Source organism: Miscanthus floridulus, chromosome 15, assembly GCF_019320115.1.
Source record: "Miscanthus floridulus cultivar M001 chromosome 15, ASM1932011v1, whole genome shotgun sequence".
Classification (NCBI taxonomy): domain Eukaryota; kingdom Viridiplantae; phylum Streptophyta; class Magnoliopsida; order Poales; family Poaceae; genus Miscanthus; species Miscanthus floridulus.
This window is the reverse complement of record NC_089594.1, coordinates 36,836,003-36,908,091: the sequence shown is the minus strand read 5'-3', so window position 1 is coordinate 36,908,091 and position 72,089 is coordinate 36,836,003. Positions and strand designations below refer to the sequence as shown.

The 72,089-nt window shown below is 44.7% G+C and overlaps 2 protein-coding genes and 1 pseudogene across 2 annotated transcripts; 2 read left to right on the top strand and 1 right to left on the bottom strand.

Moving 5' to 3' along the window:
• Positions 1 to 2,862: 2,862 nt before the first annotated feature.
• LOC136507366 (cysteine-rich receptor-like protein kinase 10) lies at positions 2,863 to 10,549 on the bottom strand (annotated as a pseudogene).
• LOC136509038 (uncharacterized) lies at positions 7,174 to 8,132 on the top strand. Its single transcript, XM_066503835.1, has 4 exons — positions 7,174 to 7,275; positions 7,361 to 7,453; positions 7,541 to 7,888; positions 7,982 to 8,132. Exons 3-4 carry the CDS (start codon positions 7,586 to 7,588, stop codon positions 8,099 to 8,101), a joined length of 423 nt encoding a protein of 140 aa, XP_066359932.1. The 5' UTR covers positions 7,174 to 7,275; positions 7,361 to 7,453; positions 7,541 to 7,585; the 3' UTR covers positions 8,102 to 8,132.
• A 51,896-nt stretch (positions 10,550 to 62,445) lies between the features above and the next one.
• On the top strand, positions 62,446 to 65,030 carry LOC136506655 (uncharacterized). Its single transcript, XM_066501547.1, has 5 exons — positions 62,446 to 62,490; positions 62,577 to 62,750; positions 62,824 to 63,213; positions 63,304 to 63,513; positions 64,821 to 65,030. The coding sequence occupies exons 1-5, from the start codon at positions 62,461 to 62,463 to the stop codon at positions 64,893 to 64,895; spliced, it is 879 nt and encodes a 292-aa protein (XP_066357644.1). The 5' UTR covers positions 62,446 to 62,460; the 3' UTR covers positions 64,896 to 65,030.
• The last annotated feature ends 7,059 nt before the right edge of the window (positions 65,031 to 72,089 follow it).

Below are 72,089 nucleotides of genomic sequence, written 5' to 3'. Positions count from 1 at the left end.
CTTATATCCATACACCAATAGATCGAAATATTATATTTTTAATTTTTGTAAATCAATTAGAAAAAACAGAACACGGAATTGCAACAAAAACAAATAAAAGAAAGAGCATGCTACTTTTTTTTTGAGAAAAGATAGAGCATGCTACTTATGTGAAAGCTATAGCTAGTGGGCCGTGGTCCATGTGCATGCACAGGCCGTCAATCACTCAGCCCGATTCGATCAGCACCATCCAGCGTGCTGCTGGGCTAGCAGGCCGTGGCCCATCTGCGTGGACACGCCAGCCGAGTGTTTGCATGCTCGCGGGAGCCGGGCAGGACTATAGTCGCACCATGCCACCCCTCGCCAAGTGATTCGGCGAGGGTCATCTCAGAGGGAGGGAGGGGAGCCTTTTTTTATTATTGATAATGATATGAATCAGACGTCGGGATGGCCGCACACACCAATCCACACCGCTCTCCCCCGCACGCTCTCCGGGCCGTACCACGGACGGGGACGCCGCGCCCGTGCGCAAGCTCGCTGCGGCCCCTCCTAGGCCCGTGCTCCCTCCGTTCCTCGCCCCTCCGCGACCTCCATGCAACCCCGCATTCCTCAGTGACCTGGCTCCTGCTCCCCCCACTAGAGACGAGGACGACGGCGGCGGCTCCGACGAGGTAGGTCGGTCATTCTTTGGATCTGAGCCCTCCTCCCCCTCCTCCTCCCTCCTCTGGATCTGAGCGCTCCTCCTCCTCCTCCTCTGCATCTGAGTCCTCCTCCTCCTCCTCTGGATCTGACGGACACGGCGGTGGCTAGAGTTCCGACGAGCTCTGGGGTCCTATTCCCTCCTCCCTCTAACGAGCTCGAAGGTGATGGGCCAGGGGCTGTTTTGTACGTTTTTTTTTTGTTGTTTCTCTATGTTGCAATGAGTTTTTTTTGATATTACAACAGATGATTTTTGAATGTTGCAATGAGTTTTTTGAGTCGTTGCAGCAGATGTTTTTGCGATGTTGCAGTACTACTGCTTAAGATATTGCAGTACATAATATTTGATGGTGCAGCACATAATTTTAGATGTTGCGGTACATATTTTTTCGATGTTGCAGTATATGTTTTTTGATGTTGCAGTACATGTTTTTTTATGTTGCAATACATAATTTTCGTTATTGCAGTACATATTTTTCGATGTTGCACTACATGTTTTTCAATGTTGCACTATATATTTTTGCGATGTTGCAGTATTTGTACCCCGATGTTGTACTACATAGTTTTTCCATATGTTTGCAGCGTTTCGTGTTCTTTTTTGGGACAGAGGCGCGGTTGGGGAACGGGGTGCGTTGGAGAACGGGGGTCAGGGGCGCGGTGGGGAGCAGAGGACAGGGGCGGGCTCCGTTCTATTCCGTTCTATACGCGGGTGGCGGCCGTGTTCTGTTCTACTCCACGCGGGGGGCAGGCGGGTTTGGGAAGGGGTTCGGCGTCTGGACGCACTCGCGCGCCGGACGTCCTAGCGCTAGAATCGCCGTTTTTTTATCTGCCTTATAACTATTGTAGTGATCTAATTTTACTTCTCAAATTTTAAAGATTGACATTCTACGTATCATGTCTCAAAACCATTTAAGTTAGCTCCATGCCGGGTTAGAGGTGGGTTTCAAAGTGATTTCATAATTTTTACAGATATAAGAACTGATACGTATGCAGTAAGGTTTTTCGTTTCTTAGCTCCTATAAAAGTTACAAAGATCGAAGAGATGGATTGGGACAGGGAAAACTACTCGTAAAATATTTAAAACTCCTGAAAATATCTCTAGAGGCTTTCAAAATAATATTCGTCCGCAGAGAAATGGGAAGGTATTTAGAGAAAACCTAGAAAATTCCTAAACTATTCTAATTGATGTCTAAATACATTTTAAAAATTTTCATGAGAAAATATAAGATGCAACATTAATAAAAGATACATCTAATGCTAAATGCATTCATGCTGATGCTGGTTGCATCTCATGTTTTTGTTGTCAAAAGTTTCCAACAGATATTTAGACATTGATTAAAATGTTTTACAAAATTTATGGATTTTTCTAGATTTTTTTTCATATTTTTCTAGAGATAAATCTAGTTTTTGAAAACTTTTAGAGGTACTTTCATGAGCCCTAAATATTTTGTTTGGTTTTTAATGTCCCAATTTATTGTTAGATTTTTTTTGGAATTTAAAGCTTAGAGTTTTTTTTAGTTTAGAAACCTTATCAAGTATTTACTGGATTTTTTAGCAATAAAACATAATGACCCCCTTAGTTTAGAACCATTTTAATTTACTCAGTCAGCCATCTATCTAGTCTAATGCTCGACTAGTGAACGTCTAACTCCTAGCTAGGAATACTTTGCACCATTATCTATTTAATAAAATACCAAATAGTTAACATGTAACCGTTGGTACCTCCTTAACCATTCTCCATCTACAATCCCTCACATCCTATTGGCCATTGTACTTTGATGTTAGCATAGGTTGGTTTTCTAGTAGTGAAACCAACTAAGGTGGTTGCTGCTGCTACCCTTAGCTAATGATGGTAATTACTGCATGCTTGATGTTGCTACTGGTGGTCATATATAAGCCAAGGCCCCATGTCGATCCATAATACACAAGACGTTGCTAGGTTTTCAACACCGGTACGGCGCTGCTAAGTTGTGGAATAATATGTTACAATAATTCCAAATTATAACATACTATTTCACAACAATTATATATAAGAGTTGTACACTGCATATAAGTGATCGATCTGACTGAATAAAAAGATGCCATCCACAATAGCCATATTGCTCTAGACTTCATGAAGTACAAGGTAATCCATATGTGTGTGTTCCATTTTCATAGAATCACATCGTGTGATCTAAAATGTCCTTATCTTCCACTAACAATAGTTATTGTTAGACCATTCATACTTGTGCATGTAGAAGTAGATAGCTCCCCATGTGTTGCCCTTACATTGAAGAATGCTGGCTGTTTGGGCTGAGGTAGAGCCTGCAACTTGCTTGATAGCATTGTAACAACATCCGACATAGTTGGACGATAAACTACATTCTCCTGAACACATAGTAATGCAATTTTTATACATTTCTTTATCTCTGTCATTTTCTCTTCACTTACTAATGACGGAGCTACAAGCTCGAACCAAGTTTCATCCTTCCAAAGCTGCCATGCCTTCAAAAATTTTTGAGTCATCAGTGAGTTTGTAGGCATATCACTATGGTTTTTCCAATACGCATGGTTATTTGGTTGGCAAGATGGAAAGCCACAGGCCCTGTTTGGTACAACTTATCTGGGAAGCGCTTCTCAGATAAGCTGCACAAATAGAGTAAAAGCGGCGGTCAAAATAAGCTGGTCTGATCCAGCTTCTACTTTTTAGTACAAATGAGAACTGTGGGAATAAGCGTGGCCAGAATAAGCTGCTGAAAAACGTGACGTTTAGCTGTTGATTTCAGCTTATTTTGGCCATAAGCAGCTTATAAGTTGTATCAAACAGGCCTCGTAAAAGAACTAAAATAACAAAGGTCCTTTAACATGACTCTGTATTTGCATAAACAAACTTACATAGCCGAGGAGGTTGAAGAAGTCCCGACACTGGTGAAAACCAGAATTTCTTTTCCCACTAATAATCTCAAGAAGCAAAACTCCGTAGCTGAACACGTCAGATTTCACAGAGAAGGCAACCCTCGGATGCATACTCAGGAGCCATATAACCACTGAAAACAACAGTGAATGAAGGTGCCTGTCAGAACAGAAGCAATATAGGAAAACAAAACACCACTGAAAACATCTCATTTTAAACAAGTAATATAGGAGAAATGAAATGCTTACTATGTGCCCACCACCCTTTTAGTGTTTACATGAACATCTGTGGAGTCAAATATCCTTGCAAGCCTAAAATCAGATATTTTGGGATTCATGTTATAATCTAACAGAATATTACTTGCTTTTAAGTCTCTATGTATGATCAAGGATCTGGGATTCGATCGAGACAGTCCGAATTTTGGCGAAATTCATCCATTTTGGTTAGGTCCGAAATGAATTTTGTGCTTCAAATCTCGAAGTTTCACTGAATTGAGACCGAAATTGGACTGAAATTTCCCGAAATTCCTCCATTTCGGTTGGGACCGAAATTTTTTCCAAAATGAATCACAGAACCTTGTGTATGATGCATAGACGGCAATGTCTATGGAGATACAGGAGTCCTTGTGTTATCCCCTCGATTATGTTCAGGCGTCTGTTCCAGTTGAGAATTTCAGCTCTTTTTAAATCTGCACAGTGAAACAGTACATATTAAGTATGTGGTAAATTATTTGTTTTGTGAGATTACTTAAAAAGAAGTACTACTTTGAGCTACATATGTATTCTCACCAAAGATGAAGTAGTCTAAGCTCTTATTTGGCATGTATTCATAGACCAGTATATTCTCTTCTCCTTCAATAGAACATCCTCGGAGATTAACTAGATTTGTATGTTGTAGCTTGGCAATAAGTTGGATTTCGTTTTTGAACTCAACAAGGCCTTGTCTTGAATGTGCAGCAAGTCTCTTAACGGCTACCTCAAGCCCACTACGCCATCGCCCCTGCACAAGTTGATTTTTTTTTTAATTTTAACACTTTTTCGAAACTAATTTTAAATCTAATACCCTCGGTTTTTTTTAAAACTAACACTTTTGGCCGCGCCTATTGCCCTGGCGCGGCCAAATGCCTGTGCCGCGCCATGCATGATGGCGCGGCAGAGGGCTGACGTGGCGACGACTAGTAGCGCTGACCGCTGACGGGGCAGGGCCTGCCGCGCCACCGACCTTGGCGCGGCAGTGCCGCGCCCTGATCCGTGGCGCGGCTGGACCAAAAAAATACCGCGCGTGAGCCCCGCCCGCCCGCCGCCGCCGCCGCCAACGTCCGCACGCGCCCGCGCCGGCAGCGCCACGAACGCCGGCGCGTCAAGGCCGCCCGCTCCTAAGGTACCTCCCTCTCGATTTCATATTTTTTTATTATTATTGATTTAGGATAGTTAGTAATTTAGAATAGTTAGGGTTTTATGATTGTTATTGATTTATGATAGTTAGTGATTTAGGATAGGTTAGTGAATTTGTTTGTGATTTATGTAGGTAGTTTTTAGGTTCGTGGTAGTGTGTTCTAGTATAGTTAGTATTTTGGGTTTAGGGATTGATTATGTATTTGTTATTTAGTTTATAGTTAGTTATTTAGTTAGGGATTTTTGGTATAGATACTAGTTTACCATAAACCCAAAAGGGTTTAGGGATTTTATGGATTGATTATGTATTTATTATCTAGTATAGTTAGGATTTTGGGTTTAGGGATTTAGGATAGTTAGGTTAGTGAATTTGTTTGTGATTTGTTTGTGAACTTAATATTGTTAATTTCAATTTTGTTAATTTGAATACTCTAACGCTTTGTTTATCAATTTGTAACAGTATGGCCCCTCCCACGCAACACCCGTTGTACCCCATTCTTGAGGTGGAGTACGACGACCAGCACCAAGCACACATCTTGAGTGACGCCGACGCAGAGGTGGCCTTGCCTCCTTTGAGGCCTCGCACGTACACCAGGGCGCACCAGTGGGACAAGCGTTATGCGTCGTACATACGGCGTGCCGGCTTTCTCGAGCTTGTCCGTGTTGTCAACCACGGTCTTCCGCCTCTTGATCCAGCACTACTTACTGCAGCTGTAGACATGTGCGAGTGCATTCTTTGTACATAAACTTTCTTGTAACAAATTTGAGGCAACTAATAGTCGTTCTATTCTTATAACAGGTGGAGGCCTGAGACCCACACATTCCACCTACCTTGTGGCGAGATGACCTTGACGTTGCAGGACGTAAAGGCTATTTTAGGCCTTCAGTTGGGGGGACTTTCAGTGATAGGGATAATTGACAACGATCACTGGAGGGAGCTGGTGACTCAGTTTACTAGCTTTCTTCCACCGGACGACGATGTTTCCAAGAAAAATAAGTGAGTAATTCAAGCCTATTTAATACTTGTATTGCTGACCTACAGTCATGGGGTCTCATTTTCTTTGGCCAATTTTAGGAAAAGTTCTGGTGTTTCGTCGTTCTGGATCACAGAGCGCTTTGATTACTTGGACCCACGGGCTGAGGATGCTCTGATCGACAGGTTCGCTCGAGTGTGGCTCTAGCACTTTCTTGGTGCTTTCCTCTTCCCAAACGCCTCGGGCAACACCATCAGCTGGATCTTCCTTGACATACTTCGCCAGCCGTAGGAGAACATAGCGGTGTACAGCTGGGGCAGCGTAGTCTTGGCATGGACATATCGATAGCTATGCGTTGCCTGCCGTCGCACCTCAGGATATGCGAATCTTGGGGGTTGCTCCTACCTACTCCAGGTATGGTGTTGGGAACGATTGTCCGTTGGGAGGCCCCTTAATAATGGTTTACCGGTAAGTACTTCGATTCATTATATTCTTCGAGGCAGTTAGATATGATGAGATTATTAGTGGCTAATTCATTATCGTGTTCAATGCAGCGATGGAACGGGCATGATACACTCCCTACAACTCTGTATATCTGGACGGAAGCACAGTTGGTTAGAGGAAATGCGTGGCGCAAGTACATGGAGTACACGGACGGTCCCGACGTCCTGACACAACACCAGGTTACGCTCTCTTTACTATCATACCTGTGTCTTCTTCGATGTACACTATATCACAGCCAAACTCAATTATGAAATTTCAGGTGCATTGGTGTCCTTGGGATTCTCTAGAGCTCCAGGCCTATCTCAGTCCTGTCACTAGGGACGAGTCACACGAGTATCGCTGCGATGTCCCTCTTATTTTCTTCCATGTGGTCGAGATTCACTTGCCCATCCGGGTCTGCAAACAGTTTGGAAGAATGACAGGCTGCCCACCACCGCTTTACTCCACCAACCAAGAATTGCACGGGTGAGTTATCGATTAATAACAATGCTACAATTCAGAGGTTTGTTTGGTACAACTAACATCGTTTTGTTGCAGGTATGACCGCAGGAAGAGGTACAAGACCAAGGATTGGCGCGTGATACACAGCTCGCATATTCATTTGTGGCAGAACAGGGTGCCACATGCAGTCCTTGCGGGTCCTCCACACGACCAGCGCACCTTCGATGAGTACCTGCGGTGGCTTCATAGGTCTACGAGGACACATATCAAGCCTCCGTACACTGACGTGGCGATTGACGAGGACTCGGAGGAAGATGTCATCGAAGATGTGTACGACGTTACCACTAGGGAGGACACACAGCTACAGAGAGCCCCGCTTCAAAGATACGTGGTAATATACTTGAATGGTATAATTTATTAACATTTTGGTATTAAGTATGTGTACTAAAACTGTCAAACCGCGTTTCTATACCCAGGCGACACAATTGTCAAGGCTGTCCAACGAAGCAGCGTTCCGGCTACACGAGTCTAGAGGGCAGGGGCCAGGCGTTCTCGCGGCTTTTGTGGAGGTAAACATAAACTTGTCCGTTCCGAAAATATTTCTTTAGTGTATATGCATTTGGGTAATGCACTAACTTTAACGTCTATTTATGCAGAAGGTGAAGAAGAACTGCAGGAAGCTAGCTCAAAAGCTGAGTTGCATGGACACTCCTTATGAGGAACCGCCACTCCCAGCGCGGTCGGGTGGCACGTCTTCAGCCTCTTTGAGGACACCAGCCGGCTCTTCTCAGCCGATGACAGGTGCCACTTCCGTGGTGCGTACACCACCACATCATAGCGCTAGGAAGGACCCTGCAACCGAGTACGACGAGGACGACGATGACGACGACGACGACCCCCCGGGCTTCCGCGGACAGCACGACCAGTGGGACGATTGGCCGCAGGACGAGATCGGCATGTCTCAGCTAGGTGGTGCCCTGCTTGGCACCCAAGGAGCCTCACAGGTACTAACAAAGATAGTTTGTTTTAGTACGTAGGCTCCATAAACTAACGATCATAAAGAATTATAAGTAATCGTGCGTATCATATACTTGTAGGGTACGAGCCGTACGCACTGTCGACGCGTCCATACCGACGTTGGCTACACTCCCAATGTGTTGCCAACAAATCCGAAGAGACAGAGACGTCCGAGGGATCCTTACACTCCTGGGTCTTAATTTGTTAGGTCAAACGAATATTGGCATCCGAAATTTGCGGGGTTATTTGGTTATGTTATGTCAAACTTATGTCAAAACAATGAATATGTTATGTGGCAGCTTGTCAACTTGTTATTATTCGTTTCTTTGCGTCGCGGCAGCACTGCCGGCGAGATTAAGTACCAACTAGTTCGGGAACCGACAGTCCCGGCGTATCTCGACGCCGGTGGCAATTTTTCGTAATCGATTAGTTAAAATAGTGCATAACCGTATTATGAAAGATGAAAAACAAATCATTGGCTTATCAAATTCTTTATTCGGCCCTGAAAATAATTCAACAAAAGACGGGCGCGACACGTTTCGATTAAACCGTCCAGGTACCCCTTGGGCGGGCGGCAGGCGCGGCGGCCAGGTGGCGTGGCTGCTCGGCTAGGCGGGGCTCGCGCGTGGTATTTATTTGGCCCAGCCGCGCGCACGGATCAGGGCGTGGCACTGCCGCGCCAAGGTCGGTGGCGCGGCAGGCCCTGCCTCGCCAGCGGTCAGCGCTTCTGGTCGTCGCCACGTCAGCTCTCTGCCGCGCCACCATGTATGGCGCGACACTGGCATTTGGCCGCGCCAGGGCAATAGATGCGGCCAAAAGTGTTAGTTAAAAAAACCGAGAGTGTTGGATTTAAAATTAGTTTCGAAAAAGTGTTAAAACTTAAAAAAAGTTTTGGGAAACAAATTTGAATTCAAGTTTTACCAAGTTTTATAAAGCAGCGTTAACGAACCTTGTCTTTTCTTAATTAAATGAGATGTGTTCCTATATATAAAATATAATTACCTTCACTGAGCCAAAGCCTCCTTCTCCTAGTTTATTTGCTTTCGAGAAATTGCTAGTAGCCTCTTTTATTTGAGTGAAATCAAACAGCATGAAATCTGAATTGCTTTCTTCTATTCTCCAAAGCTTAAGTACTTCTCTGGTCGCTGTGTCCTTTTTCCGCAACTTCAATTTGTCTAAACAAACAAGAAGTGAGGGTTTCAAAAATCTAATCCATACATCAGGGCCCGTTTCAAGAACTCATTTAAGATGAGAGATTATTGGAATATGCATATCTTAATCGTCACTCACTGTTTCTAATGCTTCTTATCCACGCAAAGGAGAATATGAGGACACAGGAAGTTGCAATCAGTGGCAGAAGTAAAGCAACTATCAACAGCTTGCTTCTTTTCCATGTCACAAAATGCCGTCTCAAAGATAAGTATACTTTCGTCACAAAAAGTTTCACTTTGATCTTTTACGCCGTAACAATTTCAATATGTAATCTGGTACATATACACAATGTCAATATGTAATCCAGGGACTTACCGGAGGTGGCTAGTGGCCGCGGCGCGGCCACGAAGGTTGATTACCCGGCAAAGTTGAGTTGATCTGTGACAGCCATCCAATCTTCAGCATGGGCTCCCCACCGTAGAACTGGTAGGTCTCGTACCTGTAACGACAACGGGCGCCAAGGTTGCGCACGCCGGCCGTCGACCCATTGAAAGTGGAGTTGCCGACGAGGTCCTGCAGGCACTGCCAGCAATCGGCGCCGGACATGTCCGGCGTGCACTGCATGAGCGAGTAGAGCGGCGGCGTGACGACGTCCATGCACACCGTGCTGTACCACCTGATCGCCGTGGAGTTGTACACGGCCCACTGCATCGTGTAGCTTAGCAGCGCCCTGACCAGGGTGACAAAGTCGGCGCCGGCGCTCGTCGTCGGGCTGCTCCGAGTGACATCGTATAGACTTATCTGCCCCAAGTTGGCCGCGGAAGTGAGGAAGTCGTCGCCCGAGAAGAAGGCGAGGCAGAGGTCGTCGTACACGGCGGCTTCTTTGCTGTGCGGGCACAGACTCGTCCGCGCGTCGCGGAAGGTGCGCGTCGTGCAGTCGAGGCAGGACGAAGCGTTGGTGTCGCCTCGGCAGAGGGCGAGGGCGAAGACCTGGTCTGGGACCGCGCCGGCGCTGGCCTTGGCGAAGAGGGCAGGGGAGGAAGAGGAGTTCGATGGGAGGCTCGTGGAGAAGAGCTGCAAGTTGGCTTGGTACCTGCTGCCGGGCGTGTAGTTGCCGCTGCTTCCGCAGTGCTGCCATGGCGGGTAGGGAGCAACGAGCGGCAACACAAGGAGTAGCAGCGGCAGAACAATTAAGTTATATAAAGTGCACTTGGAGACTGTGAATATGTATGTTGAGTTGTTGACACGTCCATCGTACGTGCACTAGGAGAAATTTTTTTATTTTTAACCCTTTTTAAAACTTTTTCTAAATTTAACACTGTTTAATTTTTTTTTCAAATCTAACATTTTTTGGCCGTGCCTATTTCTGTGGCGCGGCCAAACTATACTGCCGCGCCATGCATGGCGGTGCGGTGAGGTTGCCACTGTGGCAGCGACCTAGGCCGCTGACTAGTGACGTGGCGGGTGCTGATCAGGGTGCGGCAGCGCCGCGCCATGCCGCACGACGTGGCAAGGCCCAGTACAGGCCCACCACATAGCCTCCTCTTCCCTCTCTCTCTCCATTCCTTTCCTCTTCCTCCTCTGTTTCACGCGCCGTCGCCGCTGCGTCGGCCGCTCGTCACGCCCACCCCCGCCCCTCCCTTGCGCCCTCCACCGGCCGCACCTCCATCCCTCCCTCTCTCCCCATTCTCCTGCTCAGAGGGTGGGGGTCAGCCCCTTGGTCGCCCGCGCCCCCTCCCTTCTTGGGCCTCCGTACGGGCAACGCCGACCCCCAGATGGTCCCCCCCCCCCCTTCAAGGTATTCCCCCCTCCAAGACCCTCAATTTCATGATTTTTGGTGATTAATTTTTGAATCAAGTGATTAGGGTTAGTGATTTAGTATAGTTATGTAGTTAGGTTTTAGGGTTTAGGTTGTATGTTGTAGTCTAGTTAGGGTTTAGTGTTTGGTTAGGTAGTTAGGGCTTAGGTTTTTGTTAGTTAGGATTTTGGGTTTAGGGTTTGGTTAGGTAGTTAGGGTTTAGTTAGCTTGTAGTAGTAATGGTAGTTAGTATAGATACTATTTTTGTAGTGTTGGTACTTAGTCGTACTTGATACAACGATTGGACGACTTGATGAAGTTTGCTCAAATGCTTTTGTAGTTGGATTGTTGTGTCCGAGTTTTTTACGGAGGAAGTGTTAGGAAAGAAGATGGTATGTTTGAGAATATGGAAGAAGAATTGGAATAATTTGATGAACCTCCTAGCTTCAGTGACCTTTGTGTCCATTTGAATAGAAAGTTTGGCGGTGATTTCACACTGAAGGAGAGGTTTGATAGTGGGAATACTAGGCACACTACGTCCTGATGCCGTTGCACGACCATGCTCACTGGTCCCGCTACAATAGGGTAATCCAAGGTTTTAATGTGCCCATGGCTGAGGTGTTGGTGGAGAATGGGTACAAGATGCAGGGTCTCCAGGACGGGCCGTCCATTGACGGTGTTAGAGGCAATGAACAAGAATGGGGTGTTGATGGGGACACAACTCCGGGTAATATGGATTTGGACGGTCAGTTGACACAGGAGCAGCTTCATTCAACTCCAGTGGCAGTCGATGATTCCAGGCGGTTCTCAGTAGGCTGTATAAGCAATGACTTCGATGGAAACGAGTTCCAACGGGAAGAGGAGGAGCAGAAGGAGGAGGACAGGATCAGTGATGTAGTTAGCAGTGATTCAGAGGATTCGGACGATGACCAATTCAGGAGGCAGAGATGCTATGCCAACACCGGTTTATGCTATGCCAGTACCGGTTCATGCTATGCTAATATCAGTACCAACTGAAGTACTTCAAGCTATGCCGGCTTAGGGAAGACTAGTCACATATTTACTCAATCTGGCAGTGTCGTCGTCATCCTCATCCCCCTCATCGGCCTCCATAATCTGAGATAGAACGGTACAACCGCCTCTCGTTCTATGCTCATGTAACTTCTTTTCCTGAAATCTTGCATGGGCCGACTCTACGGCATGGACCTCACTGCATCCATTCCCTTCATATATAGAATGCAACTAGTTAGCAACACGATTATAATTAAAAGCAGGCAACGAAAATATCGGGTCTTTCAATCACTCACTGGCACACAATGCACCAACATGGTCGTTCAAGACCTACATCTGTACTCTTGCCTCCTTCCTTGCCCTCTCCTCCTCTGCCTTCCTCTGTCTCTACAACCTACTTTTGTCCCACCTAACACCGATCGGGTTATGAAAACCTGTCTAGCAAACTCACGTATCTCCTTTATGTGTTGTTTAACGAAGAGGACGACGAGCTGAGATACACACCCCATCTTCCGTCCCATTACTTGCTTCGCCTTGATTGTATACAAGAACTTCACTTGACCATCATAAGATTCCCACTTACATTTCCTAGTGCTCTGTTCAAATGAAAAATTAGATCATATCATTAAACAAGAATAATTCAATTTCATGTTTTCCACAACAATAACCAACCTCATCGTAGTCAACCATATGGCCGCACCAATGACCTATTCCAAGCACCGAAGGGACTAGGCCGTAGTTCGCTTTAACACCACATTTGCACAAGACAAGATGTGCTTCTATGATTATCCTATCTTTCTTCTTTTTCTTTTCCTTTGGCTCCGGCCACCGAGACTTTGGACCATAGAGCCACTCCTTGAAACCACACTCCTCAAATCCATACACCTAAAAGAGAAGACATTAGTACATGCACATATATAACTCAACAGTTCAACAGATACATTTTCCACTTCGTGCTTGTTGCCACACACAAACTCCAATGAATTCGAAGGGGATATCATAACTCGATCACCACAATGGCACAGAGGAGGTTCCTCGAGTTGTCTTGTTGCGGCTACGTGCTTCTTCTTAGCCGTCATTGGCGGGTGGTTCGGGGGAGGTGGAACCCACCGCTCGAAGTGCTCATGTGGATGTCTCCCTCTCCACCAATTGTCAAAAAGGAGGTACCTTGGGTCAAACTTGTCTAGACCATCGATCCACTGAAAGAAAAAGCACCTCTCATGTGCCTGCACAACAAGATTCCACCAAAATATTAGTAAACTACTAACACTAATGAAGAAACAATGATACAGAGACAATTACTTACATTAAAACGACTGCATGTGTAGTAGCAACGCACAACTATGTCTCGATGTCTCGATTGAAACACGTGGGCGGCAAACCACAATCACAGGTAGGGACAGAGAGGTTAGGAGGGACCGGGGCATCTTTGCTAGACACGTCGGGGTATAATTCTCTAGAACGATCCCATTTTCGCTAAAACTGCTCCCGATACATGTCCTGCATCTAACAAAACGGTAGTAATTTAACACCAATCAAAACATCACAAATTAATGTAAAACAAAAAAAATACTAAAGCAATCTTCTGCTCTGTTCAAAGTAAGGCAGAGAGAGGGAGGGAGCATGCGGCACGACGTTAAGTTGGCCCTGCCGCACCGTGATCCGCGGCGCGGCAGCGCCGGCCACGTCAATAGCCAGCGGGCCTAGTCGCTGCCACGGTGGTGGCCCTACCTCGCCGCCATGCATGGCGCGGCGACTTGATTTTGCTTCGCCACAGCAATAGGCGCGTCCAGAAGTGTTAGATTTGAAAAAAAAGTGTCAAATTTGGAAATAGTTTTAGAAAAGGGTTAAAAATAAAAATAAAATCCGCTAGGACAGAAAAGCAAATTAGTGACTCTTATAAGATGTATATTAGTGACGGGGATATGAAGCGTCTCTAGATTTATGTTTGTGTTGTGGAGAACATTGGTGACGTCTTATTCCCCGTCTCTTATATGTACATAATAGCTACGGTTATATTATCAAAGACCTGGTGGAGACTGTGTATCAGATTAAAGATAACATAGACGGTTCATCTTTCTGGGTTCACGTTATTAGCTGTCTCTAATATGTAGACAAATAGCCAGGTGTGTGCTACTGCTCGTATTGGGGCAAGTCTAGACCCTCATCTGTGAGGGGTAAGGCTTAGATTTTGCTCGGCTGAGAAAAACTTATTTTTATTGGGGGTAGATTGGAGTCCTGCTAGAGCTCTCAAATTACAGTTTTTCACCATTGGGGGTGGGAATTGGGGAACTATTGGAGATTCTCTAAGAAAACCCTCTTGGAAATGTATCCATCCTCTAAAATTATATTTCTAGGGACAATTCCCTTAAGATGGTCGCCCTAGGTATGTGAGATTTCTAGATGCGGTTGGCTTAGGTGAACTGCCCCCTAAAAATTGATCTAAAAGTGCAATTCACTAAGGGAACCATCCCAAAAAAAATACCCTGCTATAAAATCTCTCTTTCTCCAGTGTTCACTCCCAATACAAGCTCCTCCATTCTTGGGCTCACTTGTTGGCGAAAAAATTCCAAAAAAAGGGGTAAGATTATGTCATTCCTAATGTCGTTTTGAAGTTTGCTTCTAGATTTTTGTTTTTGCTTAACTAGGGTCTCTGTCCAGAGAGAGGTACGATGGTAAATTCTATCTAGCAGGTCAGAGGTACCGGCAGGTGAGAGCACGGGACCAGGAGGGGCTAGTGATTGTGTGAGTGGGGGATCAGAGTTATTCACTGTTGGTTCGTAATATAAAACGATGGTGAAAATGGTGTTCCAAAAATATATTATGTAAGTAGCGTAGTATGAGCCTGGGTGAGCAATATGTTTTTGTTAAATCATGCCGGTTATTACGAGACATATCTGTCTAGACACGTCTATCAGTTTAATACAAAAGCTAAATCCAATAGGAAAATACAGGCAATTCACAAGCACAATCTTTGGATATGACTTATGAGTGAGCCCGAAAGACCAACACTATAGACTGTAGTCTTGTCGCGTGAACAAAATTCGGCTGATGTGCATGCCAGCGTCCAGATGGAGCTATAATGCTCACGAATTTGTCACTTTGTCTGCGTCCATCCACTGCAACACTTCTAAACACGAACTTGTCACTTTGTCGATCAGTCCCATCGAAGAAATTTAACTGAGTCCTATTTAGTTTCAAAACCCAACTGTGACGCTATGGAATTCTCTAGCTTATTACCCGATTAGGCCGTTATAGACATAGTATATACCCGGTCGTGAGCAAGGTGACACGCATTTGTTTTGGTAGCATTTTCCTGCGTCCAGTCAAAGGTTTGGGAGAGTGAAATCACGAGAATGACAACCAGAAAGGGCTTCTTGAGAGCAGTTATCCGATTTCAGATTTGTATTCAACAAAAATATAGAACATCCGCAAAGAACAACTTGTAATGAATCTATTTAAAATTTTCACTCCGTAATTACTAACTAATTATCTAATTTTAATATTACTAATGATGCATTGAAACTATTTAATAGTATATCTTTAATAACTTTTAATATTAATTTAATACTATTAACAATACATAAAAATTAAATTAATTTTAGTAATATTTTAATTTAGTTTAAACCTATTTATTTATTGTTGTAAATTATCTTAATACTTTAATATATTTCGAATGTCATGATAAATATTATACAAATAATTATTGATTAATTGATTTATTTACTTATTAAATATTTATTGATAACTATATGTAATTTTTAAATATTTATTGATTAATTTAGAAGTGTCCTTTGATTTTATTTCATTTCAGTTATCGATGAACTTAGTAGTATAATTCTATTCATGTACGTTAAATTTCACGATATGAACTTTGAGTTGAATTGAGTAAATATCCGAATAGAAATCTGAATCCGAGACAACCATTTTGTATTCGTATTCCAAAATATTCGTATCCGTGTAAATTCGAATTAAAATGTGGTAAAAGGTGACATCCAGATCTGATTCCATGCAAATCCGATCTGTTTCCATCTCTAATTATGGCACAAATGAGGATGGATCGAGAGGAGCAGGGGATGGTTTGCAAGGCTTAATGGGGGTGGATTGTGGTGGCAAATGCGCATGGGGATGGGGTTTTTTCAGCGGATGACGATTGGTAAAGCCAAGTAGGAAGGATGGATCAAAAAAAATCTAACGGCCGGCTTGAACGTGGAACGGTTCCACTGGAACCGTGAAAGATAATGACACGTAAAATATTCCATTGTTTGCCACACAACAGCAATTGTCCCAACTAGCAAGGCTTAGTTTACCTCATTTTAATTCAATAGATTTGTGCCAAACATTTCATCTCCCATGGTTTGTGTTACCAAACATGTTTGAAAATCTATATATATATGGGCGTTTGTGTAGTAGTGCACGTTTGCATTGCGTCTTGTATATATGCATAGGAAAGCGTGAGAAGCAGATCAAATACGACTCTCTAGAGGGAATATGGCTAAGGAAATAGTGATACGTACTAGACCTTACACATTTGTATGGAGTACTAAACTTTTGTAGCCAGTGTGCCAGGTTTGGATTCTTCTGAATTGAGTTAGTAGGATGGCCTAGTGCACTGAAGATGTAGTTGGATGAGGTGAAAACAACAGCCAGCTTTACCTCATCAAACTTTGGAAATTACAATCATTCCAATACCTTGCTTGCCCAAAGGACCCCAACGGGACGCTGTAGTAGCATTCAGGCTTGTTGGTTTCAACCAGCCCAAACCAGCCAGTCAACAGTATTTTTCTCTCACAATAAACCAGCACCAGTCAGCCAAAACCAGCTCAGAAACCAACCAGCGAACAGGCCGATTATCTTTGTCCACGGACCCGGCCCGGTCACTAGCTGTGCATGACCGGATAAATAATTGATACTACTGCTACTGTTCTTTTGGTTGCATTTTGGGTTAGTCAAACGTGGAAGAGTGAGATCGAAAATGACAAGAATATCAACTAGTGACCGGCATTCGAATAGCCTGCGTGCAGCCAGATGAGCTATATATATGCTCCAGCAGTTGATCCAATAGCTGTACAGTGACACGCCGACACATATGACAAATCCGTGGAAACTTATTTGCAGATGGGAATTGGTGGTGTCTCATGTGCACCGTCGACAATTCTAAGGTTATTCTCGACGAAGAGTTTTATAGTGTTGTTTCTAATAATGTAAACACAGATGAAACAATATTTACTCTCAATGCGTAGCAGTTTTATTCTTTTGTTTCACAGACAATTCTAGAATTGTTAACCGAGTCAAGAGAGTTATATCTACACAAAACCCATTTAATTTCTATCTCTTCTAAAAAACATTGCCACATTATGAAAAATATTTATTAAATACAAATGAAACTCTATTGAGATTCCCAATGCGACAACTACAAAAGCCGGTCAACACAGTCAATATACTTCCTCCGCTTTTTCTAGCTAGTTGTCACTATATATTCACGTTGTACTATTACTTGCAAAATACTCGTGCATTGCAAAGACGTTCATCTTGTTGGGTGGTTAGCTAGATGACTTGTAGCTTAGACATTTATCAATGCTCATCATGTCATGTGTTACAAATTGTTTTAGAATTAAACTCTCATAACATGCCTAAACACTTGTATGGATATGGGAGAGAATGGTGGACCATAAAAACACTTTGGGCACGTTTGGTCGAAGGCTTCAAGCTTCAGCCTTACCCAGCCTCACTTTGACAAGCAAGCCTTGCTTTGCCCGTGGCAGCGAGCCAATTATTCTGCTTGCTTGCTTTGGCAAGAAAAACCTCACTTGCACTGATCACGAGGCAACCTAGGAAGAAATCCAAACCTGTTTTTTGTCTGTTATATCCATCTAGGCAAGGCGACACATAGATTTGGTAGAACCAAACAGGCTCTTCGTATTCCAAATTGTTTTGGAACCGGAATCTATATCGTGCTTGGACATGTAAATACATCTTTACTAGTGGTTTTCTTAAGGTTACCGTTAATACAAATCATGTATTTACACTGGCGGATCTCTTAAGCCTACAGCCACTGCAAACCGGTTGGTAGGTGTCGGTGTCTGATGACCGGCAAAATGTCACGGGGGTACCCGAGACGGTGTTCGATGGGCTTCGACGAACTTAGGAACTCAACGGTAACGCAAGAGACGGCGACTTTATACTGGTTCGGGCCCTCGTAATCGAGTAATAGCCTTTACGTCCAATCGGCGTGAGCCTTTTGTGTTGGATTGATTGTATGATTGTTAGGTTACAAGGGGGTGCACCAAGCCTCTCTTTATATAGGGAGACAGGGCAGGGGGTGCATTTCTAGTCCTAGCCGGTTACAACAGAAGAGTTCTAATTATATTGCAGAATCTAGCTTTCCTAGTAAGCCGACTAGGTCGGTCCTTGATGGCTTGAAGTCCACGCCACCTTGCTCCATGTCCTTCAGACAGACCGTGGGCTAGCCATGGGTCCAGCATAGAAGTCGACCCGATAGGGACCCCCTGGGGTCCTATATCGACAAGCCCTCGAGCATTGCATGGTTAAACTCGAAAACTTGCTTGTTCCTCCAGGTCTGGCTAAGTAGAAACAAGTATTGTCCGAGTGCTTTCTGAAGAGAAACTATGGAGTGCTCCTGAGAACCCTGGGTGACGTGCACTTTCTTAAAAAGTGCACTCATTGAGTGTAGCCCCCGAGCCTCTTGCTGTTTGGAACAAAGACTTAGAGGGTCTTTTCTGCAAATTCTTGAAAAAGAATAAAAAACATCATCTGAGGATATGTATCCGGCAGCCCCCGAGCCTGTGTCCGAGTACTAGTAGTCGGCGCTAGGATCTGAAAAGAACATACTCAGGGATGCCGAAGTAATTATTGCATGGCTACTTGTCAGAAAGTAGGTGAGGCATTGTACAGAGCCCGTGAAGAATAACTGCAAGTTGACGCGGGAGTTGTATATGCTCCGAATATGCCGCTCGAGTGTACTGTAGCTGCACGCGCACTGCCATGATGCACTGTAAAGGTGTAGTGGGATGCACCGTACCCTATAATGCAGTAGGTAGGCCTGTACTAATCAGCAGGGACTTTATCGGCTCCACTCTTCATGAACCTAGTCCATGAACACCATGTTTGGCCTATAAAAACCCTCCTGGCGAGCTCTTGCATATTAGTTGAGGAATAGCAAAGCAACTCTGAGGCTATAGCCAAGAAATATGGAGGTGTGTGAAGCAGAACAGCCCCCGGGTGTTGTTGATAGGAGTAGTAGATCATGTTGCAGTTAGAAGAAGTCTTGTGATAGAGACTAGAAATAGGCTAGTCTCATAGTAGTGCAAAACAGAATGGTCTGGTGAGACAGGTAGAAGAAGCCTTGTGATGAGAGACATGTTCCCTCATCCAGCAGTCCCATGTCAGTTCTTCGAGTGTGCCTATCGACGTTTGTCCATTGACGATCAGCTGTTGGTCTGAGTGGTAGTGGCGTAGTCAGCTTGGGTAGGCAGATGCCAGAAGAAGCGTTGTTGCTGCCCAAGCCCGGTAGACCAGGAAGTTTTGTACCACTGACACCAATCTTGGATGCACTACATTGTCACAATGAAAACTGTGGCAACGAGTCAGATGTGTCCTGCCGAGTAGTAAGTAGAAACTTTGATTTGAAAATGGTTACTGAATCCAAGTAGTCTGAAGCTTGTATAATGTCCAACCCTGTATCTGTAGAACTGTTGTCGAATAAAAAATCTTCATCTGTGTGATGTGTTGCTTAATGCATTCTAATGAGCGGGCATCCGAGTGATGCATGGACCATCCGGGTACTTCATGGTGTGGCCATGTAGTCAATGGTCGTATCATGGTAGGTACCCGGTAGGAGTGAATCCAAAAGATAAGTCTGAACACAGTGTGACGTACTATAAATCATGAAAAGGCGTGCCGCTGTCGTATCAACCACGCAGCCACATTAAAATGGAAGGGAAATCAAAATGCCGCCCCCGTTGGCGTGATTATTAGGCCGCATCATGGTGGGAACCCTACATAAAAAGGGGAACCGTTCCTGTCCATCTTCTTCCTCTTCTCCCTTTGCCTTACTGCCTAAGCCCTCGAGCCACTATGAGCGCTTCCAATCTCACCTTCATAAACCCTAGATCCATAAAAAGCTCTACTTGATGGGTAAGGGCAAGAACTCGAGCGTCGCCGCCAAGAAGACTATCGAGAAGAGGGTGCTAGAAGTGCCAGAGATGGCCGTCGCCGCCTAGATCTGGCTGGCGTCGAGCATGAAGCCAAAGCACCTCCAGAAGCTCCGTGATCAGGGCTACTTGCCAGACCAGAAGCTTGGGGAATGGAGGGCACCTAGAGAGCACTGCATCCCAAACCTTGAACTGGGTGAGATTGTTCTTTTTATGCCTTTCATCCATCATGGGCTAGGGTTGCCATCTTGTCCATTTTTGCACTACTATGGCATAACCCTGAACCATCTGAACCCAAATTCTATCTTACATCTGTCAATCTTTGTCCATCTTTGTGAGACTTTCCTTGGCATCCCCCTTCCATCACTCTATTTTGCTATTTCTTTAAGCTGAAACCACATCCAGACACGGCAAATCCTAGTGTTTTGGGGGGCCCGATATCCAATTTTGGCTAGGGAAGATTCTTTAAGCTGAATATCTGCACTATACCCTGGTTGATTCTGTGAAGAACTGGAGGGTCGAGTGGTTTTACGCGGGGAATATGTGGCCGCCGTTGGTGGTACATAGCAACGCCGCGCCAGTGCCCAACGCTCGCTGGGATATGGAGATTGTGAATGCGATGGAGCTTGAAGGAATCCATCCACTCCTCAAACAGCTCTTGGCGATGAAGGACCAAGGTCTGAATGGAGTTGGAGTAGTCGCCAGCTTTGTCAGGCACTGAGTGTAGCCACTTTAGGAGAGGGTGCACTACGGCTTCGAGTACACCAGGCCAGAAGATCCTGCCCGAGTGACAACTAAAGAATTGGCGGAGGATGAAGTCCTGGCGAGAGTTAAGGACATACTCTAGGGAGTATCGGTGATACCATACCAGTACCCAGAGCAAGACCACCAGAATCCACTAGCTGTTGTAAGTATACCATCATATGCAATTTTGAAATAACTTGATATTGTGGAAACTGACTCCTGTAAATTGGTGCAGCTTCTGGGTCGCAATTTTAATGATTTGCCCACTCTAACCCCACATGCCAGCTTCGGGGGAGGCAGTGGGAGCGGAGCTGTGTCTGCTAGAACAGAGGGAGGAAGCGCCACCATCGTCATCCCTATAGACCAAGAAGTCGGCAACGACTCTGAAGGGAATGCGGACGACTTCATAGTCCAAGCAAACCCGAGTGCAAGGCAGGGAGTCGCTAGAGGGAAATGATCATTGGAGGCCGATGTTGCCGCTAGTGCGAGTGGGACAGTGCCCAAGAGGCCATGTCGAACTTGCCCATTAAGATTGGGTAAGCATAGTCCTAAGGTATCTCCATGTATCCTGAGAGTAAACTTATTCTGAATCCAATCTTGAACAGCCACAGCTCGTGAAACTATTGATGAAGAGTTGGAGGCGGAAGAAGGGGAGACATCATTTTTGGTCAGGCAGTAAGTATGCTTTCGAGTTGAATTCTACATAGAACTTTGTTGTGGATATACTTGATGATTGTTGAATCGTTCTTGATAGAATGCCACCACTGGATTTGATAACTACCCGGGTGCCAACTCAAGGTGATGGGAGTGTACTCGGACAAGATGTGGACACTGCGAGTCTTCAGAGCGACTTGGTGCTGTCGTTGCTAGTGTTAAACCTAAGACTGGATCAGTCGTCTAGCGGTATATCACTAGGTAGACCCACCCTGAAGAAGAGATCCACTGCCAAGTAAGTGTTGAAGCTATCTTTGTGTTCTTGTATCATCCCAAGAATATCGATTGACACTGCACCAATTAGGGTACAAAAAACACCAAGTCACGGCCGTAAAGCGAAGAACGCTAGGTCAAAGAAAACCTATGTGTGGAGGATGACCGAGTGTAAGAAGGCCTTGTAGGCAGACGTGTGGAGCACTGAACACGGGCCGACCGGACGCTCTGGTCAGATTGACCGGATGCTGGACCTCAGCGTCCAGTCGTGCGATGTGCGCCACGTGTCATCAGCTTCAAACGCCGATCGTCCGATTTTAACGGTCAAGTGGTGACCAGACGCGTCAGTTAGAAAGTGACCGAACGCTAGACCTCAGCGTCCGGTCGTATCCAGTAAGGTTCCAAATGCGACATTTCACGACCGGACGCGTCCGATCATGCTTGACCGGTGCTGCAAGCGTCCGGTCACTCAGTGAATTTTCTCTACGCTGCCTGACAACAGGACCAGACGCTGGACCTCAGCGTCCGGTCAGTCCAAGACCCAGCGTCCGGTCAGTCCAAGACCCAGCGTCCGGTCATTTAACCGACGCCAGCGTTTTCGCTGTTACAACTGACCAGACACGCTGGTCCCTCTGAGACCAGCGTCCAGTCACTTTGTGACCAGCGAGACCAACACCTTTTCACCTCTATCTTCTTCACCCTTGCTCAAATGTGTCAACCACCAAGTGTATCACCTTATGCACATGTGTTAGCATATTTTCACAAACATTTTCAAGGGTGTTAGTACTCCACTAGATCCTAAATGCATATGCAATAGTTAATGCATATGCAATAGTTAGAGCATCTAGTGGCACTTTGATAACCGCATTTCAATACGAGTTTCACCCCTCTTAATAGTATGGCTATCAATCCTAAATGTGATCACACTCTCTAAGTGTCTTGATCACCAAAACAAAATAGCTCCTATAGTTTATACCTTTGCCTTGAGCTTTTTGTTTTTCTCTTTCTTCTTTCCAAGTCCAAGCACTTGATCATCGTCATGTCATCATCATGATCTTCACCATTGCTTCATCACTTGGAGTAGTGCTACCTATCTCATAATCACTTTGATAAACTAGGTTAGCATTTAGGGTTTCATCAATTAACCAAAACCAAACTAGAGCTTTCAATCTCCCCCTTTTTAGTAATTGATGACAACCCTTACACAAAGATATGAATTGAGATTTAATTGAATCCACGTTGCTTGCCCAAGCATATTTACCATGTGTAAAAGAATATGGACAAGTTTCATGAACTCCAAATGGTAGTAATTGCTCCCCCTACATATGTGCTAAGAGTTTGGATTGTAGCTTGCACATATGCTTAGATAGGAAATATATGAGTCCATTTCTACCAAATGATGCTAAGGTATAAGAGATGGACCTTTGAAACGTGATACCAATCGGAGTGCACCAATATACCATTCTTAGCACCATTAGTAACTAGACATACACAAAAACTAGAATACCCCATGAGATCAATATTACAAGCAAGGGTCTAGTTTCAATAGAATGAACATAGGTCTAGTTACTTGAGCTTGATACCACTTGGAAACTTTGAAATACAAACACTAGATAACCTATGCATGCTAGTTTTTCATTTCACCATTCAAACCTACAACTAGCATACACCACACAAGCATGGATATTGAAATTTAAAAACTTATGCCATGCAAGCAAATATATGAAATGCGCATTCAAATGCATCATACAAGTTTATGTGTTTGCTCCCCCTACTTGTGTTCAATTTTGATTGATCCCCTTACAATGTCATTTCATTTGTTTGCTCCCCCTATCTATCTTACTATCTTTGTGCATTTCTCTCCCCCTTTGTCAACAAATAGCACAAAAAGAGGGCTCAAATAGGTTGGGGTGAAACCATGTGAAGTGAGGATCATTTTCCCAAATTGGTTCAATCTAGATTACTTGCAAAAGTTATTTAACTCGGTTTGATCCAAGGACAAGCTTCTTCACACATCCAAATAAGGGTTATCTTGTACCATGTTGAGTTAAACACTTATAGCTCATTTTATAGATCAAACACTAGGTTTACAAGCCCACAAACATGTCATATGCTACCACTAGATCATTTCAAACATACAAGCAATAGTGGTACCATACAAACATCAAATTCATTTGATTTTCATGAATGAGCCTATTCAAATGTGAAATATGTCTCGATGCACTAATCATGCCCTTAGCAATGATGTATGCCATGCCAATCAACTTTTACCTTGGATTGCTCGAAGGAGAGGCATGTCATATAATTGGGGGTGCATCAACACATATTGGAGAAGTCAAGTATGTTCAATTCATTCCTTAGCTTGCAAAACCTCTTCTCATCAAGTGGCTTGGTGAAGATATCGACAAGTTAATCTTTGGTGCCTACACTCTCAATGCAAATGTCCCCTTTTTGTTGGTGATCTCTTATGAAATGATGGCGGACATCAATATGCTTTGTTCTTGAATGTTGAACCTGGTTGTTGGTGAGCTTTACGGCACTCTCATTGTCACATAGCAATGGCACTTGCTTGAATTTGATTCCAAAGTCACTCAAAGTAGCCTTCATCCAAAGTAATTGAGCACAACAACTATCGGCCAAAATATACTCTGCTTCGGCGGTTGAAAGTGCTATACTATTTTGCTTCTTTGATGACCAAGACACAAGTGATCTTCCTAATAGTTGACATGTGCCCGATGTGCTCTTTCTCTCAACTTTGCATCCCGCATAATCAGAGTCCGAATATCCAATCAACTCAAATCTTGCTCCTTTGGGATACCACAATCCAACATTTTGTGTATGCTTCAAGTACCTCAATATTCTCTTTGTTGCCTTCAAATGACTTTCTCTAGGTGAGGCTTGGAATCTAGCACACATGCATGCACTAAACATCACATCCGGCCTTGATGCGGTCACATAGAGTAGGCTTCCAATCATAGACCGATACATCTTTTGATCCATCATGTTGCCACTAGCATCACTATCCAAGCTTCCACTTGTCCCCATTGGTGTACTAATAGCTTTACTATCATCCATTCCAAACTTCTTGAGCATGTCCTTGATATACTTGCCTTGACTCACAAATGTGCCATTCTTCATTTGCTTGATTTGAAGACCAAGGAAGTAACTAAGCTCTCCAATCATGGACATCTCAAACTCACTTGCCATTATCTTGCCAAACTCCTCACAAAAATCTTGATTTGTTGACCCAAATATGATATCATCAACATAGATTTGCATTACAAACAAGTCATTTCCAAGCTTCTTGATGAAGAAAGTGGTGTCATCCTTTCCCATCTTGAATCCCTTAGAGAGTAGGAAATCCCTCAATCTCTCATACCATGCTCTTGGTGCTTGTTTCAATCCATACAAAGCCTTTCTCAACTTGTAAACATGGTTGGGTTTCTTCTCATCTTCAAAACCGGGAGGTTGCTCAACATACACAAGCTCATTGATGTACCCATTAAGAAATGCACTCTTCACATCCATTTGGTACAACTTGATGTTGTGGGCACAAGCATAGGCTAACAAGATCCTAATTGCTTCCAATCTTGCAACTGGGGCATATGTTTCTCCAAAGTCAAGACCTTCAACTTGAGTGTAACCTTGAGCCACTAATCTTGCTTTGTTTCTTATTACTATCCCATCTTGATCTTGCTTGTTCTGAAAGACCCACTTGGTTCCAATCACATTATGATCCTTAGGCCTCTCAACTAACTCTCATACTTGGTTTCTTGTGAAGTTGTTTAGCTCTTCATGCATAGCATTGATTCAATCAACATCCTTCAAAGCTTCATCTATCTTCTTAGGTTCAATGGATGACACAAATGAGAAATGCTCACAAAATGAAGTCAATCTTGATCTAGTTTGCACACCTCTTGAAATATCATCAATGATAGTGTCCAATGGATGATCTCTTACAACATTGGTTGGTTGGAGCACTTGCACTTGATTACTTACATTTGATAGATCACTTGGTTGAGATGATGAACTAGACACTTGTTGTTGATCTTGCACTTTGTCATCACTAGTTCTTGCTTGAACTTGATCATGAGAACCTCTAGCTTGCACATTTGAGTTAGAAAGCACTTGATTCTTGTCATCTTCAATATCAATCACCTCTCTAGACCTTATATCACCAATGTCCATGTTCTTGATCGCATTGACCAATTGAGTGCCTCTTACATCATCTAGATTCTCATCTTCCTCTTCGAAACCATTTGTTTCATCAAACTCCACATCATGAACCTCCTCAAGAGTACCACTAGCCAAATTTCAAACTCTATGCCTTGCTAGTAGTGGAGTAACCAAGCTAGAAACCTTCATCACATTTCTTTTCAAACTTGCTCAATCTAGTGCATTTCTTCAATATATAGCATTTACAACCAAAAACCAAAAGTATGCTATGTTGGGCTTTCTTCCATTCAAAAGCTCATAAGGTGTCTTCTCCATCATGGGGTGACAATAGAGTCGGTTGCTATAATAGCAAGCCATGTTGATTGCTTTGGCCCAAAATGAATGACTCATATTGTACTCACTCAACATTGATCTTGCCATGTCAATCAAAGTTCTATTCTTCCTTTCAACTAAGCCATTTGATTGAGGAGTGTACTTGGCTGAGAATTGATGTCTAATTCCAAATCCATCACACAACTCATCAATTCTAGTGTTCTTGAATTCACTACCATTGTCACTTCTAACTTTCTTGATGGTTGTCTCAAACTCATTGTGAATGCCCTTGACAAATGATTTGAATGTTGCAAACACATCACTCTTGTCAACAAGAAAGAATACCCATGTGTATCTAGTGAACTCATCCATAATCACAAATCCATATTTGTTTCCACCAATGCTAGTGTATGCGGTTGGTCCAAACAAGTCCATGTGCATCAACTCAAATGCCTTAGATGTGCTCATCATGCTCTTCTTAGGATGTGTGTTACCAACTTGCTTTCTGGCTTGACATGCACTACATAGCTTATCCTTTTCAAATGTGACATCTTTCAAGCCTCTAACTAAATCATGCTTGATCAACTTGTTCAATTGTTTCATTCCAACATGACTAAGCCTTCTATGCCATAACCAACTCATGCTAGACTTAGTGATCAAACATGTTGTCAATTTAGCTTCTCTAGCATTGAAATCAACCAAGTATAGATTTTCATATCTAAATCCTTTGAATATCAAGTTAGAGCCATCTACACTTATAATCTCTACATCATCCACACCAAATATGCACTTGAAACTAAGATCACACAATTGAGCTACCAACAAAAGGTTGAAGTTCAAGCTCTCTACTAGTAGCATATTGGAAATGCTCAAGTCATTGGATATTGCAATTTTACCAAGCCCTTTGACCTTGCCTTTGCCATTGTCACCAAATGTGATACTATCAATCCCATTGCTCTTATTTTCATTGATTGAATTGAACATTCTTGGATCACCGGTCATGTGTTGTGTGCACCCACTATCAAGAACCCATTGCCTTCCTCTGGCTTTATAATTGACCTACAAAAGAAGATCAATTCTTTTTAGGTACCCAAACTTGCTTGGGTCCTTGAAGGTTAGTTACCAAGGTCTTTGGTACCCAAATGGCCTTCTTTTTTGGGCCCACAATTGGTGTACCAATGAACTTAGCCTTCACACCATTGGCACCCTTAAAAAGCATGTAACAAGAATAAAATTTAATTAAGGATACATTAGGTAGCTTGTTCTTGTTAATCTTGCAATATTGCTCTACATGCCCAACTTGCTTGCATCTATTGCAAAACCGACTATTGCCCTTCACAAAGCTAACTTTGAGAGTGACAAAGGCCGCCTTGCCTTTCTTGGGGGTATAGCCTAATCCCTCTTTGTTGAGAGAAAACCTTTGGCTACCCAAGCACTTTAGCAAGCGGGCATCTCCACCATAGGCATTGCCTAAGGCACGAGTGAGCTCATTCACCTCCTTCTTGAGGGTCTCATTTTCCACCATTAGTGAGGCATCACAAGAGAGACCATCACTCAAAGGTGAAGTGGATGTGGTAGTGTGAAAGGGTCGAGATGGCCACTAGAGGGGGGGTGAATAGTCCTTTTTGAAACTTAATCACGTTGGCTAACTGAAACAAGTGCGGAATTAAAACTATCGGTCTAGCCAAGACTACACCCCTCTATATATGTTCACTAGCACCTTGCAAAGATACTAATTATGCAACTAAGGTTCTAGGCTAGCTAGAGCTCTCCTAAACAATTCTAGGAGCAAGGTTACACAAACCTATGCCACTAGTACTTTAAGCAACAAGGGAGCTCCTACACATGCTAGTAAGCAAAAGCACAAAGCTAACAAAGCTCACTAGCAATGCTCAATAACAAGGCAACCAATGCCTAATTAGAGAGCGCAAATACTTAGCTACACAAACTAAGTAATGTGACTAACAAGGTTACAAAAACCAAATTAGCCACGCAAGGGAGCTACTTCTATGCTACACAAGCAAGAAGGTAATTAGCAAGCTACACAAGCTATCTAATTACAAGAGCAACTACACAAGCTTAATATGTATAAAAGTAATTGCAAGCTTGTGTAATGGGGATGCAAACCAACGGGAAGAACAAGGTTGACACGATGATTTTTCTCCCGAGGTTCACGTGTTTGCCAACACGTTAGTCCTCGTTGTGTCGACCGCTCACTTGGTGGTTCGGCAGCTAATTAGCATCACCCGCTAAGCGCGCACGTCGGGCACCGCAAGAACCTACCCCTTGAGTGAGGGTAGCTCAATGACACGCTTTACTAGAGTTGCTCTTCGCGGCTCCCGCGGGGCGAGCACAATGCCCCTCACAAGCACTTCTCCGGAGCACCGCACAAGCTTCTTGCGGGCTTCCACGGAGACCACCACCAAGCCGTCTAGGAGGTGGCAACCTCCAAGAGTAACAAGCACCACTGGCTTGCAACTCGATCACCTAGTGCCACTCGATGCAACCTCACGATGCAATTGCACTAGAATCGCTCACTCACACAATCGAATGATCACTATCAAGTATATGTGTGATGGAGGGCTCCCAAGCACTCACAAGCATGGACACTAAGTCCCCTTAGGTGCTCTGCACCAGCCATGGCCGAAGGCCACTTCTATTTATAGCCCCATGGGCTAAACTAGCCGTTACCCCTTCACTGGGCAAAAGTCGGGCCGACCGGACGCTCCGGTCGAGTTGACCAAACGCTGGACCCTAGCGTCCGGTCGCCCACAGACGGCCATGTGTCCCGATTCCAATGGTCACTTGACCTGACCGGACGCAGCAGCTTCAACTGACCGGACGCTAGACCCCAGCGTCCGGTCATTTCCAATAAGGTACCTGAGGCGTATTTCTTCGACCGGACACGTCCGGTCGCACGTGATCGAACGTAGCCCAGTGTCTGGTCACACTCCAGCTTCTGCGTCACCGTACGTCAGCCTGACCGGACGCACCCTGCCAGCGTCCGGTGCTTTCAGACCTAGCGTCCGGTCAGTTGACCGACGCCAGCGTCTTCGCGATCAACTCGTTTTCACTTCTAACTTCTTCACCCTTGCTCCAATGTGCCAACCACAAGAATTTGCATCCGACGCAATAGAAAATAGGCATTCTATTTTCCCGAGGTGGGATTCGGCGCTTTCGGGAAAATAGAATGCCTATTTTCTATTGCGTCGGATGCAAATTCTTGTGGTTGGCACATTGGAGCAAGGGCGGCGGGAGGGAGAGAGGGACCCAAACCCATCTCAATCCTGCAAACACCACCTCCTTTGTAAATGTGCCAACACCACCAAGTGTACACCACCATGTGTATGTGTGTTATCTTTTCACAATCATTTCCCAAAGGATGTTAGCCACTCAACTTGCCACGCCACTCGATCCTAGCGACGATGCAAAGTTAGATCACTCGAGTGACACTAGATGACCGATATGCAAACAAGTTTGCCCCTCTTGATAGTACGGCCATCTATCCTAAACCCGGTCATAAACTTCTCTACACACCTATGACCGGTGAAATGAAATGCCCTAGGTTATACCTTTGCCTTGCGTATTCCATTCCATCTCCTCCAACGTCAATGCAACACATGCACCAACACGATCAACAATGATATGATCCACTTCATATCATCACATGATCATATTGGTTCATTGATCTTGACTTTACTTGCTCTTCACCGTTGCCATCGTCCATCGGTGCCAAGTCTTGCTCAAGCTTCACCGCCACGCGGTCCATCACTCCAAAGCCTTCGACTTGCCTTTCACGCTTGCAACCGGTCCATCAAACCAAGTCTTGTCTTGATCTTCTCCACCTTGATCACATGACTCAATGTCATGTCTCATGTGCAATAAGCTCCTTCATCATCACATGTGTGAGCTTTGCAACATCTCCAAGCCATTTTCACCTCCATGGCATGTGTTGCTCACACACATGTACCTGTGGACTAATCACCTGTGTATCTCACATAAACACAATTAGTCCACCTAAGTTGTCACTCAATTACCAAAACCAAACAAGGACCTTTCATAGTGCTACAAGAAGAGTTAGTGGGAGAAACTACAATGGGCTTATAAAAAGATTCATCAATAAGATCACAAGTTAGTCCCAAATCACATGATAAGATCACTTGCTCCTTCTTGACTTCCTCCATTTTGACTTGCTCAATGAGAGAGGAGTGAGCCTTTTCAAGCTTAGAGTGAGCTTTGCCAAGCTTCTTATGGGCTTCCATTAGCCTCTCATGAGTGGCATTGAGCTCCTACAAGTATCACTTTCACATTCATCATCATCACTCACATCATATTTTACCTTGGTAGGCTTTGCCATGAGGCATGTCGATGGAGTGTCGAAGATGGAGAGCTTGTTGTTGATGGCGATGCTTGCTAGTGCTCTCTTGATAGATTTCTTGTCATCATCACTAGAGCTATCACTATCCGAAGAGCCATCACTATCCCATGTGACCACATAGCCTCCACCTTTCTTCTTCTTTTGGAAGGTCATTCTCTTCTCCTTCTTCTCCTTCTTTTCTTTCTTATCCTTTTTGAGCTTCTTCTTCTCATCCTCATCATTGTCACTATTGTAGGGACAATTTGCTACAACGTGATCGGGGCTCTTGCAATTGTAGCATCTTCTCACATATTCTTTGCTTTTGGTGTGATCTCTTCTCTTTCTTGCACCATAGACCTTCTTCTTCATGAATTTTCCCATCTTGCATACAAAGAGGACCATAGCTTCATCATCAATATCACTAAGATCATCATCATCACTTGATTCTTTCTTGGACTTGCCCTTGTTCTTGGATGATAATGAGCTAGCCTTGAATGCTATACTCTTCTTCTTCTTGTCTTCTTCTTCCTTCTTGTCATCCTTGTCATCCCCCTCCCTTTCCACATGGTATGTCTCTTAGGTCATGACATCACCTAGTACTTGGTTGGGGGTAATCTCCTTCAATCCTCCTCTTATGATGAACAATCTCAACATCTCAAATATTGGAGGTAGGCACATCAAGAACCGATGAGAGACATCATCATCCTTGATCTTTTCTCCCAATGCCTTCAAATCATTGACAATCACTTGCAAACGATGGAACATCTCCGGAATGCTCTCATCTTCCTTCATCTTGAAGCTTGTCAATTTATCCTTGAGGATATACAATTTGGCACTCTTCACCACCGGTGTGCCCTTATATGTTTCCTCCAATCTCTTCCACATCTCATTTGCTCTTTCACAAACCTTGATTTGCTCAAACACCTTGGAATCAATGGCATTATATATGGTGTTGAGAGCCATTGTATTGCATTGAGAGCCATTGTATTGCATTGCTTATTGATCTTATCTTGGTTGGTGGGATCATCGGGATCAATGATAGCATAGTCATTCTCGGTCACTTCCCATACTTGATCATTGATTGAACTAAGATATATCCTCATCTTTCTCTTCCAATAATCATAGCATGTGCCATCAAAGAACGATGGTTTGCCCCCCACATGGTTGAAAACAACTTGAGCCATAATTTGACACCGAGGTTGTTAAGCCTTTAATCAAACGGTGACCACGGCTCCGATACCACTTGAAAGGTCCTAATATGGCTAGAGGGGGGGGGGGTGAATAGCCTATTAAAATTCTACAAATCAACTAGAGCAATTTGATTAGTAAGACAAATAGCGTAATGCAAACTTGCCCTAGCTCTACAAGGGTTGCAAGCCACCTATCCAATAATTCTAGTTGCAATGATTACTAGACACACAACTTGCTATTATACTACTCACTAAGAGCTCTCAATCTTGCTACACTAAAGAGCTCCACTAGATGAACTTAAATAACAAATCAAGCTCTCAATTCTAGTTACACTAAAGAGCTTGCCACAACTAGTTTGCAAGAATATAAAAGAGTGAGTAGGGTGATTATACCGCTGTGTAGAGGGATGAACCAATCACAAGATGAAGATGAAATCAATCACCGAAAGAATGCCAAATAGCAAGAGACAACCGATTTTCTCCCGAGGTTCATGTGTTTGCCAACACGCTATGTCCCCGTTGTGTCGACCAATACTTGGTGGTTCGGTGGCTAAGAGGTGTTGCACAAACCTCATCCACATGATTGGACACCGCAAGAACCTACCCACAAGTGAGGTAACTCAATGACACGAGTAATCCACTAGAGTTACCTTTCGGCGCTCCACCGGGGAAGGTACAAATCCCCTCACAATCACTGAAGATGGCCACGAACAATCACCGACTCATGCCAATCCTCCACCGCTGCACCAAGCCTCTAGGTGGTGGCAACCACCAAGAGCAACAAGCAAAATCCACAGCAAAACACGAATACCAAGTGCCTCTAGATGCAATCACTCAAGCAATGCACTTGGATTCTCTCCCAATCTCACAAAGATGATGAATCAATGATGGAGATGAGTGGGAGGGCTTTGGCTAAGCTCACAAGGTTGCTATGTCAATGTAAATGGCCAAGAGAGTGAGCTTGAGCTGGCCATGGGGTTTGAATAGAAGCCCCTATGAAATAGAGCCATTGGGCTCCTCACTGCACTAAACACGGGCCGACCGAACGCTCGGGTTAGATTGACCGGACGCTGGACCTCAGCGTCTGGTCGTGCGATGTGCGCCACGTGTCATCGGCTTCAAACGCCGATCGCCTGATTTCAACGGTCAAGTGGTGATCGGACGCGTCAGTTAGAAAGTGATCGGACGCTGGACCTCAGCGTCCGGTCATTTCCAATAAGGTTCCAAACGTGACATTTCACGACCGGACGTGTCCGATCATGCTTGACCGGATCCTACAAGCGTCCGGTCACTCAGTGAATTTTCTCTGCACTGCCCGACAACAGGACTGGATACTGGACCTCAGCGTCCGGTCAGTCCAAGACCCAGCGTCCGGTCATTTAACCAATGCTAGCGTCTTCGCTGTTACAACTGACCAGATACGCTGGTCCCTCTGAGATCAGCGTCTAGTCACTTTGTGACCAGCGAGACCAACTCCTTTTCACCTCTATCTTCTTCACCCTTGCTCAAATGTGCCAACCACCAAGTGTATCACCTTGTGCACATGTGTTAGCATATTTTCACAAACATTTTCAAGGGTGTTAGCACTCCACTAGATCCTACATGCATATGCAATGAGTTAGAGCATCTAGTGGCACTTTGATAACCGCATTTCGATATGAGTTTCACCCTTCTTAATAGTACAGCTATCAATCCTAAATGTGATCACACTCTCTAAGTGTCTTGATCACCAAAACAAAATAGCTCCTATGGTTTATACCTTTGCCTTGAGCTTTTTGTTTTTCTCTTTCTTCTTTCCAAGTCCAAGCACTTGATCATCATCATGGCATCATCATCATCATGATCTTCACCATTGCTTCATCACTTGGAGTAGTGCTGCCTATCTCATAATCACTTTGATAAACTAGGTTAGCACTTAGGGTTTCATCAATTAACCAAAACCAAACTAGAGCTTTCACCTATGCCTCCACCTAAGGTCGTTGAAACTCTGCAGCTGCAGAGCTTGACGCCCATGGAGGATGGGACTGAACAACTCACACAGCTAAGTACCACCGGCGCCACCAGCCTTCCCTCCTTGCCCAGTGACACCACGGTGGCCATGTCTGGTGATGACGAAGTACCCTAATCGCTAGGACCAGTGCCAGCGGAGTTCGTCCCTGTTGAAGATGAGCATAGCGCGGGAGCTAGCTTGGGAGCTCTAACATCGAGTGTGCCTGCCATAGATGTGCCAACGACGAGTACCCGGTGGGCGAAGGAGGAAGAAGTCGTCCCAACCACTAGGCCGGGTACCCATCCAGGCGTATAGCCCGGAGTTTGCTCGGTTAATGAGGTCGTGGTCTAGATTATTGAACTAGGCTTCTATCTTTGACAGCCAGTTGAGGGTAAGTACTTAACTTTATCATATCTTACTATTGGTACTTCCCAGTTCTCATTTCTGCAAACAGTCATATGCTCAGGACATGGAGTTGAAAGCCTCCATCAAGGTCCAGGAGGTTCAGGCAGAGCTCACCAGGCGAAAGGAGGAGCAGGCCAAGAAAGAGGTCGAGTTGAAGTCCACGTAGGAACACCATGAAGAGACTCTTTGCACCTTTGAGCTTAGATTGGTGAGGTAGAGCACCCAAAAACAGCCACCGAGAAGAGAAGGGATGATGCCTTCGATTCTTTGTTGAAGATGACAGAGAAGGCCGAGCCCTTTGACACCAAACTGAAAGGCAAGAGAACAACACGGCTTCCCTATAGTTCTTGAATGTAGTAGTCAGTGACCATGATGATGATCATGTGTGTTCCTCTTTGCAGATGAGCAGGTCAAAACCTGACGGCTGGAGGGTGAGGTGAAGGAGCTGAACAAAGCTCTAAAGACCCAACACAACCAAGCTAAAGAGGTAATAGAATGAGCAAGTGAAGAACTTGCCTGAGCCAAGCAGATTAAATGTGGAGCTGATCAAGATCTGATGCAGGCTCTGAAGTCGGTTAATGACCTGAAGACTCAGCTGGAGAAGGTGCAAGCAGAGCGGAATACACTCTAGGAATCTATCAAGCCACTCGCCCTTCTTTTCTGTACTCAAGAGGATGGCGACAGAAGGTGGGTGGACATAGTGAAGCAAATCCCTAGTCGCTTTGAAGGTTATGTGCATGGAGCCACCAACAAAGGTTTGTATTCGGAATGTACTCGGTACACTCCTGAGTGCTATATCAAGATGTTGATCTCCACCTGGTGACAGCAGACTATGACAGAGAAGACCACATAGCTACCATGGAGAGAGCTGAGGAGGAACTTGATGGGCTAGCCACCACCATAGCTAATGACTTGGACCTTAGGATGGAGAAGCCTGATGAATAGGCTATAAAAGTCTGTAAAAAACTTGTTAAGACATGTGCGTGCCGAGTAGGCACTTTGTAAGAAACAATATCCTTTTGATTGTGTAGGCTGTTAGTGTTAACGGAAAAAACTTAGCCTATGAATGTTTGTGGGGGATATGACCCCGGTATCCATAAGACAAGACATAGGCCGCACCATCAGAGGTGGCCCAGCCCACAAGATCAAGGCATGCACGGCACTGGTCCATGTGCACCACAAGATATTGTATAGTACCAAATAGGATACTTTCCTTGTAACCCTAGCCCTCCAGAGTATATAAGGAGAGGTAGGGGTCCCCTAGTCGACATCCCCATATAGATCCTAGGCCTATCCTAAGGCATCTGATCTACATACATCTCATATTCAATTCAATACACCAAAGACATAGGACGTAGGGTATTACGTTGATCAGACGGCCCAAACCTGTCTAAATCGCTGTCTCTGCGCCTTGTGTCACCATCCGGTTCCTGATCACCTGCACCTCCACCGATCAATCTACCTTTGTGGGAAACCCCTTTGAGGACTGCCGACCATCTTTTGTCGATAGTTGGCGCCTACCGTGGGGTTGTGCGTGCTGATCCATGGCGAACCAAATGGGATCTCAAGATCAATGTTGTTCGCGGCAACTCCAACAGCTACGATCACCCTGACTAATTCCTCCAACCACCTGTCGCGGCGCAATGATGACCGCCACTACGACGACAGGCCGAAAAGCTCGAGGGCCGGGCAACATCGTCAATGCTAACTAGATAGCACCATACGCCGCCGACCAGATGCTCTGTCTAAAGCTAAGTCACGCTTTAATATTTTTTCTAAATATTCTTCAATCTTCGTATATCGCCATAATGTTTCTCCAAGCTGTTTTCTCCATGTTTGCTCTCCAAATGATTTTCTTTCATGTATACCATCTTAAAGATGACATACAGCTAAGCCTAAGGCGAACCCCTGAATAGTCATGTTGACGCTCGGATGTCCCTAGAGACGGCCCTATCTTTGGCTCCTCCCTACACATGCACGAGTGTCTGCCCTCTGCGTTATGGGTGGTCGGCAGTAGCTCCTTAGCGACGCTTTGTTCTTCCTACACGCACATGGGCTCCGCGCTCTGCGTTATGGTTAATAGGCTAGCTAGGGTTGGAGACTCAGCTACACACTTACTGGTCGGACAGTTTATATTAAATATAAATACATCTTCAGAATAACACTAAGTGTTCACAACAACTGATCGCCGAGCTGCATACGCTATTTCATCACCATTGCTGATTCTTCTTTGGGGTTCATATATGTTTACATCATGTACTACCCGTTCTACATATTTGTGTTGCAGAATCATCGTCCAGGTGCTCGGACCACCTGGTGCTCGGACATCGCTAGCTACGCCGGGGACTCCTCGGTGCTTAGATATCATCAGCTATCAGGGGACTCCTCGGTGCTCGGACATCGCTAGCTATGCCAGGGACTCCTCGGTGCTTGGACATCGCCAGCTAAGCCTAGGACTCCTCGGTGCTCGAACATCTCTAGCTATGCAACCGAGGACAACTCGATGTTTGGACATCGTCGGCTACATCGGGGACTCCTCAGAACTCGGACATCACCAGCTACGCTGGAGACTCCTTGGTGCTTGGACATCACTAGCTACTCTGAGGACTCCTCGGTGCTCGGACATCGCCAGCTACGCCAGGGACTCCTCGGTACTCGAACATCGCCGGCTACGTTAGGGACTCCTTGGTGCTTGGACATCGCCAGCTATGCTAAGGACTCCTCGATGCTCGGACATCAATAGCTACACCAGGACTCCTCGGTTCTCGAATGTCGCCAGCTACACCAAGGACTCCTCAGTGCTCGAACATCGCCCGCTACGCCTAGGAATCCTCAGTGCATGGACATCGTCGGCTACACCGGAGACTCCTCGGTGCTCGAACATCGCTAGCTATGTTGGGACTCCTCGGTGCTCAAACATCACCAGCTACGTTGGGGACTCCTCAGTGCTCGGACATCACTCGCTATGCCAAGGACTCCTCAGTGCCTGGACATTGCCAGCTACACCGAGGACTCCTCAGTGCTCAGACGTCGCCAGCTACGCTAGGGACTCCTCGATGCTCGAACATCGCCAGCTACGCCGAGGACTCCTCGGTGCTTAGACATCGCCAGCTACGTCGGGGACTCCTCGGTGCTCCGACATCGCCAGCTATGCCAGGGACTCCTCGGTGCTCGGACATCGCCAGCTATGCTAGGGACTCCTCAGTGTTTGGATTCTTTGTGCAAGCATCGCCAGCTAAGCTGAGGACTCCCTTGGTGGTCAGATCTTGCAATGTCTCATCAGTGTGCTATCAAGCAGCTCCATGTTGTTCAGATCAGGGTGCTGATCTTAGGCAGCACGTCTGGGGTCTTGATACGCGCATGTCAGATGACGTCGGCAAGCTTTCAAACTTCTTTTCTTTGACCCAGCTACAGGATTCATTCTTCATCTTCCAGCAGGCTCAGGGACTAAGTGGCTACATTTCACCTAGCGGTGAATGTAGTGCTTATTCCTTGATTTACCCTCCTTATTGATGGAGTCTAAGTGGCTACACTTCTCCTAAGTGGAAGAATTTTCAAATTTTATCTTGAGCCCCTTACATCCTTCTAGCAAGCCTTACTTGGCTAAGTCCGAGGTCTCCTAACCAGTTAAACTGGTCGACTTCGACTTTCACCGCCTAGGTCACCAGTTAAACTAGTCGGTTTTGACTTCCACTACTTGAATCACCAGTTAAACTGATCAACTTCACATCAAAGTGCTTGGACTTGTTCAAGACAGCATTGCTCAAAGGATATAAGGCACTCAGGGACTAGATGTGGGGGATATGACCCTCGGTATCCATAAGACAAGACATGGGCCACACCATCAGAGGTGGCCTAGCCCACAAGATCAAGGCATGCATGGCACTGGTCGACGTGCACCACAAGATATTGTATAGTACCAAATAGGATACTTTCCTTGTAACCCTACCCCTCCAGAGTATATAAGGAGAGGTAGGGGTCCCCTAGTCGACATCCCCATATAGATCCTAGGCCTAGCCTAAGGCATCTGATCTACATACATCTCATATTCAATACAATACACCAAAGACACAAGATGTAGGGTATTACATCGATCAGATGGCCCGAACCTGTCTAAATCGCTGTCTCTGTGCCTTGTGTCACCATTCGGTTCCTGATCATGCGCACCTCCACCGATCAATCTACCTTCATGGGAAACCCCTCGGAGGACTGCCGAGCATCTTTTGTCGATAATGTCGGATGTGATGTATCTTTTTAGGGTACTTTAAGCACCTAAGATGGTTTACCTGAGTTAAGATAGTCGGCATAGTTGGAACAGTTGTAGAAACCATGATCAACTGAGTAGCCGACGTGAAGTGCTCAGGAACTTATGTTTAAGGGACCTTGGTGAGTGTCTTCTTTGAGGCTCACATGCTAGAAGGACTAGTCAGTGACCTCTTCTAGAGAAATTCATTCTGGGATGACATGTGTTAGCGTAGGGCTAGATGTCATGGGTGCGATAGAATACTTAGTCATAGAGATGTGAGCCAACTGAATAGTTAGCGTATCCCTGTTAGGTGATTTTAGAAGTCAGAGATGTATACCATTGTGGGTAGCCAGTGTATCTCATGAAAGTCGTAACATTTAAGTCAAAGATGTGTACCAGCACGGGTAGCCGGCGTATCTCGTGAAAGGGGTCACATTTAAGTCAGAGATGTATACCAGCGCGGGTAGCCAGCGTATCTCATGAAAGGGTATCATGGGTACCCGGGTAAGGTGTTGCATAACTGCTAGGTTGCGTACCTTGTTGGTTAAGTAAGAGACAGTTTCAATCTGGCAAAAAAATATAAGACTATATTATATTAACTAGGAACCTAAATTACACAAGTATGAAACTGAATCTACTATAAAATACTAAGATTACTACTAAGCATAAAATCTCCAAAGTTGATTGATGTTCTATGAGTTTTTTACTAGATCGCCACTTTCAATCATCAACTCAAAAGAGCTCGGTCGAGTAACTTTAGAGACGATGAAGGGGCCATCCCAAGGGCTAAGCAGTTTTGTGCCAGCCATTAGTCTTTTGGATGCGTCAAAGGAAAAGATCGCCGACTTGAAAAGTATAAGGCTAAACACTTTTGTCGTAGTGGCGGCATACACCCTGAAGGTACCAAGCTGACTGGAGGGTAGCATTGACTCTAACTTCTTCTGCACTATCCAGTTTGAGCCATCACGTGTGTTCTGCTTCTCCTTCGTCGTACTGCTCTATCCTTGGTGAGTTTCAAATCAAATATGTGGGTAAGATAGCCTTAGAACCATATACTAGGAAGAAAGGAGAGTACCCTGTTGCTCTACTGACTTGCGTGTGTAGTGCCCAAACTACTTTAGGTAGCTCATCTATCCACTTTGAACCATAGTCTTTGAGGTCATCGTACAATAGTGGCTTGAGTCCGGCTAGTAGGAGGTCGTTGTCTCGCTTGACCTGCCCGTTAACCTGAGGGTGGGCGATTGAAGCATAGTCAATACTGATGCCACAATCATGTGCCTAGCTATTGAACTCAATGGCTATGAAGGGAGAACCTAGATCTATGATAATCCGATTGGGCATTCCAAAGTGAAGCATGATATCTTGTATGAACTCGACTACCTTGGCTGAACTGAACTTGACAAGTGGCTTGTACTCAATCCACTTTGTAAACTTGTCAATGGCCACGTAGATATACTCAAAACCACCCTCAGCTTGCTTAAGAGGTCCAACCATGTCAAGCCCCCAGCATGAAAATGGCCATGATAGAGGGATATAGATGAGATTATGAGCCATGACATGATCCTGTGATAGGTACTGAAACTATTTTAGTACGGGAGTTGGCCCGATCTTCATGACAGTAGGTCATGATCAAGATAACTTGCAACAAGGCAGCGGGGATAAAAGGATAACTTGCTGAAGAACAGCGGAGTAACTAGCTTTATACCTGACCAAGGTTGGATGCGACCAAGCGACGGGGAGAGAGACACCGAAACCACGAAGACTTCGACTCGATCTCTGAACGACCACAGAACCACAACCGAAGCTAATCCACACAAGGCGGGGCAGCCGTACTGGAACCCATAAAGCACGAACTAGTGGATCCCAGAGGAATATCTTCACAAGTCTAGGAAGAACAAGAAAGAACAAGGGTTTGAGTAAACATTTGGCAGCTCGGCTGCAATATCACTGGGATTATCAAATCATCAAAAGGTCCTTTTCTGGTAGCCTTAGAGGTGGTATTTATACTACGAGAAGTCTCTAAGATAGATGTGAACTGAAGAAACCATGTTGGGGAGGTGGAAGGTCAACTGGCTAGAGCTTTTTATGAGGTGGCCTTCAGTTCCCGCGTGTCTTCTGGGCTTTTGTGCAGTCTTCATTATTTTGGTCTTAACTCCTTCAGTTTTGCACAGGATCTTTAGCTTCATGCAGACTGTTGAGCTTCGGAGCAGTCTTCACAAAAACTGGTCGGACGCCATGCTAGATTGACTCAAATGTAGCTCTTCTCTCTGATCCATCCTTGATGTACCCTTGTCTTCCTTCTCGGAGAACCTGAGTAATAACAACATGCACGACTTAGGTAGCTCGAAATTACCATCAATATTTAATTGAAATTCATAAAGTAGCGCGTGCACCTCTTGTTGTATCTTTTTGGTGCGGCTACGAGTGATTGGTCTAGTAGGGACTTGGAGTGGTGTATCAGCCGGTGAGGTGGTCAGAGAGGTCACCGAGGTCGGTGAAGTGGTCGGTGAGGTCACCGAGGTGGTCGGAGAGGTCGCCGAGGTGGTCGGAGAGGTCGCCGAGGTGGTTGGAGAGGTAGCCGAAGTGGTCGGAGAGATCGCCGAGGTGGTCGGAGAAATCGCCGAGGTCCCCGACGCTGGCCTGGTCACATCATCCTACCGTGCGAAGAATTAGCAACCTTTGCAATGTCTAACTAGGTTCTCGGTGTCTTTTAGCGCAGTCGGCCAGTAGTACCCAGATCAAAAAGCTTTGTTGACTAAAGTCCTAGAAGCAGCATGATTGTCGTAGTAGCCTGATTGGATTTCATCAAGAATTGCCTTGCCCTCTTTAGCTGAAATACACTTGAGTAGGACACCTGAAGATGCACCATGTCGGTAGAGCTTGTTGCCAACTATGGCATAATTCTTGCTTCTACGAACGAATTGAGCAGCTTCTCCATTGTCAGCTAGTAAGTTCTGCTCTTGGATATAACCGATAAATACGTAGGTCCAGGCTGGTATAATAGTAAGGACTTGATTGCTAGGTGCGGGGCTGTCAGACGTGCAGGCTTCGTTTCACTTGATGGATGGAGCTGATAGTTCTTCGATGAATACCCTGACTGGAACCTGTGCTCTGTCTGATATGAGTTTGGCCAAGATGTCAGCTGCAACTTTGAGATCGCGTACCACGTGATAGATTTCTAGACCTTGAAAGTGTTTCTCCAACTTGCGTACCTCTACGCAGTAGACGTCCATGGTTTTCTTGGTGCAATCACAATCTTGTTGACCTGATTAATTACCATGGATGAGTCACCATAGATGAGTATCCACTTGATGTCGAGTGAAGCCACAACTCGAAGGCCATGGATGAGGGCCTCGTACTCGACTTTGTTGTTTGTTGCTGGCCAGAGGATTTGGAGAACATATTTAAGCTACTTCCCATCTGGTGATATGAAGAGGACACCAGATCCTGCACCTCCGAGCTTGAGTGAACCATCAAAGTACATCTTTCAATGATCAAGAATAGCTTCAGGAGTAGGCTGCTGGAGTTCCATCCACTCGGCTATGAAATCGGCCAGAGCTTACGACTTCATAGCCTTGTGGGGGGTGAATTCAATGTTGAGTGCTCCAAACTCGGCTGCCCACTTGGATATGCGTCCTGTAGCTGTCACACCCGGTTTCATAAAACAAAACTAAATGCACATCACATGTATGCCAGGATCTGTTTATTCATACATGCGATGACAAAATGATACATTGAAATGTTTACTACAAAAGCGATTACATATATAAAAAAATGACCAGAGGGTCTAAACACAAAATTACATTAGAGTTCCAGCAGAGCAGGATCTCCATCCCTTCAGGCAGCTAACCGGGGGTACACCAGCCTAGCATCGACACCGTCTTCAGGAAACGCCATCTTCTAGAAACTCTATCTTCTAGTCCAAACCGCTGGGTGGGGTAGCAAATGGGACAAAGAGAAGGGTGAGCACATTGAAATGTACTCTGCAAGTGTAGGAAAGTATGACATGCGGGCCAACACAAGAAAAGGCTAACAGGGTTTAACACAAGCCCTTAAGCAACACACCTTAAACCTTAAGCACCTATTTAACTAGGTGAGATCTTCCTTCACCTTGGAGAACCACTATAACCAACACTTGAATCCCATCCGAGCACCACACCTGGATCCCATCCAAGCAAACCAACACTTGGATTCCATCCAAGCCTCCCAACTGAACTAGAGCCATCTAATCAAGAAGAAGTCTAGGTTGCTCTTGACTGTGAGCACGGCTGAATATCAGTTTTACACTCTACAGAGGTTGCATAGTTTCACCATGAGTCATGTTTCCCCATCACGCTTCACACTACCTAGGTGCTTAGCGGGGTCACACTACAAGGCCGTTACAAAGTCCCTCCAAGTCTATTTTACACCTTCACTAAGGTTCCTAACCGCTAACAGTGGGTACCAACACCACTGCAGAAGCCCCCTCTTGTGCCACACAAACCGACCTGATGTAGCATAACTTGGAGGAAACTAATTACTTGGCCAGGGCTAGAGCCATATAGCCCTCGAGGTTGTGCTGTTAAGCCAGGTTACTTGTCCATGAACCGGTCCTTAGAATCCAAGCAGGAACGAGCACAATCCATTCCACCAATTCCAACAATCCACCAGAAAACATTTACCCAAAATCTGGCACACACCTCCACCAAAACCAACCATCCTGTCGGATTCCTATTCACCATGTTCCTATAAACATTACCAACCCAAGTTGCATAAATCATTAATCAATATTAAATGATAACCTTTCCAACCCAAGACTGCAAGCTAAGCAAGACAGCTACCCAACCAACCCAGGTTACAAGGATGATAACATCAAGTTCTAGTAAACCCTAACATAGGATTCAAATTATGACTCAGCATGCAACTGATGGTCTAACTACTCTAACTCAAAGTAAAACAAATGTAGGAGCAAGATGGTCAAGGACACTTGCCTTAGGCTTAGAAACGCATAACAACTCAAACTCTTGGTCTTCAGGATCCACTGATGACTTCTCTTCCATCGCGGCAAACTTCGGGCGTATAGACATACAAGCAAACATATATAAATAAATAAAAGCAGTACACCAAACATGATAAACAACTTAATAAAATGTCACTTACACGTAGGTCTTGTTTCTACGATCGCGTGAGTGCAAAAACCACTGAAAACAGAGATCGGACGGAAAAGATACGGACTCTAGAAGATTTATTGGAAGGAGGGGCAATTCAGGTATTTCACTTGAAAAGCGCTGAAATAAATAAAATAATTAGTATTGGTGGGATTAAACAATGATAGAGATACATATTGGAGAGATGAAACTGAAAGAATTGAATTCGGATTAGATATGAGCGAATAATAGATGAAAAGGACAGAATTTAAATGAACCAGGGACCTATCTATGATTTAAGAAAACTTTATTTGTGGATATGCCCTTCTTCTACCTCTGATCTAATCAGCTATGGCAGGGACTGCTGTTCACGCACAGGCAAGGAAGGGGCAGGGGAACAGGCGGCCTCGGCCAGGGGAAGCAGCAGGGGTTGGCCGGGTAAAGCAAGGCTGGCTGGGGCGTAGGGTGGCCGGCTAGGGAGGACGAGCAGCCAGCCAGCAGCTGGGCGACGCAGCAGCCAGCGAGTAGCGCAGCAGCTACGCAGCAGTGGCGGCCAAAGAGCAGCGGCGGCAGCCAGCTAAGCAGCAGCGGCGGCAGCCAGCTAAGCAGCAGCGGCGGCCAGAGAAAGATGCAGAGCGAGGGAGGAGGTGGCCTCGGCCAGGCAGAGGGCTTGGCCAGCCAGCTGGCATGCAGCAGCAGTGTCCATGATGCAGCGGAGAAGGAAGGGAGTGGCCGACAATGGAATTTGTTCACCGGAGAAGGAATAAGAGATGGGAACGGGTCAAACGGTGATGGATTCCCAAAACAAAATGCAAGACGGTGTAGAGGAGATCGATACAAACCTCTTGATGGTCTCAGAATTCACAGGGGACGCCGGAGTTGGCTAGAAAAGCTCGCCGAACCTCCCCGGAAAAGTTTGTCGTCGCAACTTCGACGATAGATGTAGGGCAAACGGATTGGTGGCTCGCGAAACTGATCATACTTTTGCGATCCACGCGAGAAGGAGAACGGCGGCATGTATTTATATGCAGGGTTTAGGTCGGTGGAAAAATTAGGGGTTTTGGGATTATTTTAATTTCACGAATTAAAATAATTCTAGAAAATCCAGAATTGCTTTTTAAGCCACGAAAAATAGCCCGAAGCTCAGAAAAATCCCCAAAAAATCCTAGAGATAAATTGAAGGATGAGGAACTCAACTAAAGTTGTTTAAGCTCACGAAAAGATTGTTGCAAAGATCAAGGAAAACTATTAAGCTCAAGGAAAAAGGAATTTAATTCCAGAAAAGGTTGGAAATTTTCCCAGAGAACGAGAAACGTTCCTCTATCGTATTTCAAAACCATTTGCACTCATAAACACCGAATGCAATCGGCATGAATGCAACACCCTTCACAATATATTACAAAAGTTATTTAAGAATCAACATTTTTCACATTATAAATTGCAAAAACCCTAATTAAATCTTGCAAACTTTAGAAAATGACAAAAGCATTAATTTTATTCAGTGAAAACTATTCACAACCCAAAATGGAATTTTTGGGGTGTGACATTAGCATCACGATTGCGTAGGATGTCACCGAGTGGGAAGTCGGTCACTACTATAATCTTGTGTTTGTCAAAATAGTGGCGGAGCTTGTGTGAAGTGATCAAGAGAGCATAGAGTAGCGGACCTTGGAGTCTGACAACACCTCACTGATGTAGTAGACAGGTCGTTGTACCTTGTACGCATGACCTTGCTCTTCCCTTTCCACAACAATTGCCGCACTGACCACCATGGTAGTTGTTGCGATATATAGCATCATATTCTCTCGTCTATCTGGAGGGGTGAGAACGGGTGAAGAAGTGAGATAAGCCTTGAGCTTTTCGAATGCCTAGTCAGCTTCCTCTGTCCACTCGAACCTTCCTGACTTCTTCAAATGCTTGAAAAAGGGGAGCCCCTTTTCTTTGAGTCAAGAGATGAACCAGATAAGGGTAGCCATGCACCCTATGAGCTTCTGAACATCCTTAACACAACGGAGAGGGCCCATCTCAATGATTGCATGGATCTGCTTCGTGTTGGCCTCAATCCCATGATGACTAATGAGGAAACCTAAGAGTTGTCTAGAAGGGACACTGAAGACGCACTTAGTCGGGTTGAGCTTCCACTGCTAGGTACAAAGGTTGGTGAAAGTCTCCTTGAGGTCATCAATCAGAGTAGTCGGATCCTTGGTCTTGACCACCACATCATCAACATAGGCCTCTACATTATGACCGATCTGCTTACTTAGGCAAGTTTGGATCACTCGCTGGTATGTGGCCCTAGTGTTCTTGAGCCCAAATGACATGGTCGTGTAGTAGTAGGCACCAAACAGAGTGATGAAAGAAGTCTTGCTTTTGTCTTCTTCATAGAGAGCAATCTGATGATAACCTAAATAACAATCAAGAAAGGATAGAAGAGCTGATCCAGCCATAGAATCCACAATCTGATCAATGTGAGGTAGACCAAAGGGGTCCTTGGGGCAATGCTTATTAAGATCCATGTAGTCAACACACATGTACCACTCGGCTGAATTCTTCTTCCGTACCAGGACAGGATTGGCAAGCCAGTCGGGATGTAATATCTCTCGAATGAACCCTGCTGCCAAAAGCTTCGTGATCTCCTTCTTGATGGCTGCTTTCTTGTCTGGTGTGAAATGACATAACCGCTGCTTGACCAGCTTGGAGCAGGTATTTAAATTTAGTCTGTGCTCAGCTAACTTTCTTGGGACTCCTGGCATGTCAGCTGGCTTCCAAGCGATGATATCTTTGTTGTTCCAAATAAAGTTGGTGAGTGTGAGTTCCTATTCTCTAGAGAGGTGGGCACTGATGGTCATCATCTTGGAGGGATCACCAGTACCCACATCGATCTTCTTAACATCTGCGTCTTATGGTGGTGCAACGATACCTGCCTTCTTTGTTGGGATTTCCAAATCTTCAGGGATAGTCTGGTTAGCGAACATGGCGATCTCCTATGCTTCGAGTGTGGCCGGAGCTTTAGCGGCAATTTGGATAGCTTCTGCATCATAGTTGTACGAGCGTTTCAAGTTGCCTCGAAGGAAGAGTATCCCATTAGGACCCGAAATCTTTAGCAGAAGATAAGGCTAATGCGGAACTACCATGAATGTAGCCAGAGTTGTGCACCCAAAGATGGCATGATATGATGATTCAAAGTCTGCCACCTCGAATTTGATGAACTCTGTTCGGTAGTTGTCTGGGGATCCAAACATAACTAGGAGTGTGATTTGTCTAAGTGGCATAGCACCTTTGCTGGGTACTATCCCATAAAAGGGAGTGTCCGTAGGTGTGAGTAGGCCGGTGAAGTCGAGACCTATCTTACTCAGGGTATCAGTAAAGATGATATTCAATCCTACTCCACCGTCTATCGAGACCTTGGTGACAGTCATGCCCGTGATGGTTGGATCGAGGACAAGTGGGTAATGTCCAGCGTTAGATACACTGGTCCACTGATCCTGCCTTGAAAAGTGAATCGGGTACTCGGACTAGTTGAGATATGTCAGGGTGGAGGGTTTTAATGCCATGATATCCCGTAAGGCTAGCTTGCCTTGCCATCTATTCTTGGCAGTCAGAACTCCGGCAAAGATGACACTAACGATGCCTTTGGGATGTTAAAAGCCTTTGTCCCCCTGGTCTTCCCCATCTTTCTTACCATCTCCCTAGCCCTTTCCCTTATCATCCTTGTGATAGAATCCCAACTCCTTCAGTTGTTAGCACTAATCTGCCGTGTGCCTAGCGCCTTTGTGAAAAGGGCAAGGTAGTCGGCTTGTTGTTCTTCTTGGGTTTGTCAACAGAGGCCAGGGTGTTATCGAGGCCTCTGTTGGTATAAATTAATGCACACAGAATAATCCGCAAGCGCACAGATATTATACCACTATAGCACTTCACCGAGAGTAACACAGTTTTATATCAAACCCAAAGGAACGAGGGTGAGAATAGCCAATTCTAACTTAACCCAACTTCACAATCAAGTCTAGATAATAGGAGCATAGAGGAGACCGCTAAGGTCTTCTAATTCTAACTTTGGTAAGCTTTGTCTTCCATTGTTCAATTCTAGGGATATTACTAGAGAAAACACAAGCAGAGTATGTTTCCTATAGTAACAAAGTCCTGCTGGGCCTATTAACGGGAGGTGGACTATAGAGGATTGAACGAGGCTATAAGAGTCACCCTCGCGAGCTACCACCGATCTAGAAAATAGAGTACATCCACGAGTAACCGAGTCGAAGTACCATGCTTACACTATGAAAACTACTTTAATCCAGGAGCTATGAGGATTAAAGTACTCAAAAGAGAGTCGCAAACCTGCAGAATAATATGAACAAGATGCTTACTTGAATTAGAAGTCGATAACCAGAGAAATCTCAGAAGCAAGCTTTAGAAGAACTTGATTCCACCAGGGTATAAGCCGTAAAGAAAGCACCGACAAGCCGGGACTCCTCCAAAACTCTTCCCTCTCACTCTATCTCTCTATCTCTAATATAAGACTAGATCCTATCGAGGACTAATCTTCTCTTGATTGCTAACCCTAATTCTGGTGGACATATGAATTAGGGTTTCTGGCTTCTCAGCTCTCAGGATCAAATGAGGCTTCTGTCCTGGGGGTCTAGGCAAATATATATAGCCTAGAGCGTCAATCCTCAGCCCTTGGATCAAACCAACATGAAATAACGGCTGAGATGCATCATAGGAGGTGGTGGAGAACCGACATAATAAAGAGGATGATAGGTGGGGCCCATAGGGGTCGGGTGGCCTGGCAGTGGGGCCGAGATGCCCCACATGTCAGTGGGTCGAGCCCCACTTCAGTGGAGAGCCTCCTAGAGTCTTCTAGAACCTTCCCACATTGGTCCCACGGCGTAATTCCTTGATTTCCTTTGACGAATAGGTCCCCCTTGACGGGTTTCTGATTAAATCCTGCTAAAAACACAGATGCACCAAAACTCTTGAAATTTGTCAGTTTAAACCCCTAAGTCTATGTCGGTGATCTATTTTAGCCATTTATGCAAGATATATTGATGGTTTGTGATGAGTGTTAACTACTGTCAACAAGCTCCCCCACACTTAGGCTTTTACTCGTCCTCGATAAAAGGATGGATTACTCAAAACATAACCATAGGACAAGTAATCAACATAAAACCGTTCCTAGTCATACATGCTCTGTGAGATTCAAAGTGTCTACCATGAAACTTTAGGCAGTTGAAGAATGGAACAGCTTGAAACAGATCACCATCTTCCTTCAATCAAGTCAATTGGAGAAACATTTTAAGATTTTTGAAAACAAAACATAGCTTACCGTCTCCTTTTGTGGTACTCTCAAATCACTTAGTATATGGTATTTTTGGATCATCACCAAGCCAATGATGACTTTTCCTTCTTTTTGGCTACTTCTAAAAAGCTTATGTGGAGTTCAGGTAGGGATAAATGTAACAACATACTTGCATTGCATATATTGTATAGTCAAAACAAGGATCCAAGGAGAAAAAATGTCATACTCTTAGATCAAGATGTGCATGTGTGTAGAATATGTATATAGTGGCTAACATAATTCTACTATGCTCCTTGAAACATATCTCTCTTGATTAAAACTTTGAGACACTTTTACAAGAAAACATGGGCTATCTTATTCATCTCTCTTTCTTTTTTTCCAGGCAGGCATCTATGTACCCATTGTTTTAAATATCTCAAACACTTGTCCATTTTTTTCATTTCTTTTTCTTTTTCTTTCATGAATAACTTTTGCATAGCCCCATGCCTCTTTTTCTGTAATTGAAACTTTCAAGAGAGATTTTTACAAGAACTTGGAGCATTTATCCTAACAATCATATTTTTGTGTCTATTCCTAGTGTAGGAGTAGAACATTTTTGGGTGGATGGAAAACATATTATTGTGTACTCCCAGTGTAGGAGCAGCAGACATATGTGGAGTGTACGTGGTCTTGATCTTGAGAGCATGATAAGTTTCTCAACAAGGGTCACAAGGTTTGACCAAACTCAATACAAATATAAGTAGTATATGTAGAAGGTTTCCCTAGTCTATATATCATGTATGGCTCCGGTAGGACATTATTTACCACAAAGGAGAGGTGTAGCTATTTATTTTACTTTTTGAAATAAAATTCTCCAATAACAAGACATGAAGAATCAAGTTCTCATTATTCTACTATATCTTATATCACAACAACTTAAGTGACATGGGGTCCCTAATAATAAGTTCCCAACAGTAGCATGACTTCTAGGAAAAGTATTATGTGAGTCTATCCTTAAGTCATGACTGAAATAATCTTTCTTTATGTTTTAAGTTGTTTTATCAAGTGATTTTCAATTTGGTTCGAAACGGAAAGCAAAACATGTGAAAATAGAGTGTATGGGTCGCAAACATGACCATGGACAAAGCTCGAGGTGAGGCGGTGTAGTGATGGGCTGGGCGACCCATAGAGGAGGTTGGGCGGCCCACTCTAGGGTCTACTCGAGGCCCGCTTCATCGTACGTGGTTCTTGACTCATTACGTCTTGTTGTCGTAGTGTGTCTCCCCCACACTTGTTTCCCTGTATAACTTGTTGCACAACATGTGGAGACAAACACATATCCAAAAGAAATAGAGAGCAGATAATAATATGACTCCATTAATTTCAATAAGGCACTTTATTACACAAGCACAAACTAAGCACAAACTTTAACTAACCTAACACTATCTTTTAACCATCTGAGATAAGCGACAAACCTAAACACACGATATCACACACTTTAACCTAACACTCGTGCCTTATCAAAATGACTACCTAATTCTCACTTCTTCATTTTAGCAACAAAATGATTCAAAGTGTTTAAATCATGTTGTAGACTCTTGCAGTAGACATGTTCCTCGTCGATCCTTTGCTCTAAGGTATAGATAACTGTCGGCACGAAAACATGTCAATCATGCCGGGCACACGAGCATGTCGATGGAGCTAGAGATCTATCTGGCTTCAACACAGGGGTGATCGGTCCTGCGTACTCCTCCCGAGACATGCCAGTCAATTTGACCCTGTAATTAACAAGGAGAGAAAGTTTATCAGTAGTTTGGGAGCAGCCATATGGGAAAAACGATTGAGTAGCCGATCCGCACAGAAATAGGCTGTTACGGACTGTAAAGCTCATGGGTAGCGATTAATTTTATGTTGACAGGCATAGTACGTATATGTAAATAAGATCATTAGCTAGGTGGATATTATCAGTACGAATCATTGAGCTGATGAATCTAATCAGGAAAAGATATAACACACGAACGAATCAACTATCTAATACAAATGAATCTACCGACACTCTGAATCTAATTTGTTACTACCAACAGTGAGGTTCGACCGGATCGATGGCAGTTATGATGATAGTAACAAACTAAAACCGAAGAATCCACAAAAACATCCGTACTTCGACAGGCTTTCCGAAAGACGTACTATACATTGGATAGCCGATTCAGATGAAAAGGACTACGACGTGTGAACAATCAACTATCTCACATGAACAAACCTATGGACTCAGACTCAACCTGCTATCTCTAATAGTGGGGTTTGATCGGATCGATGCAGCCGTGAAAAAGACAACGAATCAAACCCTTAGAGTACACATATCTGTTCACGATTAATAGAATCATGAACGCACACCGTAGGCGTTAACACACAGGCGATCAGCTATTTAGCTGATGTAGGCATAGCAAATAGCTAAGGTCACACCTAACTAAGAACAGATCTACTAACTAGCATCCTCCAATCTATAGTGCCATCAGTAGGGATCTACCGAATCGTTACAGCCATAATGGTGAACTATAAACCAGATTAAACTAGCCAGCAAACCTCTTCAAGATTATTCATGCCTTAACCGTATACTATGCACGATCAAGATTGAAGTAAAAATAGCCGATGAAGCATAATTCGTCGCTCAGAGTAAGAAAACATTGTGTTGTAGTAAAGCGAACAATGGACTAAAAGGATATAAGGCTCATCTAATTCGATCTCGACCGGGTGGATTGATATTGCTGTAAACTAATAACATTAAAAAAACATCAGCAAGATCGATAACTTAATGAATCTACCCAAAGGACGCCACCCTTAGATAGAGCCGATAACTTGACCTTAATCTAGTTCGAGCAGTGGAGGTCGACCGGATCGATGCAGCCGTACTTGAACTAGACAAAAGTCGATAACTAGCTTATACCAGAGTCACAGTGGAGGTTGACCGGATCGATGCAGCCATACGAACAGAAGTATAAGCCATGACGGTACTTACAAACAAGCTGGAGGTCGGCCAGACCGATGCAGCCTTGCCCGCTGAAGAACTCATCGAGATCTACTCTACTCCTACTCCTAAGGGTTGGCCAGAGCCAAAAAAGTAAGTAACTTGTATTTGATTGATTGTGTGTCCTTTACAATAGCCGGGGTCCAATATTTATACCCAGAACCTATGCATGAATCATACTTAAGCACGACTCGTTACAATCTTAGGCATAAGAGAAAATATTCCTAATTTAAGATAACTTGGACCCTAATCTTTCCCTTTTTGTAGAGTCCAACATGTTTTTTCCTGACGCCAACCGTAGTTTTCATCGTTATCTGCTGGTGCTATCTGAAGAGAGCCGATTCATGTACTGTATTTGAACCAGCTGATACCGACCTTTACGCGATCGATTCCTCGATGACACGATCTTGGGAGCTTTCGAGTTCCTGCAATTCTTCTTCCAAATTTTGGTGTAAACAATACCCAATTGAATCATTGACATAGACAGTTTGGTACTTGCCGAGATTGTATCATGGGCTAGGAGTTAGGTTATAGAATAAGTAAAGTGGACATGAAGATGTAGAGTGCAGTCCTAGTGAAACAGCTAGTGCGGCAGTGCCGCTACTAGGCGCGGTAGTGCCGCATGACTGGGGACAATGCCATACCAGCTGCTTTCCTCGCTAGCACTTTGACTCTTCTTGATTACTTAACTTGTTTTATAGGTTAACCTCTACTCCCTATTTATATAGTTTCTGATCTTGCCCTATGTTTTTGCATAGATGGCCTCCGGAGGTGAAGATGACCGAAGGGGGAAGAGGAAGCTAACAGAAGCTCATGACAAGCCCATGCCTCATCGTGGTCATGGTAGGACAGCAGCTGGCAGCAGCAGTGCAGCAGCTAGAGGGGATGTCAGAGACAGGGGGAGGAGGGATCAGTTGATCTAGGAGGAGAACTTGGAGAGGGTTGGCTGCATCATTCCTCCTAGTGCTTTCCTATACACTCCTCCTCGCCTTGAGGAGTTTGACAGAGCCTATATCATCGAGTATCCTAAGGAAGTGATTCTGAGGCATCCAGTTGACACCCGTGCTCAATTATGTGGGAAAGCAGAAGATGGTAGAAGAAGCACATGAGAACAATCCCTATGAGCAGCCAAAGGATTTGGGGGTGGACTATAGATTTTGGAATGAGTTTCATTCCAACTTTTATGCCTCTGTGATCTTCAACTCCAAGAAGTCCAAGATTGTCAAGATGTAGTATGTTGACTGAGAGGAAACGAAGGAGAAGAATGAGCCTGAATTCAACAGAGTAATCAAGGCTTGTGTGAACTTTGGCCTCTCTGATCTCATGAGTTTTAGGTATACTGGATTGATGTAGCCGTACTTGAACTAGACAAGAGTCGATAACTAGCTTATACTAGAGTCGCAGTGGAGGTCGACTGGATCAATGCAGCCATACAAACAGAAGTATAAGCCATGATGGTACTTACAGACAATCCGGAGATCGGCTGGACCGATGCAGCCCTACTCGCTGAAGAACTCACCGAGATCTACTCTACTCCTACTCCTAAGGGGTGGTCGGAGCCGAAAAAGTAAGTAACTTGTATTTGACTTATTGTGTGTCCTTTACAATAGCCGGGGTCCAATATTTATACCTGGAACCTATGCATGAATCCTACTTAAGCACGACCCATTACAATCTTTGGCATAAGAGAAAACATTCCTAATTTAAGATAACTTGGACCCCAATCTTTCCCTTTTTGTAGAGTCCAACATGATTTTCCTAACGCCAACCATAGCTTTTATCGTTATCTGCTGGTGCTACTTGAAAAGAGCTGATTCCAGTATTAGAATCAGCTGATACCGACCTTTATGCAATCGATTCCTTGATGACATGATCTTGGGAGCTTCCGAGTTCCTATAATTCTTCTTCCCAAATTTTGGTGTAAACACATGCCCCCAATTTTGGGATAAAAGTAATTTTATTCCAAAATTATCATGCCTGTACCCCCAATAGGTCTGTGGTCATGGGTGGAGAATCTTGATCTAGGGTCTACTGTCTGTCACCGTCTTTGCCAGCTTATGAGCCCATGCTTCAAAACTTTATGAGAGCATCATTGCTTCATGGGCGCTTGGATCCATCCTTCAGGCTGACTATAAAATGTCTATCCGACTTCAGCGGGAGCAATTCAACAAAATCAGTTATGTTTCTCTTCTGCCCGCCTTCTCGAGTGCCTCTGGCTCCACCGGACCCTCCATGGTCTAATTTCTTGCTTTAAGGATCTTGAGTGGCTAGAAGAATTCTTGTGCATAGGGTGATTGTGTTGCTCATCTTAGCGCCTTGTCGAGCAAGAGGATCAGCTACACTACGGGAAACGGTGACAATGCCGAGTGCTTTCTGTTTGCCGAGTGCATTATATCGAGCACTCAGCAAACATAACATTTGCCGAGTGTATACTCCAAGACACTCGGCATACTATTACACTCGGCATATCTATTATTTACCGAGTGTCAACACTCGGCCTCTAGGGGACACTCGGCAATAACCACCACGTGACCCGCCCGTGCGCCGTTCTACCAGGCGGCGTGCCGGCCGTTAGTACTTCGCCGAGTGTCCGTTAGAGATACTCGGCGAAGTATTGATTTGCCGAGTGTTTTATTCCGGCACTCGGCGAAGTGTATGGGTTTGCCGAGTGTTTATGGAGACACTCGACGAATGAAAAATAATTTTTCCCTCCTCGGCCCTCCACAATTTTTCTACTCCCCACATACGACATTTTGTACTGCATGTTAAAAGTTGGTCTATTTCTTGGTCTGTTTGCTATATTTAGTGAATTAATTTCATTTTGAGTAATTTATTGATTTAAACGAAATTTGAACTGCAAGTGATTGAAATAATAGAATAAAATGAGTGGAAAAATCAAATTCATGTCATTGAATCCGGATTGATGTCTCATACAGGAAATGAAAAGAAATTTCGAACATTTTGTTCAGGAAACACGACCACGAACGTGTGTTCGAATGATTTTAAAATTCTACCAAAACCAAACGAAGTCTGAAAATCACGAGATTTGTCAAGATGTCATGATATCATATGTGGAGGCTGTGGTAAAAAATTGAGAATGTTTCGCATAATTTGTGACGTATGATGCTTACAAACGGAAGCATCTTCGGAGAAAATTCGTAGAACTTAGAAGGATCCGATAAGATTTAGAGTCCAAGTGACATTTTAATTGGGTTTGAGTTCAAATTTTTTTGTATAGGCAATACACAACATAGATTAGTTCATGTCAAATTTTGACAAATTAATGGATCCGTTTGATATTTTTTATTTATTAATTGCAATTATAGAATTTTAGTTGATATAAATTAATTTTGAGCTATAACTGCATGAAATAATGAAATAATATTAGTAGAAAAAACAAATATGCATTTTGAGTGAATTTGACAAGTTTTTTTTCAAAATATATAGGAAAAAAGTTACTAAAAGAAGCTATTAAAGGTATACATAAAATATTAGCGTAGTTTGCCGAGTGTTTCTATATAACACTCGGTAAAGTATCTCTTTGCCGAGTGTCTTATAGAAAACACTCGGCAAAGTCTTGGTGCAGGCCCACTGCCGCGCGAGTAGACCCTTTGAAAAAATAAAAAAAATAAAAAAGGAGCTATGCCGAGTGCCAGATCGCGGGCACTCGGCATACCCCCTAACAGTTAACCCGGCGCTTCCCCGCACGCCACACACACGCACACAACGCACACACGCCACAGACACACGCCGCGACCACGCGACCCCGTCCCGCCGGCGTGCCCGCCGCCTCCCCCCGCCGGTGTCCCCGCCCCCGCTCCATCCCCCGGCGGCGCCCTCCCGGTCCTCGGCGTCGCCCTCCCGGCCCCGGCGCGCCACGCCCGCGGCGGCTCCACCCGGCGGCGCCACCGCCCCCCCCCACACACACACCGGCGGCGTGGCCGCGCCCCTCGGCGTCGCCCTCCGGGCCCCGGCGCGCCACGCCCGCGGCAGCTCCACCCGGCGGCGCCACCCCCCCCACACCGACGGCGCCCGCGGCGGCGAGGCCACCGAGCGGAGCGGGAATCGGAACGGAATCGAGTCGAATTCGTCCTCACCTTCTCGTCGTTGCTGGTAAGGAAGCCCTAACGTTGCTTGATTAAAGAACTAGGACACTGTTTGGCCCAATCGAGCCAATCGAGAAATTCCTGTAATTCCTTATCGGGATGGGTTATCTGACCCAATCGAGCCCCACTAGCTGCTGGATTGGTTCTTGATTTTCAATACATGAATTTCTGCCGATCGATAGGCCGATAGCTACACTGCATTCTTGTTTGGTGGTTAGATTCGTGAGAGCAGCCGTTTCTGGCTTTCTGTTTGCTGAACCCTTTCCAGGGTTGAATATTTGATGTGAAAGTGATTAAAGAACTAGGACACTGTTTGGCCAGTTAAAGGGCTTACTTTTAGAGATGCTTCATTTTTTTTTCTCTTGTTTGTAAGAACACACACTTGTTTTCTGTACCTGATACATAGACTGATAGACACGTGAATGCAGACAAAACTGTGAAGATTTCTCCTCTTATGGAAAACTGTGAAGATTTCTTCTCTTATGGTTTGGGGCTTTTTAAGTGAGAAAGAACTAGCAAAAAAAAAAGGAAAGAAAGAAAGAAGACAATTCACATCTACTGTGCCGATCCATTTTAAACCACATCTACTGTGGTCATCAATTTTGAATGATGACTATGTGGCCATCAATTTTGAATGATGACTGGAGATAATGTACAGTACTTAGAAGTTTCACTAGTTGGGTTACAAAGTGGAAAGCTTAAAATTCAAAGTCAAAAGTCTGATTTGTCTAACTTAATGTTTGAAATTCTGAGAAACTTATAAAAAAAATTAAATAAAGTTGAATGTATCCCTGCTTGTTAAAGCATTATAAGTAGACTTAACAGAAAATTTCTGATTTTTTTCTAATGTCCAAATGATCTTATCAGGTTCATTTACCAGAATAAAAGGTGAAGCATCACACCAAATTTCCTCCCATCTACTTCTTAATTCTACAGGAAGCCATCTTCTAAATGTAACTTGAACTTCTCCACTTTTAATTCTCTCAACAGAGGCATCTTTGCATTCACATAGCTCAAAGAGAATAGGTTCACTAGTACACAGTGCCTGAGGATACAGCCATCTATCTTTCCAGAATCTAGTTTGACGCCCATTTTTAATGCATATTTCTCTCCCTAGTAAATAAACATCTTTGATTTTCAACAGATCATACCAAATAGGAGAATCAGTCAACTTGTGAGAAACACTAAAGATACTGTCCTTCCTCAAATACTTATGTTTGATAATTGTTTGCCATAAACCCTCTTCTCTTTCTAGTTTTCACCACCATTTGCATAAAAGACTGATATTCATTTTCCTCAAGTTCTTAATCCCAAGCCACCTTTTTTCTTGCTTTTACATATCTTTTCCCACTTAACTAAATGATACTTTTTTTTTGTCCTTCGTCCTTGCCAAAAAAAGATTCTCCTTATTTTATCTAATTTACCAACCACTGTTTTAGGCAAACGACAGACAGACATATGATATATCGGTGAATTGTTAAGACTAGCACTGATCAAGGTAGATCTGACCGCTATAGACATGCAGCTACCCTTCCAAACATCTAACCTTTTACTGCTTTTCTCTACAAGGGGGAGCCAGTCACAAACATGTAACCTACTTGGGCTAACAGGAACACCCAGGTACTTAATTACAAAGAACCCAACTTGACAGTTGAAAAGATCAGCATATGTCTGCCCCAAATTCTCCTCATCATTTGCCCTGTTCGCTTGGCTGATAAGTATGGCTGAAAGGACTGTTGGCTGATTTGTTGTGAGAGAAAAATATTGTTAGTTGGCTGAAAAAAGTATGGCTTATAAGCGAAGCGAACAAGACGATCATAATGACTTCACTTTTATTAAAATTTATTTTCAATCCAGCCATCATTTCATACATGTACAGTAGAAATTTCATATTAACAGCTCCTTCCATTTCATGCTTAAGACATATGATTGTGTCATCTGCATATTGCAAGATGGCCACACCATGAGGAATAATGTGTTCTATCAGTGAACACTCCATTTTGCTGTGCTTTGATGACCATTCTAGTTAAACAATCAGCTACTAGATTGAAAAGGATGGGTGATAGGGGGTCCCCTTGTCTTACACCTTTGTCTGTTTAAAGTTCTGAGAAACTTATAAAATATTGACATTAGGTAGTAGGATGTCTATAGAGGTGATATGACTTTTTTTTAGAAATTAGAAAAGGATAAACCATGAATTATTTGCTTTCTTGTGAGCTATATGTGGTTGTCGGCCATCGTGCCGTTCTGTTGGTGTGGATGTGGTTGTCGGCCATCGTGCCGTTATATTTGATGCAGGTTTTGGAAACCTCCCCGTGCAGGGGAGGTGCTGCCAAAATTTTGACTTGACACTACTATATGTTCATTTTGTTGCAGGAGAGACTCACAAGGACCGTCCTTGACTCGTCACTTTGCCGGATAGCAAGGTGAGGCATCATACACCTCTCTTTTCATTTGATGTTCATATATCACGTAACCTAGTTAGGCGTCTCCCGTTCGAAAGAGATACGGTTGGAAATATGCAAATTTTTGCATATATATAACCGTATCTGTTTCGAATTGTCCACGTTTTTTGGACAGCCCGAGGATGTGTAGCGGGTTTAGTTTCCATGGTCTACTCCGATCCGAGATAGAGTTTCGGCAGCACCTCCCTGTTGTTCTCCGAATACACAATCTCCCTTCCGGGACGTGTATTTGGAGAACAGCGGGGAGGTGATGCCGAAATTCTATCTTAGATCGGAGTAGAGCATGGAAACTAAACCCACTACATATCCTCGGGTGGGATTAGGACCTATCTTTACCTAATAGACATTATAGGAACGTGTAGATGCAACGTGATTTTATATATTACTCGCTGATATGCTAGAGGATGGATGACCGTGAGTGGATGTACACGGGCCGCTCTAGTCAGAATTCGTTGACCAATGAATGGATCGACAAGACGGATGCTTTCTTGGAACGGGCGTTTGCAATTGTCAAAGGAGCTAGATCGACTTGGTGTCCATGTAGCAAATGTGGAAACATGCGTCGGCAAACCAAGCTAGACATGGGCAAACATCTTGTGAAGAATGGATTTACGTCAGACTACACCAGGTGGACCTACCATGGTGAAGCTGATCGTGGGAGAGACGAGGTCTTGAGACAACGCATCGAGGAATATGATGATGATGCCGGAGTGGGAGACATGTTAAATGACTACCATGAAGCACACTTCGATGAAGCAAGTAGGGAGGAGGAGCCAGAGGCTACCGCAAAGGCGTATTATGACATGTTGTCTGCGGCACAGCAACCCCTTCACGGGCATACCAAGGTTTCTCAACTGGATGCCATTGCACGCCTAATGGCTGTGAAGTCTCAGTTTACCTTGAGTCGAGACGCCTTTGATATTATGCTGGCAGTTTTTGGTAGCCTGCTCCCGGATGGTCACATCTTGCCAAAGAGCATGTATGAGGCACAGAAACTCCTTCGTGCACTTAAGATGCCATACGAGCAGATACATGCTTGTCCGAAGGGATGCATCTTATTTAGGAAAGAGTATGCGGAAGAAAAGTACTGTGTGAAGTGCGAATCGTCTAGGTTCCTAGAGGTAGACTCTGGTGATGGTCAGAAGAGGCAGCTCGCAATCCCCGTGAAGATCCTACGGTACCTTCCTTTCATACCGAGGATCCAACGGCTTTACATGACTGTGGAATTTGCGAAACAGATGACATGGCACAAAAACGGACGTCGATACAATCCTGAGAAGATGGTACACCCATCCGATGGTGAAGCCTGGACAAGGTTTGATGAGATTTATCCTGAGAAAGCTTTAGAGGCTCGTAATGTACGTGTTGCGCTGGCAACAGATGGGTTTAATCCTTACGGAATGGCGGCTGCCCCGTACACCTGTTGGCCATTGTTCGTTATCCCCCTCAATCTCCCCCCTGGCGTCATCTTTCAACGACAGAACATATTCTTATCGTTGATAATTCCAGAACACCCGGGGAATAATATGAGTGTGTACATGGAGCCTCTGATTGATGATTTGATCCGTGCTTGGGAGGAAGGGGTATGGACATACGACCGAGCTACAAAGACAAACTTCAAAATGCATGTTTGGTACCAGTACTCCCTGCATGACTTGCCAGCATATGGGATTTTCTGCTGCTGGTGTGTTCACGGGAGGTTCCCATGCCCAGTATGCAAGGCTTCTTTGATGTTCATTTGGTTGACGAAGGGTGGAAAGTATTCTTCGTTCGACAAACATCGACAATTCCTCCCTCCTGACCATCCATTCAGACTAGACATCAAGAACTTTACGAAAGATGTCGTAGTTACAGACCCTGCACCGCAGATGATGACAGGAGCCGTGGTTCGTGCTCAGTTAGATGCTCTCGAGGTCAATAAACAAGAAGGTGGTTTTGTGGGATATGGTGAGCAACATGCTTGGACTCGGAAGTCGTGCTTGTGGAACCTCCCCTATTTTGATGATCTTCTTCTTCCACATAACATTGATGTAATGCACACTGAAAAGAATATCGCTGAGGCAATTTTTGGTACAGTCCAACTTAGTTTGATATTACAAGTTGCTTGTACATGCAAATAATAAAACGCACCACCCTGCTTGAACTTGTAGGGCCAAACCGAAGCGTCTATGAATGTCGAGTTGAGACAGGTTGCCAATGGTTGTTCCTATAAGGTCAAGTCGTTTACCGGTTATGACGTCAATGGATATCGCTTTCACACAACAAGGCACGAGCAGAGTCGGCCCAATCGAAGAACCACAAATACCGGAGTTTTTACGCCAGGCTTTGATGGGGTCGAGTACTACGGAATAATTGAAGAAATATACGAACTAACTTTTCATGGTTGCAAACCTCTTAATCCAGTCATATTCAAATGTCATTGGTTTGATCCAGATGTCGTGAGACGCACCCCTAATCTTGGGCTAGTTGAAATTCGACAATCATCCGTCTTACCAGGAGACGACGTCTATATTGTGGCTCAACAGGCCACACAAGTTTATTATTTGTCATACCCGTGCCAAACCGACAACCGTCTTAAGGGTTGGGATGTTGTGTACAAGGTATCGCCACACGGTAAACTACCTGTACCAAACAATGAAGATTACAATATAGACCCCAACACATATGACGGAGAGTTCTTCCAAGAAGATGGGCTCGAAGGGAGTTTTGTGATAGATTTAACCGAAGCGATCGGAATGGAAGTAGACAATGAAGGGGTTGCTGATGAGGACGCTGGAGACGAGGTTCAGAATGAGAAGGACTTAGAACTACTTCAGCGATTACAATTAGGCAATGACAGTGATCACGACATTCCTCCTTCGGAGCACGGGCATGATTATATCGACATGCGTGATAGTGATGATGAGACTTATGATCCAGCTAATCCCGATCATGACGATTATTTCTAATACATGTATGAGTCATACTAATTTATTTATTATTTATCATATCTTTCTAAGTATGTTTTGTTTATCTGTGCTGATTGGTTTACTCTTTTTATTTGCAGGTAATTGAGCAATGGTGGGCGCTACGAGGAAGCTCGCGGCGATTTGCGAGAGAATCGCCGCTGTAGGGAGGGGTTCAGGTTCAGGTTCTGGGCTAGGGTCAGTTTCTGGGAGGCGTCGAGGTAGGCCTCGAGGCAGGGGTGAGGAGGAGGAGGAGCAGGAGCAGGAGCAGGAGCAGAGACAGAGGCAGAGGCAGAGGCAGAGGGGTCGACGGAAGGGTAGGGCGAGGACCCCGTCGCCTGAACCTAACCCCCCGACGTCTGAGGAGGAGGAGGTACCTTCCGCACACGCCTCTGGTGAGGAGGAGGAGGAGGAGGAGCAGGAGCAGGAGCAGGAGCAGGAGCATGAGCAGGAGGGGGAGAGAGAGGGGGAGGAGGCAGGGGATGCCCAGTCCAAGATCTGGTTGCGAGGTCCCTCGTCCCTCCCGAGGCGTCCGATACCTGAGCATAAACGCCCGCTGATTAAACCGACAGGGACCAGGTAAGTAACTTTAAATATTCGCAATAATTTTGATATGTTGAAAATTATAAAAGAAACTAATAATTTATATTAATCACTTGTGCAGGAGTTGGATTAAGCTCAGTGGGGGTGATCACAACCGCAAGGTCAACGGCATCCTTGGCCTTTTGTGCAGGGAACACTTCCCTGGCTTGGTGGTGTACGCCGGACAGCGGGAGCCGGCCTACACGTGGGACCACTACGTCGCCGCCCCCGACGTCTCTGATCGTGATCGCAGGAGATTCACCAACATAGCGGAGCGGGTGAAGGGCGAGCTATGGGTAAGTATTCCTCGTACTACATTGCTCAATACATCACCTTCACTGGACATTCTTGAAATAATAACTTTATACATCGCCTCTATATGCAGGACTTCTACAGATGCCAGGAGGGATTCGAGGCCAAGGCAAAGTCCGTCTCTGAACAAGCCGCCAAGAAGCTCGTGAAGGACATGCACTACGAGGCGCGCGTCCAGGCCATCATCGAGTTCTACGCTCAATACAGAACCATGAAGGTTAAAAAAGAAGAGGCAAGGACAATGAACCTGACCAAGGACCAATTCATGAGTGTAAGCAAAGAACGTTGATACTTACTTTATTTGAGATTAATTACGCTTAATTTCTTTTTTCATAAGTCACATGCTTGATGATGTAGGTGCCTCCGTGGTGGTGCCGAGCGCATATCCGGTGCTGGGAAAAGATGGTGGATGAGTGGTTGCAGCCCGGGTGGTTGGAGCACCACCTTGCTTGCCGGGAGCGGCGTTTGCAGATGCCAGGTGCATCACACCATCAAGGCAGCCTGAGCCTTGATGAATATAGGGAAAAATGGGTATGCAACTCCATTTCTGTATTCTAACGCTCAATTCTGCATAATTTCTAATCATTTTGCATTTTTGCCGTAGTCGTCGTCACATGATGGCCAGTCTTGCTCCCAGCTCAAGGCATGGGTTCTGTCCAAAAAGGGCAAGGCGACGGCCGACATCGACTTCAACCCGGAGGACCCGCCTGAGGCGTACAGCCATCCAAGCATCCACAGCCGCGTCACCCAGTATACAACGATGGCAAGGGAGGTTCACGGGCCACAGTTCGATCCGAGCTCCCAGGATATTGATGGAGAAATCGTGATGAGGGTGGGAGGAGGCAAGAAGCATGGTCGGTATTGGATTGGCGACAGCGTAATTGACACGGCCTCTACTCCCACTCTCTCCCAGATCAGAGCAAGGAGCACGGACTCGAGCCCAGCGATACGCCCACGGCCGACCACTGCACAGTTCCAGATAGAGGCTCTCCAGGTTCTTTCTCTTCCATTCATCATTCGTTGGTTCTTACGTACTTTAGCTTTGCATTGCTTTGCATTGTAACATTGCGATGAAATATTTTAGGCCCAGGTGGAAGCAGAAAAGAAGCAACGGGAGGAGATGGAGGCGAGGGTGGAGCGGTTAGAGGCCGAGCGGCAGAGGATGGACGAAGAAAGTCGGTTGAGGATGGACCAAATGTTCCAATACATGCAGAATTTTGCATCGAGTATGGGTCAACCTTTGCCACCGCCACCGATGCTATTCCCTTCACCTCAGCCACCCACAACTACTCCAGTGAGTCACTTGACACCTTGAAACTTAAATATTTTAGGCTTTTATTTCCAAAATTTTTCTGTTGATAAAACTTTAAACAAAAAAATACTTAGTGAAACTTAAATATAAATGCAAATATAGATGTCATGTCAAAAGAGAATGTCAGGCAACCATTGGTGCTGCTGACTACCAGAATAGCAAATTATACTTCTATTACGTCACCTAAGCTTGAATGGCAAATCCACTTTTCTCAGTTCAATAAATGGTGCACTGGTTCTCCAAACAAGAAAAAAAGAAGGGCGGAGCTACTCACCAGTGACATGATCGGATACTGAAATGAGCATGATGCATTCTTCACTTTGCTGTCATGAATGGATGTGTTCCCTTTTTTTGTCAACCTTGCTGACTTAGTAATGCGCATCATTGACATATTCAGCTCTGATTTCCTGACGCAAAGAATTCTTCGTGTCGTCGTGACCCAATAAGGTCATCGGTTATCTTTGCTTTGTGCTGAACATTTTTTTGATACATCGGTCTTGTTATGACCGCATTCTGGCTATCTGTCTTCTTTCCAAGATCTAATGGAGACCACACATTTGTTTATAGTCAATGAAAAAGGCCTAGGTTCCGGAGGTTTGTGTTGATTGGTACTTTCAGTTGCGTGTAAGAGGCTCATTAACCACCTGACGACATATGCTTCCCAGTTTAATTCTTTGCATCATCCACGACCACTACTACACATAATAAGATTCAGTCATCACACAAGCAAGATAGAGCCAGTCAGCGTGCATGTTACTACAACTAGGAGATTATAAAACGGCCAATCATGTCACTATATTTTAACCTCCACGGTGCCTAGCTCCAAGTGTCAAACCCACCGTATATAGCTGAATACAGCAACACGTACCTAAGGAAGGTCGGTACTGAATCCATAATGCAGTTAAAATATGTTGGAATCATTGCCAGCAGTTTAATACTGTTCCCTATGAATGACGCGTGTCTGTATATGCATTCATGCACGCTTCTAAATATTATTCAGAGAGGCAGGCCGTGTAGCTCTGCAGCAACGAACCTGCAGAATTGGTTAAAGAAATCTTTGTAGCAGGATAAGGTAACGTGCCTCATTGACTGGATGCATGCACTTTTCATCCCTTCAACTCTTGACACGGTTTAAAGAAAAGAGAAACCTCCTCTCACTACGGGAAACAGTGACAATGCCGAGTGCTTTAGATGCACACATTTCGATACTGAAATTCACTTTGCAATATGAAGTCTAACACTGTTAAAAAGGAAGCTAACACTGTTTCGAATACTTCTCTTTTGTGCAGAATCAATCGGCGGCATCAAATAATCAGTTTCAAGACCCGGATTTGTCGCAGAGGTTCCAAGGGCCTACGCAGTGATTGCATTTGTATTGTGTCTTAGTTGTGACTTGTGATGATGGTTTATTGTAAATTGAGATGATGGTTTATTGTGACATGTGATGATGGTTTATTGTGAATTATGATGATGGTTTATTGTGAATTATGATACCTGTGACAAATAATTATGCCTGTCATGATGTTTTATTGTGAATTGTCATGGTTTTTTTTGTGGATTGACAGATATGTGACATTATTAAAAAAGAGACCATTTTCCATTCTGGTAACCTTCTTTGCCGAGTGTATTCCAGTGGACACTCGGCAAAGTGACCATAAAATCTGACCGCTGGAGCTTGTTTGCCGAGTGTTTTAGTTCTGACACTCGGCAAACTTGGGAAACTTTGCCGAGTGTTTTAGTTCTAACACTCGGCAAACTTTGGAAACTTTGCCGAGTGTTTTAGTTCTAACACTCGGCAAACTTTGGAAACTTTGCCGAGTGTTTTAGTTCTGACACTCGGCAAACTTTGGAAACTTTGCCGAGTGTTTTATTTCTGACACTCGGCAAACTTGGGAAACTTTGCCGAGTGTTTTAGTTCTGACACTCGGCAAACTTTGGAAACTTTGCCGAGTGTTTTATTTCTGACACTCGGCAAACTTGGGAAACTTTGCCGAGTGTTTTAGTTCTGACACTCGGCAAAGTTGAGAAAATTTGCCGAGTGTTTTCCGTCGTGCACTCGGCAAAATCGACATCGCCGTTCCATCCCGTCAATTTTTTTTGCCGAGAGTTTATTTTCGCCGAGTGTTTACTGACAGTCGGCAAGCTGTTTGCCGAGTGCCCGATGAAAAACACTCGGCAAACTACTGTTTGCCAACAAATCAATGCCGTGTGCTGTATGCCGAGTGTTACACTCGGCGTTCCATGCCAAGTGTTTTAGTTCTGACACTCGGCAAAGTTGAGAAAATTTGCCGAGTGTTTTCCGTCGTGCACTCGGCAAAATCGACATCGCCGTTCCATCCCGTCAATTTTTTTTGCCGAGAGTTTATTTTTGCCGAGTGTTTACTGACAGTCGGCAAGCTGTTTGCCGAGTGCCCGATGAAAAACACTCGGCAAACTACTGTTTGCCGACAAATCAATGTCGTGTGCTGTATGCCGAGTGTTACACTCGGCAAAGTATTTGCCGAGTGTTTTTGGGCGTTTGCCGAGTGCCCTTGACACTCGGCAAATCTACTGTATCCCGTAGTGCTACTACGGTTAGAAGAATTCTTGTGATATCACCTGAGTCTTCTCTCCATGATCGCAGAGCTGTTCTAGTGTTTGCAAGGGCTAAAATGTGTGGACACCTTCCCCTTGTTTGCTTCATTAAATGCCCATCGGGAAGACCACAGACTTCTTTCCCATAGTTTCCCAGTCACCGAGAAATCGGTAGGGCATCTTTTAAGCAGGTGGCCTTTCCCCTCTTCTAGATGCAATTTCATCAACGGGCCGATGTGACTTGGTTCATGATGACCTTCTGCCTTGTGGGGATCTAGACTCCCTTCAATCCAAAGAAGCCTTTGTGGGTCGATCGCTGGTCAATGTAAACCTTTCGTATCCATCCCATGATATTTTGTGATTATGGGAAGCAATAAGTCTGAATCTGTTATCTTTTCGTTATTCGTCCCCTGAATTTTTGGAGTGTCGATCTATTTCCATATCTGACTTCAATTCCATAACCCCGGTGAAATCTATCTTCTCACCTTCCCGGGCTATATATACGGGTCACGGCTGTGGATCGAAAGACAACCTGCTTTGTCTCAAACCTTTTGTGTCTTTAGTGCGGTTTCTGCTTTCCCATAGGTTTGACATCATGGAGAATAGCAAGAGGTCTGCTGAGGAGGCCCTCAATGGAGCTGCGTCATCACGCCAGCACCTTTGTCACCAGGAGGGTGCAACTCGTGATGCCTCCACCGCCTCAGGGCATAGGGCCGACTCCGTTCAGTCTTCGGGGTTCTCTTCGTCAATAGCTCGCCGCTAGCTCCCCTGCTATCCGAGGAGATGGATCGACAATAATGATCTGCTCGCCTCCATTGATCGGGCTGGCCAAAACCTCAACGACTACCTCTCCCTCACAGAATAGGCTCTATCCATGGTTCGATGCCGATCGCCTCCCGAGGCTGATCCGGTGGAGGATAGGTTGGTCGAGGTCGAGGCCAGAATCACGGGTGAGATGTCTACCACAACTTTCTATCTCCTCTTAATTTTATCTTAAAGATCCTGATCATCTCCCCTTTGAATCTTTTTAGACCTATCAGCCTAGCTGGAAAGCCTCTGATCAGCTATGGAGTACACGGCGGCATTCATCAATGCTAGAGGCACCGTTCTAGTGGTTCGCTTGCACGACATCCCAAACCATGTCATGGAGGTTGCTCTGCATGGCGTTTGTCATGGTGCTGGCATGGCGTTGGCTGCCGCGCAAGCCCATTCTGGCCACGAGCTTCAGCTTCTTCCCCACGGTTTTCCAGCCATGGCATACCCTGGGGATCATGAGCGCCTAGTCGAGGATTTCTTTGACGCTGCCAACTCTGTAGCCCTTACTTCCTAGGCCGATGATATAGTAAACAAAGTGTTTTCTGGTCTATAGTTTGTAATAGGTGATATTAGCAAATAATTTCTTCGTCTCAAGTGATTTTTCTTTTGCTTCGTACTTCATATTCCATGCATCAATCTGTCTATGTTTGCTTTGCTCTTATAGGTGATACATATCATACCGGCTTCTACCCCTTTGGGTTTATTTTTGTACTAGAGGCGATACCCTTCTGGTATCGGCTATTAGAGCCGACGACCGAACAAATCGGTTGTCAAGTATTAATCCAAACACTATGATAGTATTTATTTAGGTATTTCCCATTGATTGCTCTACCAAATTCTTCCTCTCCTCTTAGTGTTTCCAAAATATAAGCATTGCCAGGCGCACAAACGTTTAATCTGGTAAGGTCCTTCCTAATTAGGTGACCATTTGCCGAACCTGCTGTCTTTTTACCTGATCGACAACTTCACTTTTCAGACCAAGTCTCCTTTAGAAAATTGCTTGCTCTTGACCTTTCTATTGTAATATTTTGCAACCCTCAGTTTATTGGCTTCGATATTCTCAAGAGCACGTAGCCGATGGCAACTTAAGTCCTCTAAGTCGTCTATCATAAGACTCTTGTAGACTTTGGCTGACAAATCATTTTACAACGCAACACGCCTTGATCTAGTTTGAACTTCCCACGGAAGGACTGCATTATGGCCATACACAAGTTCATAAGGTGACATTTTAATCGATCCATGATAGGCCATCCTATATGCCCATAATGCCTCATTAAGCGTTGAATGCCACTTCCTTGGCTGCTCCTCAATCTTTTTCTTGATCAGCTTAATCATAATCTGATTAGACACATCTGCCTGGCCATTAGCCTAAGCATAGTAAGGAGAAGAATTTAGTAGCTTAATTCCCATACTGGCAGCAAAATCTTCAAACTCCTCTGATGTGAATATTGTCCCTTGATCGGTAGTGATAGTTTGAGGAATCCCAAAATGATACACAATATGTTCCTTAACAAAATCAACCATGTTCTTTGAGGTTACAGTTTTCAAAGGAATTGCCTCAACCCACTTAGTGAAGTAATCCATTGCTACCAATATGAACTTATGTCCTTTACTTGAGGGCAGAAAAATATGGCCAATTAAATCAATTCCTCAGCCTCGAAATGGCCATGGTTTGATTATTGGATTCATAGCCGATGCATGCGATTTCTGGATATTACCAAAACGTTGATAGTCCTGGCAACCCTTATAATATTCAAAACAGTCTTCCAATATTGTTGGCCAAAAATATCTAGTTTTGTGAATAATCCATTTCATCTTATAAGCCAATTGATGAGCCCCACATATCCCTTCATGCACTTCACCCATCAACACCTTAGCTTCCTCTTGATTTAAGCATTTGAGCAACACCCCATCGACTATTTTGTAATACAGCTGATCATCCAGTATAACATACTTAGTTGATTTATATCTTAGCTTTCTGGCAACTTTCTATGACGGATTCCTAAGGTAATCAGCTATTTCAACTCTCCAATCGTCATCCGAGGTTTCACTACTCAAGACTTCTTGAAACACTCAATAACCTAACGCACTTTGAGCTAAACAATTAGCCTCTTGATTCTGTGCTCTCAGAATATGTTGAAAAGAGACATGAAGGAATTCCTCGAGCAACTTTTGGCACTCATCATAGTATCCTCTCAAAGTATCTTCTTTGCACTCATATAGGCCGATCATTATAACTCTATTTTAGTAGTCGGGGGAACTGCCTCATCAATTGCTTTTATGCTTTTTTTACCAACTTTGATTCCTCTCTCGTGGACCATGAAACCTAAGAATTGTCCAGCTGATACTCTAAAGGCACACTTATTAGGATTCATCTTTAGACCATGTTTTCTTGTGCATTCCAGAGTCTCCCGCAAATCAGTTAGATGCTCCTTGTACCCCTTGGATTTTATCATCACATCATCAATGTAGATTTCAACAATCCTGTCGATCAACTTATGAAAGATATAATTCATTGCCCTCTGATAAGTTGCACCGGCATTCTTTAGACTAAAGGTCATCACAACCCACTCAAATAAACCAATTTCGCCAGGGCACTTGAAAGCAGTCTTTGCTATGTCTTTCTCAGCCATGAAATTTTGGTTATATCCTGCATAATCGTCTATGAAGCTAATAACCTTGTGCCCGGCTGCTGCATCTACCAACATATCGGCTATTGGCATTGGATAACCATCCATGGGGTGGCCTTGTTCAGATCTTTGAAATTGATGCAAACTCTTAATTTTCCATTCTTCTTATACATAGGGACAACATTCGATATCCACTTCGCATATCGGCATGGTCGGATAAACTTTGCCTCTAGTAACCTTTCAGTCTCCTTTTTGATATCATCAAGTACATTTGGGTTGAATCTCCTCAGAGCTTGTTTAAACAGCTGATATCTAGGTTTGATTGGCAATTGATGTTCAATAATCAATCGGTCTAGACCAGGCATCTCATAGTATTCCCAAATGAAATAGTCTTTAAATTCCTTTAATAAATTGACTAACTCTTGCTTATACTAAGGATCCAACTTGGCACTTACATACATCGGCCTGGGCCTATCTCCAGAACCAATATATACTTCTTCTAATTCATCAGCCGACGTGAAGCCATGTCCTAGTTTACCATCTGTACCATCTATTGGATTATCCATTAAAACAAATTTTCAAAGCCGACCGCTTGGATCGGCTGTTGGCTTTCATCACTTATTTTAATGAAGCCTCCTTCCCATAACTTGCTAGAAAGACACTCAAAGTCTTAGCTCCCAAAAGACTGGATCGGCAGTCGCTATACTCATAGACTCATCAGCGTGAACCAGCTCAACATCATCTCCATGCCATTGAGTCAAACATTGATGCATGGTTGATGGCACACAACAGTTTGCATGAATCCAGTCATGACCAAGGAGTAAACTGTATGACCCTTTTCCATCGATGACGAAGAATGTGGTGAGTAGAGTCTTACTCCCGATTGTCAGTTCGACATTCATTGCCCACCGGGTCTTAGACACATTACCCCCAAAGTCCTTAAGCATCATCTCGGTCTCAATCAGATCTCCTGGTCCCTTGCTAAGTTTACAAAAAGTGGTGTAAGGCATAAGATTGATAGAAGCACCTCCATCCACCAACATCTTGTTCATTGGCTTCCCATCAACAAAACTTTTTACATATAAAGCTTTTAAGTGTCGATGCTTGATTGGCTTATCAAATATAGCCTGCTGTATAACTGTCAACTTGGCAACTATTTCTTCATACTCTGATTCATCAAAATCTAAATAAACTTCTTGATCTGCTGGAGCTCTAAACTCTGATGGCAATAGAAAAGCTATTTGAATATTAGCTGATGGTTGCCTTTTATCGGCTGTTTGCTTAGCACGCCACACTTGAGATCTACCAGATGCTTGAGCCTCTTCCAGTTCTCTATTTGTCGACAGAATATCGTCGGCAGTCCACCGAGGGGTATCCCACGATGGTAGATTTGTCGGTGGGATGCGCGTAATCAGGAACCGGATGGTGACACAAGGCGCAGAGACAACGATTTAGACAGGTTCGGGCCATCTGATTGACGTAATACCCTACGTCCTGTGTCTTTGGTGTATTGTATTGAATACATGATGTCGAGTAGAGGACCCCTGCCTCTCCTTATATACTCTGGAGGGGTAGGGTTATAAGTAAAGTATTCTATTTGGTACTATACAATGTCTTGCGGTGCACACCGTGCACGCCTTGATCTTGTGGGCCAGGCCACCTTCGATGGTGCGGCCCATGTCTTAGGGGCCATACCCCCACAGTTAGTCCCCGAGCCTGACAGTAGGTGACGCAGTCACGTGGTGCCAGGGTCATAAAGTAGAAGACCAGCCGAGCAGGCAGCTAGTCCCCGGACGTAGCCTCGAGATGAGAACAAGCACATTCACCACAAGGTGAAGTGTGCCCACTTAGTCCCCGAGCCTGCTAGAAGATGAAGAATGAATCTTGTAGCAGGGTCAAAGAAGTTTGAAAGCTTGCTGACGTCGTCTGACATGCGCGTATCAAGACCTCAGACATGCTGCCCAAGATCATCATCCTGATCCGAACAGCATGGAGCAGCTTGATAGCACACCGACGAGACATAGTAAGATCCGAGCAGCAAGGGAGTCCCCGGCGTCGCTGGCGATGACCGAGCACCGAGGAGCGAAGAGTCCCTGGCGTCGCTGGCGATGTCCGAGCACCGAGGAGCGAGGAGTCCCCGGCGTCGCTGGCGATGACCGAGCACCGAGGAGCGAGGAGTTCTCGGCGTCACTGGCGATGACCGAGCACCGAGGAGTGAGGAGTCCCCGGCATTGCTGGCGATGACCGAGCACCGAGGAGCGAGGAGTCCCCGGCGTCGCTGGCGATGTCCAAGCACCGAGGAGCGAGGAGTCCCCAGCGTTGCTGGCGATAACCGAGCACCGAGGAGCGAGGAGTCCTCGGCGTCGCTGGCGATGTCCGACCACCGAGGAGCGAGGAGTTCTCGGCGTCGCTGGCGATGACCGAGCACCGAGGAGCGAGGAGTCCCCGACGTCGCTGGCGATGTCCGAGCACCGAGGAGCGAGGAGTCCCCGGTGTCGCTGGCGATGTTCGAGCACCGAGGAGCGAGGAGTCCCCGGC

Bases quoted from the DNA above. Each gene is read 5' to 3' on its own strand.
- LOC136509038 (XM_066503835.1), top strand. From the start codon at position 7,586: ATGGACACTCCTTATGAGGAACCGCCACTCCCAGCGCGGTCGGGTGGC. The intron at 7,889-7,981 runs GTACTAACAAAG...ATATACTTGTAG, and splicing joins GCACCCAAGGAGCCTCACAG to GGTACGAGCCGTACGCACTG.
- LOC136506655 (XM_066501547.1), top strand. From the start codon at position 62,461: ATGAACCTGACCAAGGACCAATTCATGAGT. The intron at 63,214-63,303 runs GTTCTTTCTCTT...GAAATATTTTAG, and splicing joins TCCAGATAGAGGCTCTCCAG to GCCCAGGTGGAAGCAGAAAA. The intron at 63,514-64,820 runs GTGAGTCACTTG...TCTTTTGTGCAG, and splicing joins AGCCACCCACAACTACTCCA to AATCAATCGGCGGCATCAAA.